Genomic DNA, 60948 nt, shown 5'->3' on the forward strand with positions numbered 1-60948 from the left:
CTTCCGGTTTTCCACTATGCGGAGAACGCACATTCGGAAATAGTTCAATTCAATGTAAAACGATTGTACATTGTATTCGGAAACAGTGCGCTTATACATATATTAACTAGCCTTTAATAAACACCATTCAAACCTTTGCATGGTGAATACAATGCTGATTTACCTTTCAATAAAACTCTTATCCCTCTATTATGAAAGTAATGGTTTATAACAGTTTTTTGTCACTAAAATGTTTGTAAATATTCTATAAGAGTACAGGTGCATTCATTACTGAAATATACTCCGATACATACCTACGTAGGATATGGCCGGTATATCAACTGATTTAACGACGAGGGTAAGAACGTGGGATATTTAAATGAACTCTCGTAAATCTTAATACATGTATGTATATTTTTACAAGGTACTACTTACTAGCGACGTAGCAATGACATAACGACCGTGCATTATAATCGGTCAAAGATTAATCACTCCTGTTGTCTCCTCGATACATACTGACCTTTAAGGCAAATATCCCTCCAACAGGAAAGATAACTCTCACTGCAATTTATTAAAATTATTCATTTACGAAATTGTTTACAAAATTATTTGTTATTGGCAGCAAATATTTAAAGTATTTCCAAATTCTTTAGAAAGAGCAGGGATTAAGAGAGCGGAGAAAATGCCTATGTTTTTGTTTATCAAAATACAATTTCAGGCATTTAAAAATTGCTTTATAACACTATAGAAACATAAGTCCATAATGGAAAATAAATATTGGACAAAGAAGACGCTTTCAACTGTTTGCGCATCAAGTCACGACACTATGCATTGTTCGATGCACAAGTTTACATATACTTTTTACGAACGATATGTTACAAAATAAATTATGAATGCACAGCGAATTATCCCGCTGAGTTTTTGTTGATAAAAACACTTAAATTCAATTAAAATACATGTGTATATACTTTCACAAAAAAAAATGCGCGAAGTCCTTGAAAATGAAATAATTCATAATAATAGTATGCAAATCCCACTTTATATCGATTTGTTATAAAGTATACAACTTCATAATGCACAAACAGTCAAACAATTTGACAAAAAAGCATGCTATTCATTTATGAAGGATGTATGTAAAATACTTGAAAATACACAAGGGGCTTCATTTCTGTTACACCTTCTAAAATGCCGTGACGGGAAATAATGCCACATTATTTACTGTCACAAAATAAGTACACTTTTTTTTTCTCAATTTTTAGGTTTATCTTAAGAAGTTGTATGGTCGTGGCGATTTTGCGACTATTTAAATCTCTCCAAGAAGAAGACATCTTTTTAAAGATGTATAACTGTATAAAGATATATAATTATATCCACATTTGAAAAATAAGATATTTTGAATTTTTCTTTACTGAATAATAATTTATGGTTGAAAATAAATAAATAAAAAATTCAGGTAGATCTGAAGAGTGACTGTTGACCATCTCCTTAACGAAAAACAACCGTGTACTAAACACCTTCTACAGCATTAACAAGTATTCTATCAATAATTAAGGAATGTCAATTTGAGACTGAGACCCTTTATTTACGCGGTAGACTGAATGCAAATCGCATTAAGCGTTTTAACTTGTTTCTATGACACCGAGTCGCGGTTTTAAAACGAAATCCGGCGTGAAAAAAGTTTATATATAGCAACTGGTAAAGCATCGAGACGTTTAACGTACATTGTACGGGTATTCTCAAATACACAAAAGTTACGGAGGCTGGGTGATAAAATTGGCCATGAGATACAAAGAAATTATCATATGGTTTTTAGCCATAGATTTATTAAGGTAACTCCATACTCGTAAAATTCTCTGAGGAAAGTTGAAAAATCGAACTGATTTCAACTTAATAGACTTAATTGTCATCAATTGTTAGAAAAAAAATAAATGTCATCACACTTTTTGAGATGCCAGATAAACATAAACTAAAGCATATTTTAGCATTAGAAAACTGCATTTTTTTTGTTAAAAGTAAAATCTTGTAGGCAAAAATTTGTTTTTCTTGTTTAATTTTAATGTCAACTTTATCAGAAAACTAAAATTACAAAAATGTTTTTAAATTAATCGTTGGAATAAGAAAAACTATAGCATTTAGCCATACAACTGAGAGAAAAGTCAGAAAAAGAATTATTTCCCCTTTGCATAGATAAGATGTATAAAAATTTGGAAATTTAGGATAAAATTAAGTGCGAAAATATCTTGAACCTACCAATAATTCTAATTACATCCATGTGATTATATTCACATAGAATAAATAAAACTAGCTTGCACAATTTTTAAAGAATTCAAAGTTTTACAAAAAAGTGTGACATCACAGAACACTGGATCTACTTTAAATACAGAAAAAAATCCAACTATTTCATGCTATGTATTTAAATCTTAAAATATTTTCCTATATCACTCTCTCTTAAAAATCACTGTATACAACCTTGCTGTAGTATTATTGTATACATTTTATCACGGTTAAACACTGTATTTAAATTTTCCATGAATCATAAAATTTCAAATATTAATTAAAAACAAAGAAAGTGAAACATTTCTTAAAACTTAAATTGATTTAATGTTATAAATTCAAATTCATTATTTCATTTTATTTTGTTCACAAATATTTCTAATGTTCAGTCACATTTAGATATCTGCTGTCGAGCATTTCACGAGGTATCCAGCTCACAATTCTTTGTTCGAGTCCTGTGTTTGTTTACAAATGCCGATTTTCTATGTGGAAACTTATCATGAACATAGTTAAACAGTTTCTAGAGTTAATTATTTCTGATTTTGTTTTAAACGTTTTCTCAACTCAGAAATATATATGTAAACAAAACAATATACGAACCTTGTATATACAAAAAAAATTGTGAGTTCTGTATCTGGCTTTTTTTTATGGTGGTATGGGACATCTGTTGATATAATGTGACTTAAAGAAGATTATAAGCGAACTACTTTCATTGGTTTAGAATTTTCAAATATTACAGTACAGTAAATTCATAATTAAACGCGAGGAATTAATATCCGCGTAAAATCGCGAGAAGCTCGTCTCGCAAATTCTAAAATCTCGCTTTTAATTTTGGGACACATGTAAACAACATGAAACTAAGATAAAATTTCGGAAATCGCGATTTTATTTCTCGTATAAACTACAGTATAAACTACGACAAAAAAAACCACTTTAAAAAAATTTGAAATGTGAAAATTTTAAGATCCTCAGCGGGATTCGAACTCATGACTTACAAATCCGTAGTGAACCCACTAACCATTATGTGTTAACATGAGAAGCAATTGCTTCTGGTAGAGGTTTCCAATGCACACAATTACGTCTCTTTTTACCCCCTCGCCCGGACAAAAGATTATTCCACACTACTTACCGACTAAATGGACGTATGTTTTTCTAAATCAACAACCATAATGTATTTAGTTTTTCTTTCTCCTTTGAGCATGACTTGACAGAAATGTACATTTGATAACGTACCAATATAGATGTTTGGCGGTCTGTACGTGATGCTAAGAAAAGACATTCTGGATCTCTGATTGAATAGGAAATTACTAGTGTTCTTTTACAAATTAAATGCTATATGATTCCACTAATATTATCTATGGAATATTAATACTAATCTTACTACAGAAACAAAAGTAATGAACCAATTATGTACGAATAATTTCTTGACACCATATCCCTGGCTCACCCGATTGTGAAAGATAATACACGTGTATCTGAGACCAAATATTGACGCAAACCAATAACATTAAGTTAGTGAAATAGAGGTTCACCCACTCGCACGGTATACACATAAAGCCAATGCATACAAATTCTTAAAATGAGAAATACTTGTTGTATAACGAACGTCCCTTCATTGATTTAAGGGAAATTCCTCTTTTTGCGTTAACGAGTGTCTTTTCCATCGAAAACACGTGATCTCGGGTTTATTTTTCCGGTCTGCGCGCGATGGCAGATTTCAAATATTGTAAAATGAAGTAACGTGTTGGTAATCGAAGTACACGGGGAAGACAGTGATAATGAAAACTTTGAATATTAAGAAGTCTTATACAATTAACTGTGATCCGTTTATGTATTCCAGTCTCTGATAGAGTGTCATGATCAGACTAAAATCATCCAAGAATCTTTGAAAAGATAGACTGATCTGAAAACACTGACAAATTCACAAATTTTCCAAGAGGCTGATCAAACGATGGCGTACATACTTTATTGATATACAACAAGAGACAGTCTATGAACAACACAACTAAAAAACATGAAGCATTAAAAACAATTAAAATCTGGAGCCGAGGACAACCTTTTTAAGGCTTAAATCGTCGCACGATATCTGTACATCTAGGATGAAAATCTGATTCATATACAAAACAGTCAGAGGTCTCGGCACCAGTTTGTCGCACCCTCTTCTTCACATCACAGTCAAACTTCTAAGTACATGTGGCTCTCTCATTAACCCAGTCAGCACACTGGCTTCAAAGTCCGCTTATAATGCAGATTTAAAAATTCCTCCTACAAAACAGAAAATACCAGCTTATTAAGAGGAACTGCTTTTTATAAAATAATAAAATTGTTTCAGAATAATTTATTTAAAAAAAAAAATAAAGTAAACTCATCCTCCATATAGTACCTGGTACACGGTTATACTATCAACGCGGCAGTCAGAATTTTATGGTAGATGTATTTCCAGTACATTGAATTTTATGGTAGATGTATTTCCAGTACATGGACATTATTTAGGAAAAGAGTTTATTGTGATTTAAAAGATACTTGCTTTCGATATCTTTATTTTTAAGTCATAAAAATCTCGTACATCCTAGTTTAAACTTTAAATCAAATTTGTAAGAACTGTTCACAATGAAACTATTAAATAAGGTAGAGAGTTATGTGGCTCTTTCGCCCAGGGCTTTGATTATTCATTTGGCGCCCATGTACTGCAATTTGATTGGTTCCAATCATAAGTACACAAAGAAAACGGTGTCCAGGAATTGTCAATCAATTAGCATAAAACAAACAGCATTCTGTCCCGGTAAGTCGGGCTCGGTAGAAGAGGGAGATTTATGCGCCGACTGTAGACACCATGTTTTCCCGTCAGCCCCTAGGAACATTACCAATGACTCTCCCTTATCACCATAATACAAACACCAATCCCAAAAATGCCTTAATGATCCACTTCTTGCAGAAGAAAGCTCTCTTTACTTGACTAGCACACTTCTTTGATTTATCGAGCCAATTTCTGGGACGTGTGGATCACAGAATAGAGGCCTCCTCACTCCAGTTCCGGCGAATCACGCCATTAGTGCACCTCCGCCGCTATGTCGGCGTCACCGACGTAATGATATAGACCCTGGCGTGATTTATTAATGAGCCGCTAAAGACTTCGCAGATGTATCGGACCATCGAGATTAAAGCGTTCCCCGTATCAACGTTTACTTGCCTGTATAAACACGGCCATTTTAGAGAAACTCCAGAACGACAGAGGGCCAGAGTGTGAAATTATTTCCTAAGTGCACGGTAATAAAGCTGTAGATGAGGATTTAGTGGGAGTGGGGGAGCGAGGGACGCCTCATAAAGACGAAACAGACTCCAATTGTAACAAGCAGCTGTGGAACTTGGAGTCAAGATTTAATCACGATAAATACACACAATGAATCTAATTTCAGGGAATATAAACACTACACAGGATTCTTAAAAGAATGACTAAACGTGTATTTGAAGAATTTTCTCTAACAGTCGTTCATCTTCAATAAACAAGTGACTTGATTACATTCCAATATTGATGGAAAATTGAAAACGAGAGTCAATAAATTTAAAGCGCGACAAAACACGTCGAAAAGGAATACTTAAAGACCATCATATTTAATTAAACTGGTGATAGAGAGAGGTTCCATTCTAAGGCTCTCTCTCGGTGCGCGAACGGCGCGTCGGTGAACGTAGACGTCAGAACGCGCACCTGTCGGCAGCGCGCTCACCACGCCAGATTTATGAACAGAGCAGCGATGGCAAAATAATTACTTCTTGTAATAGAAATATACTTATCTAAGTTTATACACTCGTAAATCACCCCTGAATGGCACAACTCAACAAAAAAGCGCGGTGTGCCGAGAGACGGTTTCATTGCTGTCCCAATCGCCTCTAATTCAACTCAATGAGAAAGTGAGCAGCATTACGTGAGAACTAAATGCATGCGAGCAGATTACAGCGGGCACTGCCGAGCGGAAAGAGCAGATATCGGATTGCGGGTGGTCTGCGGAAAAAGAAGACTCTGTTCCTTGGAAGGCGTGTCCAAAGTGACACCATACACTCATTCGAGGACTACAATGGAAGCTGATCTCTTTGTACTCAATAAACAATGGGATCACATAATACATCTCTCTCTCTCTCTCTCTCTCTCTCTCTCTCTCTCTCTCTCTCTGTGATAAAGAAGGTTACCACGCACCAGAAGTGCCTCTGCTTGATTCAGATCGGTGCAAACAAAAGGTACCTCTCAGAATTATCGTTGTATATAAACGATCAGCAATTTGTTACGCAACGCTAGCAGTGGATACATCATCGTAAGTCCATTAATTATCTCTCTATACACTTCATTCATCTCTACACGGTAAGATCGCGTCATCCTCAGACAGATCCTTGAGTTCTTCCTAGACGAGGCGGGCTAATAAATCGGGCGATATGAGTCTCGGGGAGTCCATATCACTCTTCCATCTCCAAACTCCTGTCGACGAGAACTCCGCGTAAATGGCGAACAGCACGCACGCGCCTTTTGATATTGAAGACAATATTTATAAATGTTTATTCCCGAGTCTCTCTTCAAGTTATCTAATAATGCGGCATAAACAAAGTCTTTGGATATGATAAGGTATGATGTGATTTAATGGCGGTGTGATGACAGTTGATACGGATATAAAGAAGGCTGTTTAACTGGCCATCAATATTACATCTGTTATACTGCGCCATTACAACACTCTCACATTGCTCAGACAACATTCCACTTCTTTCGTCTGGAAGTACATAACTTTATTACAGAAAGTTGCAGCATAAACTATTAATTGTTTCTTTACATCTCAGGGGAGTGGGCACACCATCGGGGGGAGGGGATGAATAGGGTGAGGGCGTACATTAAGGGTCAAAGATTCACTGCTTACGTCAGCCATTTTAAATGATGTTTGTTTTAATGAGAATTGTAAAATAACATGACTTTGAACTACATATACGTAGTCTTCTGTTAGTCTGTATATAAATGAGATTCATTCTCAGGAGACTTCAAAGTTTTACTTGGTAGAAAACTTGTTCCTGTAAATCGGTTTATTGCACAAGAACAGCAGTACAGTGACACACGTGGTCACCTGACGAACACGCCCACCCATCACGTATGGTGGAGACGAATAATGCCGGTAGCGGATCGTTACTATTTACATGTAATTAAACAAAGAGGCTTATTGAAGTACCTTTTTAAGTAGAATTGATTTTATTGTGTTATATGTATTTAGTTCTGTTGAGCTGTCTGTCAGCGAACGTATCATCAGTGATCCTCTCCCAGTCTCTCTGGGTCTGACCGACCACGAAGCCGATCTCACGCCGACGGAGCTGTTCCTTCCTCTCCTCCACATCTGCCCAGCGCACCTGCTCAAAAATACACAAAACCACTCCATTATCTCATTACAATCAGCAATTCACACCTGTTTCAGGGCTAACAGTCGTTTAAATGCGCTTAATGCAATTTGTAGCTGTAATTTACGATAGTTTCTGTTATTGAGCTAAATTATTCAGGGCTCAATGTTTTCCCAGTATGTGTGTGGTGGTGGGCATGGGGGATGGGGGGTAAATTAAGGGTGCGTGTGGTAGGGGGGGGGGGGGGTAAATTAAGGGTGCGTGTGGTGGGAGAGGGGTAGATTTCGGGTGTGGCTTTTTGTACTGACCCTCTTCTGCCCAGGGGCCAGAGGCTTGGAGTAATACTCTCCTAGGAAATCGTCAATGGATACAGGGGTGGCTGGCCTCCTCTTCTTCTGGTGGACCAGACCGTCCAGCTTGTCTGAAAAGGTCAACTGTCTAGTCAATAAGACATCTTATTGATAATTACAATATATTATATAGAGAGTCTACAATAGGCATCTACCGTTACCAATTCCCTTCTTCCTCTGTATCTCACTAGTGAAGAGATTATATAATGATTTATTGGTTGTCTATATAAACCACTTACCGAGTTCCTCCTCAGTTCCCACTTCCCACTTGCTTTTCTTAATATGCACCTATAAAACAGAGGAATCAGTGTGAACAAAGAGAGGTAACTCCTGCTTCAGTCAAAATTAGCAAAAACCCTGGAAAAGACAAAAGTCATCATCAGGTTTAACATGAGCATGGACAATAATCTGAGCCGTCTGTATCGTGTGTCATACTCTACCTTTTCTGGGCCTCTTAAGTTCCTCAGTTCTGTTCAGTATTAAGCTATGCAAAATTCATGATACAACTTGATATTTACTTTGACAAAATAAAGATAAGTTGTGCTTTTGTCATGGTAATGATATAAATCAGCTAGTATTATCACCTGAGATCTGTCTACCTGACAGGTGTGTTGCTGATGGAAGAGTCCATCAGGTTAACACACAAAAGTGGTGGTCTCTCTTAGGTACATGTAGAACAGTCCATCACTCACCAGAAACTTACAGAATTCACACACATATCCCTCCCTGAAGGTACCAATTATATACACCCTCCCACAACTTTTACCCTTTTCTTTAAATCAAAAACACATATATAGTCATGCAGTTAACGATCAAAATATATCAGGGAGAATTAAGCTGTCTGTATTACAGTTTAATTCTCCCCACGTGAACATGGAAACCCAGGCACTGCAGTTGTCATCAGTGCACAGAAAAATGAATTTAGGATATAAATGACAAACTAAGTCTACAGCTACTTTTGAATTCACCACCCATTGACCCATGTAAAATACTGGCAAAATCCCACCCACTTTCTACTTGTAAAACAAAAACTTAATAATCATGTTTCATTTAGCTTATGTTAGAAGTAAAATCACGAGTAACACAAGATCATAGAAAATCAGTATGTTGGAATTCAATGAAATATTTTGTCATATATACAATGATGGACTTTTGATTTTGATGTGATTTGTAATAGCAGATACACTGCTCTTGCTTTCACTCTCCTCTAAGCTCCATCCAAATCCCACCCAACACAAGCCACACTCTAGTTTGTCATGTCCCACCCTCAAATACAGCCACATTAATTTGACCAAAACATTCCTCCCTACCCACCCACAGTATAATCTCACCCACTCATATCAAACCATCACATTGTTTGTCCTCCCACTCATCTGTAGTTGGGATTGTGCCCCTTCCATTTTATCCCCTCTCATTCAATCCATCTGTAGTTTGGACTGTGCCCCTCCCATCTTATCCCACTGACACACAGCTCTAAGTGACATTGGAAAATTTCAGTGATACCAATAGGCAGTTATAAATAAAAAACCGAAAACCAGTTTGTACTTCAATCAGAAAACTAGATTTTCAATTTCATTCATGTAATTGTTTCTTAAAATTAAAATGAACTTCTGAAAATATTTAGTTTTTTCAATGACAGTTTGCTAATTTTTGTTAACACACACATGAAACATTCATTCATGTTACATTAACAAGTAACTGATTGACTTTCATATAAAAACTATCAGTCACAAAACCCCCAACTTCATCTTGTCGTTATTTTTTTATTTCAGGCATTTAACAGAAACTCAATTACGTTCATAAAAGTAATAAATATGTAGAGCATTCAAACATATCAATCTTTGATATTAATATTTGAATACCGACACTGGTCCATTATTAACAATTCAATTTCTAAATATACTGATTTTTCAGACCAACAAGGTATGTTTACCAAGAGTTATAATTTTTTATTTTCTTATGAAACAGGACTTTCCAAACTACCAGTGCATACATTACAGCCATCATGCAGATACTTTTGTATATACTACATACTTGTGTATGCCAGTACCGGTATATATATTTGTCATGCAAAATATGGAAAATTTACAATTTACACCAAATTGATATTTTTTGTACTCTTGCATACCATTCCTTCTGCAGTTTAATTAGCTCCCATCTCTCACTTTATCCGTTTTGATATCTGTGACTCTCTGCACTGCATTATGCAGTTGACTTAACTAAAAAATTCTGTATACAAAAACTTGTATATACTATTGCACCAAATGAATGCAATAGCTATTATACTGCAAAGTGGTATCTGAGGAATTTATGGACAAGGGAAGTCACTGAGAATGGATTGTTTTGAAACCATATTCTGGGGTTATAAAATTCGGAACTGGTTGGAGAAATCCAACTAATTCTATTCTCATAAACAGCAATTCAGTGGTCGGACGGTAAATAACTTTACAAAATTGGGTCTCATACCTCCATTGAGTTCTGTACCAAGTTTTCTAAAATACAGAATTTCAATGCCAGTTTAAACAACACTAGCTCTAACAAAATAATAAAAGAAATAAAATCAGCTCGACTCACCGACGCTGACCGCCGTGCTGGTGCCCTGTAACGTAATCATTAATGACAACAAACAGCGAAGAGATACCGCGCCTCACACCGATACTTACCCCGCCTATCTTTAGATCCTCCTCCTCGTCACTCTCTGTTTTACGACGTTTCTCCGACGTATTTGATTCCGTGTCCTCCATTTCCACCTATGGATGAAAAAAAATAAATAGATTTTTGACTCACTAAAGAATTGTATATGTTTCAAATTTATATGCCAGTTAAAGGACAAAAAACTGATGGAAAACAATTATCAAATACAGGATACATATTGAATCACCTGTTAATACACATGTAAGTTTACTCTGAATAAAGTATATATAGTGTTTCTCCAAACATGTAATTTAATTCCAAAAATGAATGATATAATCTAATAAAGTATCTATTTCTATATATCTTTGTCTTTTTTCAATGTTAAGAATATTTAAATTGCTTACAAATTATGTCATACAAGGATATTCCAGTTAATCATTCATCATTCTATCTGTCAAAAAGTATTAGAACTGTTCCTCTAACAGTGTTCAAGCACCTAGTGTCTTACCTCAGTAATGGAGTCCTCCTGGAGAAGAGCTCGGACATCCAGCCTCAGGTAATGGCGAGGTGTCTCCTCCCAGTACTTCTTAATCTGTGGATAAAATATTAATTGCTTCATATACTGTAGAAGCATATATTTTCGTTGGGGTAAAATTTCGTTGTTTATAAACCCTATACAATTTCGTTGGCATTTAAATTCGTCATATCCTTATCCCTAAAGTGTATTACATATCAACTCTGTATTTATTGAGACTTGTTTTAAAAGTTCGTCATGGATTTAATTTAGTTGATTCATTCTGCCAACGAAAATAACGAAATTAAATCATCAACGAATATTTCTGCTTCTACAGTATATATTAACCCACTTATATTTGGTGAAATTTTGAATACAAGAACAAATGTGCCAACCTTTTCAATGTCTTTCATGGATCTGTGGTGTGTGTTTCGCTTGGAGCACGCTGTTATATCAGCCTCTATCTCAGCAATGTACACCTGAAGAAAAGACACAGGTAAAGGTAAGTAAAGGTACATACAGGTAAGTACATACAGTACAGGTAGATACCTATCAGACAGTGTTACCTGGAATCCCTTAGACTTGGCATAACTCCAGAACTCCTCAAAGTGTTTGACTTTTTCATTGACTGCGTCCACAATGATGAAGGGGAAGAAGCCATCATCAATGGTTTTCTTGAAACTTTTGAACATATTCTGCCTGTACGAGACCTCTAACTCGGGCTCATATTCGTACTCCAGAACCTGGGTAAAACACAACACAACCTCAGGTAAAACAACACACAACCTCAGGTAAAACACAACACAACCTCAGGTAAAATTAAAACAGAAAACAACACACAATTTACTCGTGTATATTCTATTTTACTTGTTTGATCTGTCTTTTTGAGCTAAGAATATCCAACCATTATAAATTATGCTTACTTTATAACATACCAGTTCTTGGTCGTCTTCAATACACATGCTCTATGTGATCTTTTGATTCACATACCATTAATTATCAAGGTTCACTTTTCCTGCCCACTGGATCTCCTCAGGTAAATTCTTACCTTTTTCTTGACTTTTTTGCCGGTCTCTGGATCTTTCTCCGTCTTCTCGACCTCTGTCATGAAGTAATCGTCCAGACATAACATCCGCGGGGCCCCTCCCCCATGCTGTACCTCCTTATCCTATCAACACACCATGACAAATGTAAAACTTGCAAATCAACTTAGTAAATAAAAGCTACAAAAACCAAGGATAATAAAACTGCTGTTATGACACTTCTTCATATCAAATTTTACTACTACTGGCAACAAGATTGATACAAAAGTCGATGTGTACTTTAAAATAAAAATAATATAAATTTTTATTTCAAACAGTCAGATTGCCTTTAATATAACACCACACACTTTGAAGACTTTTCTACCAAAATTAACATACTTTGACGAGTTTTCCGACGTAGGTTTTCCCTGATCCGGGGAGTCCCCGTAGGATGACCACGATCTGCGGCGGGCGTGTGCGGCGACCAGGTAATATCAGGAGGTCCTCCACCTTCACCACCTCGATCCGCGGCTCATGGACATTCCGGTCGTGGCTCGGACTTCTGTAGGACCCCGGATCCCGGAACCTGAAATAGACAGACGAGTCTTATGTCTTTGTGGACCACTTGATTACCCTGCATTGTCATCTTTTTGAGTTTATACTTGTAAAATAAAGGTATATAACAATATCATTAGAGGTTCTGTAGCTGTTGTTTGTATGGCTAACCTGTCTCTGTCTCTGTCTGTAGCTGAAGGTGGTCCTATAAAAGATACACAAAAGTCTTAAATCTTGTAGACCACATTGTGATTGATGTTCCATATATTAATTTTATGTTCATGCTAGAAGAAATTTTGCTAAATAATTAACTGCCGGACATTTTATTGCATGTCTTCATGACAAAGAACAAAGTTTCCAATAAGAAAAAATAAAAATGAGCTTGTCTAGTGTTTTCTTTGTATAACAAGTTTGATAACAGGTTTTATGCTAAATTATATACTAACCTTTTGATATAAATTATATAATTATTACGTAATTATTCCAAACAATGATTACTTACTTTCTTTTTCCTCTGTTGACCGTCCGTGACCATAGTCTATGACAGTCTGTGGGGCCACATAAGGGGTTTCTGGCGCTATAAATGGGACAATATTAGCATAATTCAAGCACTAAAAAACATGTTTATTCAATAATCAACATTTTCCAATGATACTGCATAACAGAAATTTAAAATATTTTGGTGAATGAATCAAAAATCAAATAACATCTCCAAAAATATTTTGAGAATTATGCCAAGGCAAAACATTGCCCACATCCCCCCTCCCAGCTCAGAATATTCTTCACTTTGACATCAATGAATGCCACAAACCATTACAAGCCAGTTGAATACCTCTAGGCAGGAAATCCCCTGATGACTTGTGAGCATGATCAATGACCTCTGGTTTCTGGAAAGGTCGATCCTCGACTGGGGGTGGGGGTCGATACGCGTCGTAATAATCTCTGCCATAATCATAGGGTCGACTAAAATATCAAAAATAGAAAACAGTGAAACCAGGGGACAAAAAAAAACGTTACTGATTTATGTCAAACTAAAATCGAGAACTACTAGCATGTGCATAATTAAATGCTAATAAAAAAATACATGATCTAAGATTTACACAACACAACAAAGTATCGTGGAACAAACTGATGAATTATCAGGTAGGACGGATATTGCTGTACATCATCCAAGAACTCTTACAGTGTACCCTGGTAATGTGCGTTTTACATGTTCTTATTTCATGTCTAGAATTGTTCTGACACTTTTATAAGAGCAAATCTGATTAAAATCAGATCCTTTAAACCGCTCACGTAGATCGCCTTGTGTAGCAATCTACATGAACAGATCAAAGGATCTGATTTTAATCAGATTGCTACAAGTACAATAATAATGCAAGTCTTTTCAAAAAATCAATATCTATTGAACCATTGAATTAAAGAACTTTCTACTGATTACCGGTATAAGTCAGACATTAACCTGTAGCTATCAAATTGTATAAATTTTTAGATTTACATGCCTTGTATATTATTATCCCCTTGTAGAATCATAAAAGCAAAGTGTTATCAAACGGCATAAATTTCTAGATTTATTTGTATTTTATTATCTCCTTGTAGAATCATATGTATGGTGATATTGTATGGTTACTTGTTGTGTATATTAATGATTATATGGTTATGATATTAATCAAAGAGAAAAAAAAGACATTAACCTGTACGGCTCTGGGTAGGGCCTCCTGTCAAAGGGGTCTGGGGGTGGAGGAGGGCGGCGGTCGTAAGGATCGGGAGGGGGAGGGGGTCTGTCGTACGGGTCATATCGCCTGGGGTAGGGATCAAATCGGTCATAGTACGGGTCTCGTCGTTCATAATAAGGATCTGCTCTGCGGTCGTGCCAGCCATAGTCCTGGAAATAAACAAGAAAATCTTCAGATACATGTACCACAAATCTGAATCAGGAAAAATACCCAACCTCGTTCTGAAGAAATTCATTTGATATTTGATAATAACATTAAGTGCTCACAAAGTATTTAGTTTCTGAGAAATACTGAAGGTTAACACTTGTATTTAATCTTTTTTTTTTTTTCAATTTATCAGAAACATTTAAAATCATGTTGATTCAGTTTGACTGAGGAGTTATCTGTGTCTAGGATTGCTTCTAGGCCTGACTTACACCAAATGGCTCTCGCTCTCTGTCATAATAGCCCTGTAATAAACCACCAGTGCTCATGAAAGCATTCACATTCAACATAGGACACATCTAGACAACATCAACATCAGCTGACCAAATAAAACCAATCAAGATTCATAAAATAGAGGTAAACATGCATTACAAACTAGACAAAAAAGATGTTGGAAGAGAAGGTCAAAATACTATCATGTTTCTATATGATTGGTCAGTCATTAACTATAAACATTAACAGAATTTAAAGGATTTTTTCCCCTGAAACAGTTCTCTATGTGTGCATGTCGAGTCACAGAATCTACACTTGTATTTGTCTCATACACCCTTCCTCTCTCACCTCTCTAGGTCGCTGCTCAGGCAGTCCCACCCGGTCAGGATAGTCATCCGCCGGGGGTCCCTCTTTCTGCTCTGCAGGGTAGGGCTCCCTCTGGCCAACCCCACCTCTCCCCCGGTAAGGTCTACGCCCTCTGCCACGCCCCCTCCAGCCTGGCCCCCACGGTGCCTGCCAGCCATTGTCTGCATTCTCATCCTCTACAAACATTCAACATTATACTTACTACCCAATTGTATCTATTTTCCAGCCAAATACACACATTTTTACCAGGTTTTGTAGAGAGAATACCAAATATTTCATGCCTGATAAATCAAAGATTTGGAAAAGTCTGAGAATTTATCCAGCTGGATGAAAGCCAGTGGAATCATTCACATAAGATGACAAAGATTTACAGTATACAGGGTTATCTTTGCTTTGAGTTTTTTCGCCCGTCTACACTTGCAAACAGTTTTGTCCCACCCTGAATTCCCCACAACACAGTTAGAGATAGATACTCTTTTAATTAACACTCTTAAACTATCCACCAAACACGAGGGCGAAAGGACTGAAAATAAAACTAGAGCAGATATTTCCATGTATTCAGTACATGCCTGCAATGAATATTTTTGAGATTCAACTTCAGCTAGATAATAATTGCCATGGACCTGTGTTCTTCACTGTATGAGATAAATCAAAGGTCTACTTGCTCCCAGAAATTAATTAGCAAGGATCAATTTTCAACTGGCTATTAGCAATTTTTACTATATATTCTTACCAAAATTACGCAACTTTAGATACGGGTAGCAAGTTTAAAACAAACTTCTGGGTAAATTCCTCTTTACAACTTTTAAAACAATTGTTCCTAACCAATTTAGTAGCAAAAAACACACAGCCATCCACAAAGGCACGAGAGTTTGTTTACATCAAAGTTACACATGTGCTTGAAAATCATGTCCGAGCCCTTTCACACCCCTGCCTAAAAAACTGACATCAAAAATTCAAGTGACCTCGTAGTTTTACAAAGGTGGGAAAATCAGGCATTTTACATGTTGTTTTTTATCTCTGAGTCAAAAAAAAGTACAGTCCCTGTCGCTGGCGGAAAACTCCTAAAAACGAAGGGGAACTCGGGAATTATTTTCACTCAGCCATGTTTTGACGTGAACCTTCGAAAAAATAGTGTTGTGATACCTGCAAGTAATCTATTATTTTACACTCGCTAAAATAAAAACTGAAAACACAAAAACATTTATTGTGGAACACATGTGGAAAGTTTTACTGAATTCTGTAGCTATATCATAAAGTTATGAGCGATTATTAAAACCATGGTGCTCGCGGTGGCCTCTGATTTATGAAAATATGTTAAAAGTTATACTGTATGTAATTTCACGGCGTGTTAATTTTGAATGATTTTCTTGGTTCTAATTTGTGCAAATATGCATGTTTATTCACAAGACAATGCAAACTTGTTGATATCATGACGACCCGAGAATATATACATGTACAAGTTTAGCGAACCCTGCCTTTGGGGGGAGGGGTTGAAAAACTGCCGTTATATTATTCAATTTTAAAGAATTGGCGTGCATTTTCATATAAATTAGCATTGTCAGGTTCTAATAAAACTAATGCGGGTGTTGGATCATAGCTAAATTCATATTTTACTTTAATATTGGCGTTTTATGGGCATAATTTTATAGATTCTGTATACCATACAAGCGTCTAAATAACTCATTTTACACAAAATTCGTATTACATAAAAGCTTTTTTGGTTTACGACGATAAAACCAACTTTCTGGATAAGCTGCTGTATAATTTTGGGGCAGTTTGGACGGTCCGATACACTATAATCGGGTCGCTGTTTGATGTTCTACGAAATTTCAGAGGAAATCTGGGCTAATTTTGTATGCGCCATTGACAGCAAAATAAGAGAGGTGCCGGCCACAAAGGCTCATTGTTGGTGATTTCTAATCTACACACATCGATAGAACGCCAAAAAACTCCACTTTATGACTTAAAACACATCATAACAATTTTCCTTCAGGTTGCACAACACTATTAATTTTTACTACCGTATATATTCTTACCAAAATTACGCAACTTTAGATACGGGTAGCAAGTTTAAAACAAACTTCTGGGTAAATTCCTCTTTACAACTTTTAAAACAATTGTTCCTTACCAATTTAGTAGCAAAAAACACACAGCCATCCACAAAGGCACGAGAGTTTGTTTACATCAAAGTTACACATGTGCTTGAAAATCATGTCCGAGCCCTTTCACACCCCTGCCTAAAAAACTGACATCAAAAATTCAAGTGACCTCGTAGTTTTACAAAGGTGGGAAAATCAGGCATTTTACATGTTGTTTTTTATCTCAAAAAAAAGTACAGTCCCTGTCGCTGGCGGAAAACTCCTAAAAACGAAGGGGAACTCGGGAATTATTTTCACTCAGCCATGTTTTGACGTGAACCTTCGAAAAAATAGTGTTGTGATACCTTATTATAGCACACAAACCTTGTGTGTATTCCTGTTCTTGACCTGTGTTGTGAGATTCTTCTGTCACATCAATTAACTGATTTGGCCCTGGTTGTTGAGGTCCTTCATTTGGATCTTGATCTCTTTCATTCAGTCCTGGACCAGGTGCTCCTGATCCCTGTTGATTTGGACTTGGACCCCTTGGTCCATGTTGATTAGGGCCAGGTCCTCTTGGACCTTGCTGATTGGGCCCAGGCCCTCTAGGACCTTGCTGATTCGGCCCAGGCCCTCTAGGACCTTGTTGGTTTGGACTAGGTCCTCTAAATCCTGACTGGGTTGGACCAGGACCTCTTGGTCTATGTTGGTTTGGCCCAGGCCCTCTAGGACCTTGTTGGTTTGGCCCAGGCCCTCTAGGACCTTGTTGATTTGGCCCAGGCCCTCTAGGACCTTGTTGATTAGGACCAGGCCCTCTAGGACCTTGCTGATTTGGACCCCTAGGTCCTTGCTGATTCATACCAGGACCCCTTGGGCCCTGCTGATTTGGACCAGGTCCTCTTGGACCATGTTGATTAGGTCCCCTGGGACCCATTTCATTTTGACCTTGATTATTATAACCCTGCTGTTGAGGAGAGGGTCCCCTTTGTCCATGTTGCCCTGGAGCTGAGGGTCTTTGTCCTTGTTGAAAAGGACCTGGCCCTCTAGGACCTGGTTGTTGTGGTCGGGGACCTCTAAGGCCTTGATTTGGCCCTGGACCTCTAGGGCTGAACTGATTGGGCACAGGCCCTTGGTTTTGTCCTGGTCCTCTGGGTCCATGTTGATTTGGACCAGGCATGCCTGGACCTTTTAGATCTTGTTGCCCAGGCTTCTGCCCCAGATTTTCTTTACTTAAACTTCCCTCTCGTTGTTCATCAGCTGGTATGTCCCCAGGTTTGGCAGTGCCCTTCTGATCTGACTGTTTTGAGGGAGATTTCGGCTCAGTTTTAATACTGACTGAATCAGAGGGTCCAGAGTTATTTCCTTGATCCTTTTCCTCACTAGTTTTTTCAGCAGTTTTTTGTTCCATTTTTTTTAATTCATTAAGAGTATCCTGTTGTTTTCTTAGCGCATCTATTTCTGAAGAATCAGCACCCTGTGAAAATGTTATTCAACTTTATTTTTAGTTCATAGAAATTTTAAATTCATATTTTACTACTGTTAACTTATCTTATGACAAGGATTAGATCAAACATTTTCTCTTTATCTTTTCAAGATTTTTCTATTGACATGAAAATTTCTAACCTGTGAGGTATCCTTTGGGCCATCGAATCTAAGAAAAAAATAACTTAATTATATATCATATTATGATATTGTTCCATAAATTCATGCTTTCTTCCACCAATAAACCTATACAATAAAACGTATACTGCCATATTACACAATAAGAAAATGTAGGAAATTTTCCCATTAAAATTGATGCCCAATTGTAAAAATTCACTGATGTGGATGAATTGTATTTACCAATCAATAAAGTTTGACTGGACAATTTAATGGTATGGTACTAGAGAATTAGGCGTACCTCTATAATCTGCTTGTGTGGTGAATAAATGTATAGAATTAGACTAGACCATTCACTTATAAATTACTCACTGGTCTTCTGGCTCAGCCTTGATTCTGTCCCCTGGGCCAGAATGCTGGGGGTTTCCCCCGCCCCCTCCATGTAGATGTTTCTGAAGCCACGCTTGTTGTCTGCCCTCCTCCTGCGCCCCATGCCAACCCTCTCTCTGGAGATTCTGCTGATTTCCCTGGAACCCAAACCTTGGCCCCTGATTCTGCATGCCTCTCCCTCCAAACCTCGGACCCTGGTTGGGATTGTTGAAGCCCTGCTGGTTGGGATTGTTTTTCTGGAATCGAGGTCTTGGATCTCCTTGACCGCGGTTAAATCCGAACCTTGGCCCTCCTCTGCCTTGCCCTATAGGAACATTATTAGGGTTTCTCTCGTAGGAATCGTCATATTTCTCTCCTTCACCCTGTCCCTCGTAGGTCTCTCCTCCCTGGTCTTTGAAGCTCATACTCATCAAAGGGACAGGTCCTCCCCCACCTCCTCTTCCTCCTCGCTGGTTACCTCTCCCCCCTCTTCCCCTTGGAGGCCTCTGACCCCGAGCCATCCCTCGACCAAAGTTTTGCTGCTCCTGCCCTCCAAATTTGTTGTTCCCTCCCATTGACCATGGTGATCTGGGACCTCCCATATTTTGTCCTTGAGGTTCAACCTGATTAACTTGGTTCATCAAAGCGTTCCCCTCCTCCTCCAAGTCATCATCCAGATCCATCCCTTTCTCCTCATAATCTTCTTCTTGACTCATTCCCTGGAAGCCACTGTTGAAGTTTCCTCGAGGTCCCTGATTCATTTGTGGCCGGAACTGCCCTTGAGGTCCTCTTGGTCGAAAATCAGGCCTTCCTCTGTTCATCTGAGGCCCCCTGGGACCTGGCATTTGGTTTATTCCTCCTCGAGGAGCTGGAGGGCGAGGTCCCCCAAACTGACCTTGCTGCTGACCCTGCTGAGGAGACACCTGGCCCTGTTCCTGCATCAGAGTTTGTTTCCGTCGCTGAATGTCGGCCCTTTTGTCATCCATTTGTTTCTGGTACATCATCCACTGCTGCTCGTACTGCTGAAACTGCTCCCTGTTAGGATGGTCTATAAAAAAAATTTCTTTCACTTGTAATTTTAAGATTGATGCAAACTTAATGAAATCATTTATAGGAACCTGCACATAAATATAGACTTCATAAAAATTCTTTCATTTTTTTTAATTCGGTTATTCGGTAACATGTAAAAAGCTATTCATAGTTTCAACTGATGAAGTGACTGTCAATAGTTACTTTGATTTTGTTCCCTCCATTCATCGTACTGTTTCTTCCACTGCTGGTACTGTACGTTGAATTCTCTTTCTTCTTGTAAAATAGCATCAATTTTCTGTTGCACATTTCCTATAAATAAATCAAACTTCGGTTTTTATATTCATGCACCTTTTATATTAAACAAAGTACAAAGTTTTTCAGTTTTTTATACCTCACGTAGGCAACAATTTTTCTTTTAAAAATGAGTTTTTATCGAGTACTACACACCACTTGTTCCTGCCATTGGCTGTTGCATGCTGCTTAGTTGCTGTTGCATACCTCCTGGTTGATTACCAACTTGTGGTTGCATGCCACCTTGTTGTGGCGTGTTGCCTTGTGGCTGCATGCCACCTTGTTGTGGCGTGTTGCCTTGTGGCTGCATGCCACCTTGTTGTGGCATGCTGCTTTGTGGCTGCATGCCACCTTGTGCTGGCATGCTGCTTTGTGGCTGCATGCCACCTTGTTGCTGCATTCCCGTTCCCCAGCTATGCATTTGTTGCTGTGTCCAAGTTTGCTGCTGCTGCCATTGTGCAGCTTGTTGCTGGAGCTGTGTTAATTTCAGCTTTTCTGTTTCAGACATGGGTTTCATGTCTTTCTCCTGTAAAAAAAACAAATATTTTGTTGTTAGCTTAATCACGTCAATATACTGCTTGTACTGACTACCATCAAGGAGGAGTCAACTTGTTGCTAATGCACATCTTTATTCAGTCATTGTATAACTAGAATGATGATTTACGACATGATGACGTGACTTGATGTAATGACACGTGATGTGACTAGATGTGATTAACTGGAAAAACAAAGAAAACATACATAAGTTTTGATGCTATGAATAAACAAACAAAACACACTCAGCATATGACAAATATGACTCTAGTAAATATATATGCCCCTGTTCTTGTAAACAATACTTTCACTTATATATATGCTCTAGTAAATTAGCAAATATAACGAAACTCGTACTACTAGCAAATTACACAATTCAAAATGAATATATATGTACGCCTATGGTAGAGTGCACAAAACATCGCATCCAAACAATGAAACCTTAAATTCCGATATATCATACAATAGAAACATGCTACGATGATACTTATAGCTTTAAATTTATATAACATTCTAGATATATCCCTTGTGCCAACATTCTAACATGTTACTAAAAATACATCTTCACAGTTGAACACTTTTGTTTACACATTTATATCTATCGTTTATACATAACTTTCTGCACAAAACAATACACAAGCAGATTTCATGTTAACTTACCAACTTCTAAGTTTTCTCTCGTAGAAACAAACATATTAAACATGGTTAATGTAAATGGTGTTCAGCACAGGGACTAGGAAAAAATCTAAACTGCTCGTTCCCCGCGGAAAATCCTAATAACAAAACCAAATCCGGAATATTCTATAATTCAAACTCAATCCAGAAAAATGTATATAATGTTAAATTGGCTATAACAATCCAGCCCCCTAATTGTGGAACATTATGTGACACAATTATACAAATCATAATACTTGATATATAATCAAATTATACACATTGAAAAAGTACCCGTGTCAATAAAATGTCATAGGTTGCCTTAGATAAGCAATAAATATGAAAAAGCACAATGAAAGTTTGATAACACATCACACAGAAGGTTCGTCCATTTCCAAAATAAGACACAGTTTATCTATTGGACGCATCAAAGTGTTCATTGCTGTCTTTACTTTAACTTGTCGCACCAGTCCAAAACGATCGGGAACAGTCTCTAAAACCACACCCATGGGCCAGGAATTACGAGGAGAGTTCGAATCCACCACTAAAACCACATCACCGATTTTCAGGTTCCTCTTCACTTCGTGCCACTTTTGACGCTCTTGCAGTAATGGTAGGTATTCTTTCACCCATCGGTTCCAGAAGAGGTTGGCCATATATTGAACCTGCCTCCAACGACGTCTGCAGTAGTTGTCAGATTTCGTAAACACACCTAGCGGTAAATTTGGCTGTTGTCTCATTAACAAGAGATGATTTGGTGTCAAAGCCTCTAGGTCGTTGTGATGATCGGAATTCTTGGTTATTGGTCTGTCATTGAGAATGCGCTATGGCCTCTATTTCACACATAAGTGTATTGAGTCCTTCATCATCTAGGATCTGTTCTCGAAGAACACTGTTCATCACTTTTCTTATGGTCCTGATGATTCTCTCCCAGACACCTCCATGATGGGATCCTGCTGGGGGGTTGAACTGCCAATCTATGTTTTTCTGTAGCATTGCTTCATGAATCTGTGACACATTCCAGTCGTTTATCGAGTTTCTAAGTTCACGATCAGCCCCAACAAAGTTATTATTATGTAGAAATAACATATTGGTTATATTCTCTGTTCTTTCATCAGCAATTCAAACACGTTGATGATTAAGATTTTTAGTAGGTTGGACAAAAACAACATCCAGCAATAACATAGTAGAGAGACTGAGTTATCTCACCAACGATTCAAAATCTCGTTAGGGAATATTTAAAATTTGTTTATATACATTTATAAAATATTTACACATTGCTTTTAGTGATGGTATGCTATATAAAATTTCAGTAGCCCTGCAGTAGAAGTTGAAAATGTAAGGAATTTACAAACAGATGGACATTGGACAAAAGATCAGAAAAGTACACTTTCAACTATGGTGTGCTAAATGAATACTAAATTTGGCTAGAAATTCATGTAGAAGGTCCCCCTGTTGGATTATATATGTAGAAGGTCCCCCTGTTGGATTATATATGTAGAAGGTCCCCCTGTTGGATTCTCTGTTCTTTCTTGTTACACTCTGTCTAGAAAATCTAAATATTTTCACCTTCCAAGTTTAATGATGTTTGTTTGCAAGTTTAATAAAGTTGTATATTTTATTACTGTTAATTTAATACACATTATTCAAAACTGTTATATTGAAGCATTATATATTTTCCAATATAAATGTCTACATTTGTAAAACCAGAGACAATTCTGTATCAAAATACTTTTTTTTTCCTGGTACAAGCTTGTAGTTCCTGGTACATGTATACACGATACATGAACAAAAATAAATTGTCTGCGAATTGGTAATTTAAAATGACTTAGACACGATTTGAGCCAAAAAAAAATTAAATTTCAGTTTTCCATTTTTTAATATCTAGAATGGTTATTTTAGGTATTGTTTATTTTTCCTCAAAACTTGAAAGTCATTTATCGAGTACCGTATTTTTCGGAAATTAGGTCGATACTTTTTTTCCTGACACGTGGACCTCGCCCTATTCATCGTTTCACCCTATTTATGTTGTTTTTTTTTGGAAAATTTGATATGAAATTTTGCAAAAATTTATGCAACCCTCCATGAGTGTTTACTATAATACTGCTTGAATTTCTGTGTAAAAATCGTATAGATTTTAATCAATATACTGTAGTAATTTATCATTTAAACAAATTAAATGTGAATAAATTTATTTCTTCTTACATTTCTTACTTAGATCGTTGACTGAATTATCTTTCGATCATTATTACATGCTGTCATGCATTTTGATCGTGTGCTTACGATAAACAGGAAATTGATATCGTGTGGTAAAAGTAAAATGAGAACCATACAAAGGGTAATTACGGGGGAAAATATCGTCGGGTAGAAATAAAAAACAAAACAATTTGTGTTTTTTCTGTATATTCAAAATAAAACTCTCGATGAAATCTTAGCCAGGCGTCTCTGAAATCAGTCTGGGTAGCGCCTACTTTGTTTATACGCAGCTGAACTCTCGGCACGTGCTAATTATGCCCGCAGGCTTCCATATGTTGACTCGTGTGTATATACACAGTAAAAAGTCACACAGACGCAGGGTGGCATGTGCTACCGTAGTCATGCCTCCAGGCTAGGTTACTATCCCCCGGTTAACACCAGTTTGTACACATGGCAGGGAAGTAATAAAAAATGATCTTAAATTAACCTGGCCGTACTGAATTAATTGGTATGATAATTTTGATGCAATTTCAGACATTTTCTTACGATGTTTTAAGAAGTGCATTTTATTTCCCTTTTGTTTAAAACTGTGATATAAGATTAAAGGCTACCATATGATAACGTTATTGGTTTAAATCATTTATTCATTAAAACTAGCGGTAATTTTTCGACCAATTCTTCGAAGTCGACCTATTTATACTTTTTTTTCTTTTTTGGCTAAAAACGACCTCCTTCGCCCAATAAACTGTATCGACCTAATTTTCGAAATTTTATACTAAATACAATGTAAAACGTGTAAAAATTTAATTACTTCTTAACTTCTGTTTATTTGAAAATAAAATTGCCATATCTTAATTTGAAATATTTTCACATTCAAGTCTGAACAATTCATAGTGACTAAGACTAGTCTGAACATGTACAGAAATTATTTCATTTCACCTAACTTGAATTTTCAATGTTAGACTTCATTTTAAACAAAACAGGAAGGATTTCTAAATTGGACTTTGGCGTTTTTGTATTCTTTGAATGTTCATTTACAAAATTACTAAATATATCTTTTTCAACACATAAAACATTTTTTATTTCCTTAAATTTTATGATTGCTGTTTTCAATAAAGACTTGAATGTGACAGTAACAGCACCTAAATTAAAATAGCAGCATAAATTTCCTCAAATGTGATTTCTTTCAAAATGGAGTCTTCCCCCCCACAAATGTAAGTGTATTAAATTAGTATATCAGGTTGGGTTTTTTTTAAAATGTGGGAATTAATAGTAATTTTTCATGCTTTTTAAATATTGTGAATAAAGTAAATGAGAAACAAAAAGATATGCATCCAATATATACTTTAAATAACAGATGTGAGGGACTGCAACATATGTCGGAGTCTATGTTTGTGGGACTGTGTGAGATAGTGGGGACCTCACAACAGGTAGCCATCAGGAGGGAGACAATAGACATCGGGGAGATGGTGGACAGACGAGTGAAACGTTATGATGGGATCATTCAGATGATGAGTGGAAGTATGAGGGAAGGATTCAGACTAGAGGGATCAGATGTGGACTGGATGTACTGGCCAAACAGCCGCCGAGTGATCATGGACATGTCTCACTCTGAGTATTACAACACAGCCAATACAGTCTTGATTCTCTCTGACAGTTCTGAGAGTCCACCAGGATTCACTCTACTTCAGTTACTGACACGACGAATGAACAGAGACATCCACTTAGCATTAGTCAGAATGAATGACAGAGTCTATATATCTAGTTCTATACACAGACAGTTAACTTGTTCATCATTTTTTCTCAATTCTACTGTACATGGACCCTGTGGTAGTGGTGTTATAGGAGGACTAGAATATGACACTGCCCACTGTTTTGTTTGTGACTTTTGGCCTTTGTCTGCCTCCTCATGGATAGACAGATGTCACTCATGGCCTGATCCTGAAGTTGTTGATGACATTGTCAGAAATGGATGTCACTTTGTAGCAATAGGACACCCATTGGGACCCCATGCAAATGAAGAATGGAGAATTTCTTTTTCTCGGGCAGAATATAAACTAGTGTATTCAATGAACCACTGTCAGCTTTTGATATATGGGTTGTTAAAAATTTTCTTAAAAGAAGTTATAAATCAACAATCAGAAGAAACCAATAAACTGTTGTGTTCCTATCACATGAAGACAACAGTTTTCTGGGCAATACAACAAAACACATTGCCTTACTTGTGTCCACAAAATCTCCTGGCCGGTTTCTGGGTCTGCTTCAAACTCCTCCTCAAATGGGTGTATAAAGGGATCTGTCCAAACTTTTTCATCCCACAAAACAATATGTTTCTGACCAAGGTCAATGGCTCAGCACAAAACAGATTGTTCCTACAGTTACATGAATTGTACAAGAAAGGTCTGGCCTGTCTGTTACAGAGTTCCTCTATCAGGTCCTACATCATTGATGTCCTGTACAATCCTAGACTTTCTATTTGTACAGATGAGAGTATGATTAGGTCTGAAGTTGATTATGATGTAGAAAATGTCGCACAGTCCATAATCTGTTCCTTTAACCATGGAGATATAAGTCAAACATCCAAAGCCATACACACAATAGAACAGTTTGTGGAGTCACCAATGACACATCATCAAGTTGTACCGATACAGAAACTTGCAATCACCATCCTTCAAAGAACACCTTTCCTATTACAAAAGATGAACAATGACACAGGTGTCAACAAACAGATGTATATTGCAGACAAACTGTCCTGTCACATGCTGAAATTAGCAGCCAAGTTTGGGTATGTATCTAACATGTTGTACATTGCCATGTATTATTACAAGACACTCAGATACAGGGAAGCATTATCTGTTATGAAGATGACAAAGGTCAAGTTAGCACAGCCTTATCTGATGCATGAGACACATGTACACAGAGAGAGGTATACTGAGGCTGTAGGGGGACAGCCCTGGTCTTCAAAGATCAGACAGGCTGTAGCAGTGAATATCATACTTATCAATGAATTCTGTTATATCAATGAACTAATACCAGAACAACAGTCTGCTCTACAGAACAAGTCGCACAAATTAGTTATCCCGGTGTTTGTAATGTTACACTTCCTAGAGTTCTTGTGTTACAGACACATTGATACAGCATTATCACTAGCAGCTCTAGATGAGCTACAGGTCCTAGTCCACCACGATCAGGGACGGTATGTATGTGATATTTCCAGAGACATCTCCTGGGAGATCCTGGGGATCTGTCAACAGATGACAGGGAACCTCCAGGCTGCTCTATATTCATACAAACAGTCACTTGACACACAGTATCCATTACACCAAATACACACTTCTACACAGAGGAGAATACAGGACATAGTTCAGTCAACACAACACCAGTATATTGAGGATCTGCCTTTAGATTGAAAAAAAATTAATATGTAGAGATTTCCGGTCAATTTTTTTTTTGATACGTCGATCAATAGAAAAGTAATTATCTTCATTTCTTATCATTTAAGGTGGTTTTATACACCACTTTTTGATGAGGCAGTACGCAAAAAAGTAAATCTGGAAGCATGCAATTCCGGTACTGGCTGATTTTAACTGAGCCGAATGGTATGGGGACCGCTCATTTGAAAAATTTGTTAAATAAATAGATTTAATTTGATGATTGGAAAATTCATTACTTACAAGTAATGTGGTATGTGACACCTTCACGTTGTGTAGTATTATTTAACGAAATAAACAATAAAAATCAAGTATAATTTTTTAAATAGTTTCTTTCCCATCATTGATATGTTACACCATAGCGCAGTGGGTTAAAGGGTTCACTACAAATCTGTAAGTCATGAGTTTGAATCCCGGTAAGAACATTAAATTATAACTTTCCAAAATTTTCTAAAACGTGTTTTTTGGTTGAATACTGTGAAAGAAAATTCTAAACCGGCGAAAATATTTCAATAATAATTTTCTTTAATGCACATTAATATTGACACCTAACGGGGATGAGAGGGTTGCTTTGAATTTCTCTCAGGTTGGGATACATAATCCGATTAGCCTAGTCAATTTTCCCCTTTATTTATTTGACTAAGTTTTGTATTAAAGCGAATATATTCACTTTTACAGGCCTATAATGAAATATGTATGTATTTATCATTCAAATATTATATTTAGGAAATTTTATTCAACTCAAAAATGAAAAGTCCCCAAGGTGTTTGGGCCTTGGGACTTATATAGGAATGATAACCCTTACTTGAGGAAATTTCATACCAAATAAAATCTAAAATATATTTTGTGTTTATTAGCAATGATTTTCATTCAATATTTTTATGTCACATTTATTAAAATACATTTTCCTATAACATCAAGCAACTTTTTAAGATGATTTGTTAACAGAGTAAGAAAATATGAAAAATTATGTTTTTGGGGAAATACTAAAAAAATTGCAATAGGAACATTTTTGAATGTTAAGAAGTGTTTTATTTTTTTTTTATGTGTCCGAAGGAAATATCCATCATTTATCAAAAACATAGGTAATCACAGATTACAAAGCTCACCGAGACGAGGCATCACCCTTATGAGACTTCACCTTTATGAGACCACCTTTATCATATTAAATGAAAATCATACTTTATGATCTTGGATATTCATGGATTTTGACACAATATCGTATATCATCTGTTAAAAAATTGTATGATAATCATATGTTCATATGTTAATCAATACAATAATTTAAAATTAGATATTGCATCCTATCATATTTACAACATATATCATATAATACAATAAAATACCATAATAAACAATGATGAGATATGATATTGTTAACGTATGATATGACATTGTATTGTGTTATACGTTATTGTATTTGATCAAATAATACAATATCATAATATAATAAACAATATAGTATTATATTACAATATCATATTACATAATACATCATAACATTGAAACATATGATATTATATTGTATAATATAGTATGATATTGTATGATACTGTATCATTTTTGTTACATAATATGATATTGTATCATATTATACAATATTATTTGATACAACATTGTATCATATCAAATGATACAATATTATGTGATAAAGTAAAATATTATATAATACAATATTATATTATACATATTGTATCATATGATACAATAATATATTTAACAATATCATACAATACAATTTCATGTGAATCAGATGTGATAATAAATCATATTATAAACCAATATCATATTATACAATATCGTATGATACGATATTATATAATATAACAGTATCATATTATACAATTTCATGTGATATAATTCTATATTTCAGAAACTATATATCATATTATACAAAATCGTATGATACAATATTATAGAAAATACAATTTAGTATCATAGGATACAATATTATATTTGCAATATCTTATGTAATAGTATCATGTGATTAAATAGTAAATTAATAATACAATATAATATTATACAATATTGTATCATAATATACAATACTATACATAACGATATCATGATACAATATCATAACATAAAATATCAAAAAAAATTATACAATATCATATCGTATCATATAACTTTTTATATTACATATGATATTATATTGTATCATATTAAACAATATTGTTTCATACCATACAATACTATATCATAGGAATCATGTTATATCATTTATCAACAAACACATCTATCTATCAGGCAGGTTTGAGTGAGGTAGGAGATTTCTTTAGCATCCTTGATAAAGGAGATCAGGCTCTGCATCTGAAGCAACCTCTGCGTTTCATTTATAATATAGTTAAATCAACTATGCAAGCTATCATCTATAAAACATGTGACATGTTCCAAAAAAATTAAACCTCATTCAGCATCCGAAACCTATGGCTCAGATTCAGCATTCAAGCCTGTCAGGTGCATCAGTATACATAAGACGCATCTCCATGCAAGTTTGGTGAAGTTCAGACCAGTAATAACTAAGATATCATCATCAGAGGGCACTAGCAATTAAAACCTTAACCTGCTCCAGCATCTGCAACCTTTGGCTCAGATTCAACATCCATGCCTGTCAGGTGTATCTGTATCATAAGACACACCACCCATTCAAGTTTGGTGAAGTTAGGACCTGTAATAACTAAGATATATTTTATAGCATCCTTGATAATGGAGATCAAGCTCTGCATCTGAACCTTCCTCTGTGATTCATTCATACTACAGTTTAATCAACTATGCAAGTTTGAAAAAGTACTATTATCTATTAAACATGTGACCTGTTCCAAAAAACTTAACCATATCCAGCATCTGAAACCTATTGCTCAGACTCAGCATTCAAACCTGTCAGGTGCATCAGTATCATAAGACGCACCATCCATGGAAGTCTGGTGAAGTTAGGACAAGTAATAACTAAGATATAATCATCAGAGGGCACCTGTTTAAAAAACTTTAACCAGCTCTAAAAACCTTAACCTCCTTCAGCATCTGAAACCTATGGCTCAGATTCAGCATTTAAGCCTGTCAGGTGCATCAGTATCATAAGACGCACCATCCATGGAAGTCTGGTGAAGTTAGGACAAGTAATAACTAAGATATAATCATCAGAGGGCACCTGTTTAAAAAACTTTAACCAGCTCTAAAAACCTTAACCTCCTTCAGCATCCGAAACCTATGGCTCAGATTCAGCATTTAAGCCTGCCTGGTGCATCAGTATCATAAGACGCACCATCCATGCAAGTCTGGTGAAGTTAGGACAAGTAGTAACTAAGATATAATCATCAGAGGGCACCTGCAACAAAAACTTTAACCAGCTCTAAAAACCTTAACCTTGTCCAGCATCCGAAACCTATAGCTCAGATTCAGCATTCAAGCCTGCCTGGTGCATCAGTATCATAAGACACACCATCCATGCAAGTTTGGTGAAGTACAGACCAGCAGTAACTTAGATATTGCTATCAAAGGGCACCTGCAACAAAAACTTTAACCTGGTCCAACAACCTTAACCTCCTCCAGCATCTGAAATTTAGGACTCAGATTCAGCATCCAAGTCTTTCAAGTCCATAAGTAGGTCCAGATGCATCATCCATGCAAGTTTGGTGAAGATAGGACAAGTAATAGCTTAGATACAGGACCTGCAACAAAAACTTTAACCAGGTCCGGACGCCGACGCCGACGCCGAGGGTATAGCATAAGCTCCCCCTGACTTCGTCTCGGTGAGCTAAAAATTTCTCTCAATTGTTAATAGCTGTCTTTTTAAGAAATATTTTACAAATACACAAAAAAACATGAAAAAATTCTTTAAAAATACCTATAGTATCCCTATAATCATCATTTTAATATTTGATAAGTATATGCTCTGTGATCTTCTATTGAAAATTGGAATAACCTGTGGGTGTATAGAGCCACCTTAATAAAACATTTTTAAATAAAATAATGTGAAGTGTCATTGATCAAAAATTTGAATAATGTAAATGAAGCGGCGCGTATGAATACAAAACAACAACAGCAACAATATTCAAAATGGATGCGCCTTCAGCTGATGCAGAGCTACTGAGTTGAATTAATGGATTAAACACAAATAGTGAGTTAAAATCTGAACCGGCTGAATTGAAAACGAAAGGAAAATACATGCGATAGCTTGTGATATTATTCACTGTGCAGAAAAACTCATAATAAATCAGGTTTTTTGTGAGATCGCTGGAATATGCAACTGGACGTAACAATCCAAGGAGAGGCAATCGTGGACAAAAATAGTTGATATGTCAACAAAGAATAGTATGTATAGGCGACTTTTGTTAACATTGTGGTAACTAGATAGCCAGTGATGTCTTAAATCAATAAATGGTATATCTGCCGCTTGGAATGCGCCGAAGGAGTTGATGCATTACTCATAGCTTTTCTTTACGACGCTTATTCTGATGACCGATCATGTACGTGTGTAAATTTAAAAATTATAGTTACCAAATTTGAACAGCAGTGTTACCGTGAAAGTTTATAGGCCTATATGTTCATTATAATCATTCTGGAAAAGGAACAGCCAGCCTCGCGGTAAATGTTGATTGATCTCAAGCAGAAGAAATCGCGAGAAGACGCCTAATTTTCTATTTAGTGTATTAAATAATGCGTATTGTTTATATTTGAAGGTGAAACTTTTATTTTTTTATATTTATAAATTTGTATTTTGTTTGCTGACAATTAAACAGACACAACTTTACACTTTGTTGCCAGTGTTTATTTTGGAAATTCCCGTTTTATAAATAGTGTTAGATCTGAACAGTTTAGAAAAGTAGATCCGACGAAAACTTTATTGATGCAGGCATCAAAGAAATTTTTCGACCAATCAGAAGCGCAAATATCTCATCAAACAAATAAATATTAAATGATATTAGAATTAATAAATAAACATACTATTCTACCTAACCATGAAATAGTTTCCTTGCTATCTGCCCATGGTGAATAGCCATCGAAACTATTCACTGGTGGTATTTGAGTCCCCTCGTTTTTGAACTCAGAACACTTCTGGTGTAATCCAAGTCCCTAAGTTAATTTAATATCTAAGTCTAATAATTCAAATTTTTTATCATCAACAAAATCTGCATTGCTGACAAATTAAGTTTTCTTAAATTATAATAAAACTTTCCTAAAGCATCATAAAATTATACCTTATACTTCTAATTTTATAAATTAAAAATATATTAACAAGAATAGAATTCCTGGGTCCCCCGCCGGTCAAGCAGTAAACTAGTATCGAGTCTATCGACCAATGCTGATTTTCGAACTTGACCAAAGTATTAGTGGTATAAACATTTGGTATAAATTTAATGAAAATCCGTCAAAATTTGTAGGCATGAGAGCGCTTACAAGGTCAATTTTTGGATAAAACAGAGTCATTATTGCGGTCAAAGTACCATAACTCCAACAAAAAGTATTGACCAATGCTGATTTTCGAACTTGACCAAGGTAATAGTAGTATAAATATTTGGTATAAATTTAATGAAAATCCGTCAAAATTTGTAGGCATGAGAGCGCTTACAAAAAAGTGTGACGGACGGACGCCCGGCATTTCTATGTCCCCGCACAGCGTTGCGGCAGGGGACAATAAAATACCTATTCACTGGCTATTCTGTCAATAACAAGTTTATTGTCCCCTTTGACAGCAACTATTTCCCTTGGCTTCGTCTTGTTAAATAATTGCTGTCTCGGGGACAATAAACTTTCTATTGCCCTCATAGCCAGTAAATAAGTATATAATAACTGCCTCAGATACTGTTTATGGTTTATGTGTAATCTTTTAAATGTCTTATTCAGGACTTTCATTTTTTGTAAAATTTGGAATAAAAGCAGTGTATTTACTTTCTGGAGTTGTTTTATTTGGGTTGTTTGTTACCAATAAGTTAGAATACATGAAACAGACATACTCTGATAAGTTTCATTCAATTTAGATCAATTTAAATCAATATGCATAACTAATATTGGATAACAGGTATTACAGTCCTATGTTTTCACGTTCCATTTGTTTTGATGTTCAAGTTTTGAATAGCTGATTCTATTTTGTAACATGGTATATTGCTTTAATTACAAATCCAATGCATTTCCGTTCATCATGATTATGAATTTGTATACTGTGGATTCCTAATTAAAAGCAAGTGATTAAAATCAGGTTTAAACTGCGAGAAGAACATCTCATAAATGATGAAATCTTGCTTTTATTTTTTGGACAATATGAATGGAAACTACGATAAAAATTTGGCATTCGCTATTTGGAGCAAAATGAAAAATTAAATTGCGCAATTAAGTACTCACGTACATGTAAAATAAGAAACCTACAGTACATGGGAAAAATAAGTATTGAATTGCTAAAAAACATTTTTATTTATGATGTACTGGTACTACAAATCAAACTCTTTCAAATGGATACTGCTCTCTTTCTCCGAGGCCCTTCTCTTATTATCATCAAGTGAAAAGCTGTAAATGTGACAGCAAACCAAGTTTTTGTCAACCCTGAACTGATAAACACTATCTGTCTAGAGAAATGGGGTACCCTATATGCAATAGTCTGTGAGAAAATTTAAATCCTAGCAATATGCACATCTCTGATATATGTACAACTGATCTGCAAAACATCAACTTCCTATCTTGAAAACTGTATGATGAATTATCCGTAGAAGTACAATTAGTAGTAAAATAATCATGTTAAAAAATGAACCTCCTCTGAGGCCTTGAACTGCTGTAAGAGGGAGATGTTCAGCTCAGTGCATTTTATATACACAGGTGCATACAATACAAGAGACCTTCTGATATTTTACAATAATAAGTTCTTCACTTAAGGTCTTCTCAGTGCCCTGGCACCAGAAATCAGTGTAATGTGCCTGATTTTGTGCCACAATATTCAAAGAAACACCCGTCTCCCAAGAATCAGGGCTCAGCTAGGGAGCACAAGTCCTAGTTTGGCAGCAAGTTACTTTGTAATGTTGAGTTGTTTGCCATTGTGATAGGAAAAAGGTAGTTGATAATATTAAGTAACATTTTGTTAGTTAGTGTGCAAGTGAGCACTGGCTAGCTGGACTCTGGTGCTGGCCTAGAATTATGTCTCAAATCAAGTTCGGTTTCCCAGTATTCTGTAACTCTGTTTCACTGAGAATAAAAAATCCAATTTCTTATAAAAAATCAAATAAGAAATCAAAGTACTGATAGTAATGAAAAGCGCTAACCTAGCTTGGTTCTAAAGGAAATTTTCTTTGTGCAAGCCCTGTTAGAAAGAAAGGATTTGATTTTTCTAAAATTCAGCTTCTGTTTAGGCAATATATTTCCTCAACACTGCGTGGCAGCCCCTGCAATAATGTATATACGGCCTGCACCTTAGATTTACAATAGCCCAAACTTTATATTCACATTAACCCATGCAACTATGTGCATAAATACCTGAAACTTGTTGCCCTAACCAGTTTAAATGATGTACATTTCTGCTCATAGTGGGTGGTTATTTGATGCACCGAAAGTAGAAGCCTTACGACAATAAAGCGCTTGAAAAAAATGAGACTATAATGTACTTGAAACTGGTTCCCTAACCAGTTTAAATGATGTACATTTCTGCTCATAGGGGGCTGTTATTTGATGCACCGAACGTAGAAGTCTTACGACAATAAAGCGCTTAGCTATGCTTAGCGCTTTAAAAAGTAAAGTACATAAAAAATCTTAATTGTAAATATTTAATGTCTTGTCTGAAACAGGGTTATGAGGGTTACAGACCCTTGCATTTGTAACCAGGCAACAGATTTGCGGTATTAGAAAAGTGTAATGTTTTCTTGCAATATATGTAGGGTTGGGACGATACACTATTGATAGTATTGATACATTTTGCAATATGTTCCTTTCAATGAAAATGTTTTTTTCTATTGTAAAAAATATTCAAAATATATTACTTCAACTTGAAATCTACCGATAAAAAGGAACAACCTTACACTGCCATTGACATGGTTGACAACCTTACACTGCCATTGACATGGAAATGGTGATCTTTATAGTATTATTAAAACGTTCAGACATATTTAAGTACCGTAATCCGGTGAATATAATACGCAGTAGTGTACAATACACACCCCCCACTTTGGGCCTGAAAGTGGTGGAAAAAAAAAGCTTGTTAGGATGTATAATACGCATAAAAAAAATTGACCAAACGGTAATCCTGAGTATCAACAAAGCAGTCATAATTTGTATGCGTGCTCAACTTCATCACGGGAATACGTTGCCGGAAATAAGAAAAACGTAGTATTTTTATTGTAACTAATACATTGAGGTAATATCTTTATTTCATAATCAATGTTTTAAATAGACCTAGTATCAATTTAAAATATTCTACTGAAAATAAAATCAACTATTCTTAACAAGCGTTATATAATTGTTTAGTCATTACAACCCCTGTGTAGTGAAAAACAGACGATGTACAGCTATGGAGATAATTAACAGACCTAATTAAATTCTTAAATGATTCCGATCAAAGTGATCAATTGGAGGCCTGGAACATAAAATATGTGCACAAATAGTTGTGTTGTGTATAGTACAGTTATAGCCTAAGGGAAGTGTCTGAGATACCCAAGATATCAAGCGTTAGCGGTGGGGGAGCACAACAATGGCTGCAATTAACTGAATAGGTTATAGAATTATTTATATTCATAATTATTTGCAATAAATCAATCAGCATTACATGAAAATGGTTAAAAATGAGCCAAATGGTGTGTAAGCTGTTTTCAAAGATCAGTTACAAATAGCATGTGGCCATCCAAGCCCCCATTCTATTAATAACAGCTGTAATGGCGGCGTACACGGAGATAAAAAATAGGCACTTCAAATTAATTTTTAAAGGCCATTTTAAAACAGTTTATTTATTAACAGACTTAAAGTATACATTTTCTTTAATTACATGCTATCACAATGATTTTCTGACGGTTAAAATATAATATATATGTGATAATGAAGGAATGTTACGATGCATAGCGGGGTATCGGTCCTGCCTGTGAACAGCATAGGTAATACGGCAGTATGATACCCCGTGCTTCAGCTAGGGAAAAAATATGTCCAAATCCTACAGGGATGTATAATACGCACCCCTTTCTCACAGTAAAAAATGCTGGGATAAAAGTATGCATTATATTCACCGGATTACGGTAATAAAAAAATATATAACATCATATATTAAGGGTCATTATAATTTATAAAATACATTGTTACTGTCTTGAAATATATGAATTAAGGTGGAAGGCTACATCGTCACAACATGTCTGACATCTGTTCGAAACGCCATTTTGTTCCGGATTATTAATATTTTGTCGTGGTACAAAATAGCTATACACCGTTAAATTGAACTCTTCTAACGAGGGAGATGATATAGGAATAAAGTCACTAAAACGCTTATAAGTATGTCAATTTTCTTCCTGTTTAAAGCTTTCAACTAACATTGATTATCAGCTGTTTTGTACGGAAAACGTGGAATTTATATAATTTACTGTTTCACCGCTATTGGCAATACATTTTAGTCATGTCATCTGCAACAGACGATCATACATTTGTGACGGATTATCTATATAGGTAAGCAGATATCATATTTTCACTTAAACTATATACATGTATGTAATATGATGAATATAAAACGAAAGTACAGTAAGTACGCTCTCTTGAGTTGATCCCAATTTCCCAAATGTAAAACATTTGCAGTAAACGACTTGCTTTGAAACTTAGACATTAAACTAATGTTTTTTTATTTAAATAGAAAAAGCTAGGTACATGTAGCAATAGCAGTGGAAGCCCGTATTTGCAAGCCAATTGACATTTCCACACATACATGTTTATCATTATGGACATCTAATGTATGTATTAATATGCGTATGGTTGTTGTTTATAATGGCTATTGTATATAAAAAAGTAAAAAGCAATTTCACTACTTATATTTTGTTTTGAATAGTTAAATATATAAAGCGTTCATCAAAAATATAACTTTTCATCTTCAAATATTATCATAAGCATTACAAATCTTATATATACATATTCAACATAGACCTGCTCCTTTTTTTTTTTTAATTTTTCTTCGTGAATTTTATTAATTAAAAAATGATCCCAAGATATTTGAGACCATGTAAAATAAAGAAAGACAACTCTTAAACAGGATCTTTCATACCAAGATTTTTGCAATAATTCAGTATTTTCTTTAATTTTTCAATTTCATTCAATTTCTTTTTTTCATCCTATTAACCAACGAATAATGTTTATATTTTCAGATTTTTGTGGGATTTTGTCCAGCAGTTTGCCTTAAAAGAATTTTTTTATATTTAAGTTTCATATTTATGTGGATTCCGATAAAAATCATACAAACTTCATTCATGATGATTTTGTCTTTTATTTCTAAACTTAATGACATTTCACTTTCATAAGAATTTTAAAACAGAAATGTTTAAAAATTTGATAAATAAGGGGTTATATGGAAGCAGACTGATATTTTAAAAATTCTCTAGAAAATAGAGTATTGTACGTTGAGGTCTATTATTGTTGAATACTGTGCCTATTATTAGTAACAAATGCATGCAACAAAAATCTCCTACACTTATTTGGTGTAGACATCCCCCTTAAGCTATATTTAGGCGGGTAAATAAAACATGACAGAGGGCTAGGCTTGCTGAACTCTCTTCAATTTTTCGACCCGAGCCCAAATATAGCTTATACTTCGAGACATGCAGGGGTGTGCAATTACCATCGCCCGACGCCCGGGGCTACCGATTTTAGAGGTCGGGCTAGCAAAAACATTAACTGTGGTAGCCCGTCGGGCTAGTAAATCATAGCCAGAGTTGGCAAAATATGCCGGTAAATTTGCAGTGTCCTAGTACGAAAAGTGTATCGTCATTGTTATCACAGAGGCATAATATCTGCTCCTTTTAAGTCATGATAGCCTAAAAATTTCTTAAGCATTTTTTTCTCGTGCTACATTCTTCTAAGAAAAAACACTCTGCTGTAAGTTTCACACTTTGAAGTTTTACCGACAGTGTTGACCTGACCAGTGGCTAGACGAGATAGTCACGCCTCACTGCACATAGCTTCCGTAGTTACCTGTGCAGCTGTTTCAAGTGACATCACTGTAAAATGATTCCTTTTTCTGTAATATGTATTCATTGGCATTTTTAAATATAATTTTTTTTAAAGAGAGAGAGAGAGAGAGAGAGAGAGAGAGATGCATTACAGAGATATTATAAATTTCTGCACTAACTATTCTCATGAACACATTTTAAAGTGACCTGCTTGGTGAATTAAAAAAAAATTCATATTCTGCATATTATTATTTGTGCATTTTCCATTATTTTTAATTAAAATTTACCATTACGTAATTAATTGCATAGTTGTATTTTGTAAATGGAAATTAAACAGGATAAAATGCATGCACACATAGATAGTTGCAGTGATTTTATAGAGTCTGTTCACATTCACAATGTTATGTTTGGGTTTTATTATATAAACGGTACCCAAACCAATTTTGTAACTAAAATGTGAGAGATCAATGAAGTTGAATATTTTTGAACTAGTCTACCACAGAAAACATGCAAGTAATAAATATTTCGTATATTAATAATTATATACTAACTAGTATCATACAGGGTTTTTTTTTATAAAATGAAATGTCGACATGTCCGAAATAGTCTGGCTAGTAACTTTGAATCTTGGGCTAGTAACTTTGGTACTCCCACTAGCCCCTGGGCTAGTGGCCAAATTTTGTAATTGCACACCCCTGACAAGTATGTTTATTCCACAATATAATATCAATTTTACCCATCAAACGAGCGATTTTCATCAAATTTCGCTGAATATCTGCATCTGAAACTATCATGCCATTGCATCAACCAAGCAAAAAGATAACATCACAATACAAATGAAACGGTGTGCGAAAGCATGCGTACTTGATCTGTACAGACTGTTCTCGGCCTTGTTAAACATTACAAGGAGATGTAAAGCAAGATATATCATATACGAACTCAATGTGACACGCAAACCATATGGCATATCCGATTTATGTGGTAAATTCAATTTACCACATAAATCAGATATGCCTTATGGTTTGCGTGTAACATTGAGTACATATATATATATGATATTTCTTGCTATACATTTCTTCGTAATGTTTAAATCCAACACATTGATAATGCTATCAACTGAAATTCAAAATGGTCTTACACAGCTTGTGTATTTATACCGAGCGCAGCGAGAGGCGGGCGAAGCCTCGCGAAGCCTCGCGAAGCGAGGATTAATGGTAACACGTATATATAAGAAAATCAGTGAAAAATGAAAGTTGAATCAGGGGTACTAAGGCCCAAAAAAATTTCTTCCAGCCCTGGGCGCCGCCATATTGGCAGCCATTTTGTTTTTAAAAAGTTAGTTCTATCATTGATTGACTGGCACTTATCGATGTTTATTGCCCCTAAATTCGATTAAATAAGTTACAGTGTTTCAATAGAAGGCAATTTGAATTAAAAGAAATTAAAAAAGGAAACTAGATAAGTTTCAATAGCGCTTCAATTATGAAACACGACTTGTTCTATGTATGTCTTATCAAAATACCGGTATCAGATGGAAAATAAAAACATTAACATCAAGGAACTGATCTTTTTGATACTGAATGAAGTATTCAATTTTATTACATTGGCATTCATATGAATTAAATTGATGAACAATAAAAGAAGAAATTAAAAAAAATTCGGAATCACGTAACTCTCTTCGGCTATTTCCGAAGACAAAACTTGAACATTATACGTCTGAAATATGACGTCATAATGTAGACTGAGCACGCGACGTTTAGTTTAACTTTGACGAATGATTTGAGTAGGCAACCATGCTGGCGGATCCTACTTTTTGCGTTTTTAATAGATTTTGTCTGCACTGTGTTAAATCTGCGCTCGATCGGTCCAACGGTCACACCGTTTACATATTATATATAGATGACGTAGAATTGGTTTTTTTTTGGCTTATTGAGGGACTGATTGATAAAAATTCATGTGCCTGTGGTTAAAGTTGGAGATGAACAGCTTGACTCTGGTTAGACCGCCAGCCCTGGCGTCCAATTTATCTCTGCTAGATTCTGAAGTCCATAGTCTTGTTTTTTTTAAGATGTTTACCTTTGTGTCTCCCCCTTCAGGTGGGGGTTCCGGTGGTAGGGGTGGCTTCTCGTCGGCGGGGGGCTCCGGTGGTTTGGCTTCTCCTCCCGTGGGTAGCGGCGGTGCAGGCTGTACAAATGTCCCCCATTGTTGGCCTCCCATCTGGTTCATCTGCTGCCATTGTAACATCTGCTGCTGATAGTTTGGATCTACTTGTCCATATATCGCATAACCCCCTTGGACGTTTCCCCAATTTGGGTACATTTTGATGGAAGTTAACTTTTTAAGAACCGCTTTCTTCTTACTTTAGTCTTTACCCTCGAAGCAATGGCCGCGCGGCGTGAGGTAATTAGTCGGTCGTTCGAAGAATGTGTCGATTGACTCTATTTGTTTGGGATTGGGATTTTTAACTTATTCAATATTCATGGAAAGCCTGTCCTTCTTTACAGAAAACACAAAAAAATTGTTTGTTTACAATTTAGTTTTATCATCACCTCTCAGAAATGCGTCCCCCGAAAATTATTGCAAGACGTCCGTTTTTTTCTTCTAAAAATGATAAGTTTTAGAAATTAGAATTGGATTAATATATGTTTTAAAAAATATATCATATCAAATATCACATCAATATTATTTGGCAAATTGTTTAAATAAGTACGCTTTGTGGACCTGACATATATCAGAATACAATCCGAAGAAATGCTGTAGGGTCTTTTCTTTTTTTCTTTTTTTTTTTTACTTTTTTATGAACTAAACTAAATAAAAGAGTTAATTCTATAAAACGACATCTGGGGAAAAAAATTGGCAACACAAATGATATGCTGACAGAATACTTTTTACTCTATTAGGTCTAGACCCTGAATAAGGTTCATTTTTCCCTAAAAATCATATTCTGTTATGGTTTTCTGTGTATACATACGTCTATCAACAATGTTTGTCATCTTTAAACCATCGTACGTACTTTGTCTAAAGTTAGAAGTAGTAATAATATTAGTATTAGTAGTAGTTTCTTTGATTTGATCACGCCCCGACCGAAATTATCACCTCATAATACTCAAAGTGTGATTCCTTATTCCTTTATTAATTCCTAGCTCTCTGACTGCCTGCGTGATTGCCAAAATTTTATAAAAATAAAACGAAGTACAATATCTGATAGCTAAATCATCGTATTGAAAACAGCAATAATTGGATAATATATTAGGATAAATGCCATTTTATGGATGATGTGACCCTGAACTAGGTAAATGACACGGGTCAGGGTCATGACACAGCAGGTTAAAATTGTGTACTCTAGCTTATCATTATGTTTTTTCATTAAAATTTCTATTCTCTTTAAGAAGTGGACAGGCATACATGTATGTAGCCAATGCCTGTCCACTTCTCAAAAGAAAAAATAAAATTTCATTTTAAAATTGACGAGAAAGCGAGGGTTGTCAAAATGATGAGAAATCATTGGCTTTCTATATATTAATTAAAAAATAAATTGTTCTAACCAAAAAGGATTTTGGTTAAAGATTTAAAGAGTTGATCAGGCGATGACCTCATTTAAATCATTGTCATGCTACACGGATTTGGGTATAAAGTACGCATGTCCTCGGGATAAATAGAATCAACACACCGTAATCAAATTACACCACCGTAACAGTCAAAAATAGACAGAAAAAAATACCAGATAGTATTTCAGATAATTGTGTCTGACACGCAATAATTCTTTTTAAATATCAGTACGCATGCACTACTTGTGTGAATACGATGATACATGTATTTGTAACTTTTTAGACTGGCTTCTTTACATTATCAAAATATTCGAGCGTATTCAAATCACTTATCATAAATTAAAAATTGAAAACAAATTCTTTTATTAATTCTTCATTCTACACCAATTATGCGTTAACACCCCCCCCCCCCCCCCCAAAAAAAAAGAAAGAACAAAAAGGCGCTTGCTTAGGCATCTTCCCAAGTCAAGAGTTGGTGGAGAGCAGAATGGACCGAAAACACTTGGCTAGCGAAGATGTTGCTTAGGTGATTTAGCAATTCTCAATCCTTGTTGTCCCCCGAATGCAAATCCTCGCTGAACGTTTTCACTATTACGAATTTTACTATGTATTTTAAAAAATCCCGTTATCTTAATGCATAGACAACTCCCCTATGTAGCCCTAGACCGATGTGTACACGGTAATTGCTCTAACGTTTATTTCTCATTAATTATTGTTTGGTCTTGCATTTATTCCAATTGTGATCGAGGATACGTTATGTACAGTCATGTTGTAAATTCTGAATTTACCGGGTGGCAGTAAATAAAAACATTACAACATGTCAGTTAGTTGTCATGGTGTATTTACTGCCACCCGGTAAATTCCCAATTTACAACATGACAGCATGAACAATTAACTTGTTCTAGTTAAAACCATTGCAGGATTAGGAATGTTCGGGTACGTACATGTATACTGAGTATTACAACACGTGTTTACCTTCAGTCAGAACTAATAGTCAGATCGTTCGTCAATCATACAATGTAAACCTAAACACCATCAGGAGATAAAAAAAAATCTCACTGATAAAAAAAACCCCGCTGTGAAAACAATATAAAACAAAAGCAACTTTATTTGCATTGAATCCATAGTATGATGGTTTGTCGTCTGTAATAAATAAATCAACAATTTATAAAACCATAAGACAAATGTAACAAAAAGGATAAATGAATGAAATATCATATCCATCATCAGTAAATATGTAACAACAAAATGTAAATTTGATTCACTTTGACATTGACATTCAATTTGATTGTTAAAATACTAGTTCTTTATAGAACTATATTGTCAACTCGTCTTGCCTGAGCCTCTTTTTAAGAGTTTTTCTTTACACTTCCGGAATAAAACTTTTAAATTCCCCGTATTGCCTTGTGGGCCAATGAGCCCAACAAGCAACGTAAAAAGTCCCAACGAAAAAATCAGAGAAAATCCGATTGTACAGAACATGAACACCCCGAACTGCATGAAGAACTGAATTTCTGCCGCGAACATAAAGAGAGATGCTCCGAGTGTAGTACAAGCACCCGAGAAAACCGAAGGCCCCATCTCCTCTAACATGTCACGTGTTCGACTGTATCTGTCCGTGTGAAGTGACAATATGTATCCCTCCGCCAAGTGAACAACATAGTCCACGGCAAGCCCGACAACTAAGCACATGTTTAATGACGTCAGCAGCTGAAAAGACAAAACAAGACATATAAATAATGAACAAATATGTGCACACAAACAATAAGGTATATCCCTCTAACTATTTTTAGGAATCGGTAGGACCAAAATAGTTCCTATACTTGCAGAGTGTATATACATTTATTGGGACATTTTTAATCAAAATGCTTGACACATGTAAGAAAAGAGGATTTGCAATTTTAAAAGGACGTGTCAAAATTGATTATCATTTGAAGAAAAGAATTGAAATTGTTTGATGTACACCCTTTCCAAATTTGTGAAATTCCCTAATTTTACTTTCATTTTCAGAGTTTTTCAATTTGCCGGAAAACGAATCTGACTTCACACCACGAAATTTTAACAGGAAAGACACAATTTGATGAGCTTTCATTCAAGAGGTCCCTCGTCGCTGAACGAAAATTAAGGCCGGAGCTATGGACCCTAACGTAAACATCACCACCTATGGAAAATGCATAAGTGGACTATACCCAGATCAGGAAAATGACGTTTGCAAACATTACTATTTAGAGCAATTGTTACAAAGGCTTGGAATTTAAGGTAGTTCTGTCAAATAGCAATGTGACGTATTTCAAATTTCAATTTTATTGTGGCCCTTTCGGTCATAGCTCATTGAATCCAGTTTGGCCAACATAATCTGTACATATTTTGCTTGGAACCAACGTCATAATGCAAGAGGTGAACAGTTACATCAAACCGAAAGTCCACGGTAATTTGAAAATGGCTCAAATTACAACTATATATAAGACTTTTATCCCGGCTCTATTTAAGTGGATCAGAGCTTACCCCGAGCTTCCAGCCGGCCAGGGGGATAACCCCGATGACACAGACGGTGGTGCAGCAGATGGACAGGGTGGCCAGGAACCCGATCAGCACGTTCATGGTGGACAGTGACAGGATGGGGAAGGCCAGCCCCACCCCGATCAGGATCCCCAGTAGGGCGTTGTCAGCAAGACTCTGCAACGACACAGGACATACATGTATATAAACCACTGGGTAAGTGACCAAGAAATAAATACTTGTACAAGGTCAAAGATAGAGAAATATAGTGCTTGAAATAAGGCTGTAGTTTTCAAGAAAGGGTTCCAAATATGTGTAAATTATTTGAAGTGTTCAAAGCCAAACTCGGCAGTGACCAAAATAAGGCAAAGAAATAAAATATTGGAAATAAAGCAAGATTAAAAGACCAGATTAAAAAAAAAGGACACCATATAAATATGTTTAAAGTCCTATAACTATAAATGAAATCTACATTAAGAGTTCAAGGGCCAGGTTTACAGCAACCTGTAGGTGATGACTGACCTTGAGGACGTAGAACCAGTGCCATGAGTCACGTGTCAGCTGGAAGCCATTGTTTACTCCGGCAGGCATCATGGACATCTAAAGACAACAAATCCCTATATGTTATCATAGCAGTGATGACAGATACCGGTATAAACAAGAGACTGTAACATTTGTACAGACTCCCACTAAATGTCGTGCTATCTTAGCTGTTATGTACGGATATGACTACTGCAATAGCCCAACAACGCACGAGTTCAAAAGAAAGTCCTGTCACACAGCACGCGGTTGTGCTTACACAACTTTGATGTACGAAGCATTGTTCAGCAATGGTGTGCTGTGTGAGGTTGTTTTAGCGCGTATTTTTATCAGGAGTGTTAGCGCGAGAGCGTATTGTGTAAAGTTATGTTGTGTGAAGTTGTGTAACGCTTTGGCAAGTTCTGTTGCGATGTGCTGTGTGGTATTGCGTTGAGTTTGCGCAGTGGCGTTTTGTTTGCAGCTTGACGGAAAGATCCATGTTTTGTTTTTTTAGCTTTTGCCAATGGCCCAATCAGAGCAACATAAATCTGATGTTAGAAACAAACCGCTGCAATTGTGCAACCCTGTCACCATGGACGGCATTATAAGCATTACGACGGTACTGAACATACTTGATGGGAGTGAAAACAATCCACTGAGACGTTAACATCAAAATAAATCAACCCGCGGATAACTACCCTGTTATTGACCAGCTCCTCCCAGCGCTGTACGATGGGGATCCCCTTGGAGTAGCCCGTTGTCCGGCGGTTGATAGTCGTGTTTACGCTGACAGCTAGGTACTTCAGCTTGTTCCCGTAAAATATTGCTACACAAAGGGACAAACGACACAGTTTAAGAATGAAACCGACGACAGAATTTTGAATATTGATGTTGTAAATAAATAGCAACTATACTCTGTCCCGAGTTTTTGCTTCCACCACTTTTTTTGCTTGATATTTCAATAATAGTAAATACCTCAAACTACGTTCATCCACTAATATAAAAAATGTCCAGATTATCTGGTTTGAAACGCCCCCTCTACCGCTTCAGGTTTCAATACACATCCCAAAATTGAAAGTCTACGGATATTTTGCATTGCATCAGCCATTAAAAAGCCCGGATGATAACTTTAAAAAAATTGCGCGAGGTATCCCGAGTACTTCCGAATGGAGAAAAGATGTAAACATTTTCCATTATAAATCTCCATAAGAAAATTGTTTTCGTTCCTGTGAAATTTTATGAGTAAAAAGGGATAATTGTTCAATGAAGATATCTTGGATATATTTCCTTTCATCGATTTCAAATGTATTTCTTTCACATGTATGTGTATTTTCATTAAAAATCATCAAAAATTGGTGGAAGCAATAACTTGGGACAGACTTTAAGCTCTGACCTATAGTTAAGAAACTTTGTGGCTTTCTGGATTTAATTTGACAAATATTTTATTGCGTATTCAATTTAAATTCAACGGAAATGTGTTTCGTTTGTTTGTTTGTTTTGTTCTTTTTTTTTAATGCATAGTTGTAGACCGTTTCGGTCTATTTCACTCACAGCTGTCCGTTTTCAGGGCTGTACTGTACGTGGAGTTTTCTTCCCCAAACAGATCATTGTACATTCCGTAGTCTGCCGTGAAATTCCCCGAGTAACCATTGTACATCCAATACTGCATAGGTATCTGTCAATGACGTCATCAGAATTTAATTAGTATACCAACATTAAGGAATGAACAGGTCCGCATTACTCAAATACTTACACTGCTCATTCAGTGTATTCGTAAATAAGGCGAATCATAAAAAACTTCAATCTTTTTTCAAGCACACCATGCAAAAAAGAACAGTATTGATTTATATTTAGAATTTGAAATACACTTACTGACAGGAAGTGAGGGTACGAGGAGAAACCGGAAGTGTCGTAGAATGACGTCTGTGCATTCATGAAGGCAAGGGTCTTGGTGGAGTCCCAGGGTAGGGACAAATCCAGTCCGCCGATAGAAAGAGACTGGAAAACAACAATGTTAGTATAAAATAATAATATCAATTCACAATAAAACCAATTGGTATTTCTATGACTAAACCCTGCAACTGGAAGATATTGTATGGAAATAATTACATGTATATCATATCATATAATGTTGACATCAATTTCAACGTCAGAGAGTGACTGATAGACATAAACACTTCAAATATTAATACTTGTCATCAAACTCGTGCGACCAATTGTTACCGAGTGTAAGTTTTTGTTGCAGAAGTATATCACTGAATAATTGTCACTGTAATTGATCTTCAGCGGACACAGACAACTAAAGGTTTAAATATAAGTTAAAACGACGTCAATGTATTTGGAAAAAGCTTGGAAGATATTGTCAGGTGACAACTAGTATCACACGGTCACAATGTTATAGCGAAGGAAAAAGTCGTTTCAAAATCGTCGTTTTACATTTTTATGTAAATCACAGAACACGTGACATCTTTTAGTCTAAATATAATTTTAGACCAAGATCAATAAATTCAAAAATTAATCAATTTGCATTGTACTTTCAATTTACCCCATTTAAGAAAAGCAAAATCAAGATCTATTTCTGAATACGTCGTTGGTTTTGAAGATGTTCAGTCCTTGTTTAAATAGCACAAAGTCCTTGTTTTAAAATAGACGCTTACAAAAAAATGCACTCCTTAATGCTATGTAAGTTCATAATCCGACAAAACTCCTTTTATTAGTGTATAAAGCCTTTAAACAATCGTGGCCTGTAATATCCTGTATTTTACCTTAGAACAAATCATTTTCTAACAGCGGAATATTGATTTCCTTTCATTGGCGTGTTACTGACATCACTGTTAGAGTTCTGGGATAACAGCAATAATTTATTACACCAAGTACTAGCATTCATTTCCTGCTATAACTAAGGCTACCAAGAATTTAAAGCAAAAACCATACAATGGTGTCTTATTAAAAATTTCTACATGTCCTTTCAATTGTCTTGTCGATCAATGGAATAAAGAAAAATTTCAAATCACCCCTACCTTCAGATAAGTTTCCAGATCTCTCGTGAAACAAGCCACTTCCGGATTTCCGGACGTGTCCGTTTTAATGTTGTATTTACTTATGTCAGATGATGTCATATTGTAGAAAAAATCACAGAAATCCTGTAAATATTAGAATTCAAGTAAATGAATGAAGATAATAATTATGATTTACTTTGTGATGTGTTTGGAGACCGCCTACCTTTAGAGCCTGCTGATTGGCCACGGGGTTGGGGTCGAATGAGGCATCGTACATCTGGGTGCCCCGACAGTCAATGGAGGAGAAATGGCAGTCACTGCGGTCCTTGAGGGACAATCCCCAAACTATGTTGACCGTCAGCAAGTTGTCGTCCACATTCTGTACAAAGGAGTAGAGCTCTTTGTCCATGGCCTGGGTGTAGAAATGGGACTTCTTGTAGATCTGGAGCTGTAAAAGACAAAAGCAACTGTCGGACTGTCGTATCGGAGGAAACAAGACCTAACGGAGTTATAATGCAGCAGAACAAAGCGGTAGATGATACTACCTACCTGTTCGTTGTCTGGCTCCAGGGTGGAGGCCGAGTAAGCGAAGACCCCCACGATTATTGCAAAGATCGGGAGAGCCACGCAGCGCGTGATTTTATGGGTGACAAATCGACAGTAGTAGTCTCTGAAGAAAACGACCAACTTCTTCTGTTTCTTTTTGTGCAATGCCTTTATCATCATTGCGTCTTTTTCGTGTTTACCACTGCTATGGGCCGAATTAGGTTTACCGTTTGCGATGACATTGCCGTTTGCAATGTTACCATTTGCACTCCCATTTGACATGATAGCTTTACCATTACTTATATGTCCATTGGAATGTCCATTCATAACGATTGATTTTTCTCTGACATTTGGAATTGGGACACCATTGACAGTGATGTTTATAACGGGGGAGTCCTCTGTGGGGCTCTCTTTTTCATTCACGGTCATTTCAACTTCTGTGATGACGTACACCTCGTTGCAATTTCCCTTGATTTCTTTCTCTGAAGGATTTTCCTTTTTCTTGCATTTTCGGCAACATGGACAGGTCCATTGTTCGTATTTAATGTGATAAACAGTAACTACAGTGGGGAAGAAGATTATCACGGACAAATAGTTATAAATCACGAGGAGTCCCGAAAACACACCAAACGAACGCGTTGCTAGAAGAGGTGATATGGCACTTGAGAAAAACGCTACTGACGTAGTCAGTGACGTAATCAACATGCTGAGGACAGACTTTGAATAAGTGTCCGACAGACGATGCGCCAGACTGGGATAGGAAGAGAACCCCGTCAGTCTCCAGTTATCATAAAACACAAACAAATCGTCTGCACCGATTCCGAGAATAATGAATATAGACAAAATGTGAAAGAAACCGAAATATTGGAAGTCAATGATACCCGTGTAAATGATGTTTGTCCCTAGAAAGCTCAGTAGAATACTGATGATGGCCCACCCAGCGATCCAAAAGGACCTGGTGTGAAACAGCATGAAGCAGAAAATGAAGAGCATGCTTCCCACGGCGCACAACATGTCCATTATGGCTTGCCGTAGAACGTCAGACAGCCACAAGTTTAGGGAGTGAAAATAAAATTTAAAATCCTCCGTAGAATCATCCACGTGTTTTTCCAAGATTGTCTTTATTTTCTTTAAATGAACAAGAGTCTCAGTTCTCCATGTTTTCAAAGCACACTTAGTAGTGCCCGAAATAGAGCACCCGGCCGCCATTATAGAGCGAGTAAGCGTTCCATGAGCGTGGGTCGCAGATAAACTGTATCCTTTCGGAAGAAAGAACAAAAAGTCAGACTTCGTATCATTGTTTGTGAAGGCTTCATACAGAACCCCCGGTATGTTGTTAAAATTAGGGTCATCCAATGTAGCACTGATGTGTTTATAAGTTCCATCAAAATAACGCAAGATGGACTGAAAAGGTTTGCACACAAGAGAAGAATTATACGTCATACAAATAGGTGAAAAAGAGGTTGAGCTCGCGAGCTCATTCTCTATCGTCTGCATCCTCTGTAGATTTGATTTTGTGAAGACGTTTCCGCCGTCTGTGTCGTAATACAAGTCCACAGATGAGTAGACGGCATAGAGGCCCCTCTCGTACGTCACGAAGCCCTGGTTACTCAGGGTCCTCTTAAATCGGTTGTCGTAATCGTTTCTATCCCGCCAGGCGTAGTCTCGAAGTCTGTACGGGATGTCGTAAAGCTCCATCGGAAGTTTCTCAAAGTTTGTAGGAAAGAGGTTGAACCCTGACCCCAAGAGGATCCCGGATATGATCATCATGGCGAAGTGGCAGAGTAATGTGATCACTGAAAGAGAAATTAGGTGAAGACTGAGACTAGGGATATGGTTATTGGTAATTACGGTTTGTAGTGCCCTCTGCAACGGGCCATAACTCTCTTATATGTGATGATAATTATATCAATATGCATGTCATAATTAAGTTTATGCAGCGAATAACAGTACAAGTTGGAATTGTCTTTTCAATGCCAATGACAAGGATAAAATTCAAAACTCTAAACATATCATAGAACTCTATCTCGCAATTAGCCTGAGTGAGCGTACTTTCCCTCATCACCCAATACCATGTCATTGAGACAGGGTTAACCTGATAGAAATGAAGTTTCTACTTAACAATGCTGTATTGCAGAAACTGTAATAGATCTTGTCTGATACACGAAATGGTATTGTGTACAGCTTTAGTACTTTGTCATTATGTGACATTGTCCTTTTAAAAAGGAAAAATGCAGGTTAACTTTGAATTTAAATAAATCGATGAATTTTTCGTATTATAATCTCCTCACAAAACTATGAGATCGGCGTTTATATTGCATTGGATATTATTTAAAGTTTAGGTTCGTTTTAAACTGGCATGTAACTAAACCTTAGTTCATATGGACGCTATGTTTTGTCTTTTATTGGGGACAGTTATCCATGAGACAGCAAAGATATAGATCAATCGGGTTAACGGCGACACAATCTATGTTTAGAACCGCCACTGCAAAATCAGGGAAACAAACAATTTACAAACATTTCTAAACATTTCTAATTCATAAATCTTTTACAAATCGAACAAGGAAACTATCCTATCGCGGCACCTATCAATAATAAATACATCATGTTAAAAACGAAACTCGGGAACAACACAGCTTACCGAAGCACTTGATGGGATGGTTGGCTACAATTCTACAGTAAAAGAACGGCTTCTTTTCCCGCCGGGCTCTGTCCAGGTCTGTCGTACTCCCCATAGTGGATTCCCGGCTGGGGGATACCTTGGATGGACAGGTGTCGCGTCCTGGGGATTCCGTTGTCATGGTAGATGGTCCAACTACGGATGGAACCCTATTCCATTCTACCCGGTACCTCTGTAGAAACAGGGGGCTTCCACACAGACTCTAAGACGACTTCCTCTTCCAGTAGAAGCTACTAGTTTCTGATAATGCGCACCACGGCTAGAGTTGTTATATACCCGATATAAGTGCACGTGTACTCACAAGTGGTTGCATTGGTAGATTTTTAAACACACGGCAAGAAGGTTTTGTAATTTTAAATCGGTTTAGTGATTTCATGGTCGAAGAACTTCACACATTTAACCTCAGTCTTACACATACAAAGCATTTAACTGTCACGCTTGCCAAAAGTAGATAATTGATTAGTAATCCAACAGACTCTATCATGTAGATGTACATAGATTGTATGGGTATATTCCTTTTCTAATGTAGAGACCAGGGTAGCTAGAACAGAATCGCTGCGTTTTTGCCTGTTGTTAGTAATCAATAATCCAGATCGTTAGTGGGCCCGTTAAAGGAGTCGATAATGAGGCAGAGACTGCTACAGAGTAGATACCTAGTCAGTCATAACCAGAGTAATGCTCATCCAATTACAGACAATGACAGTTTCTTTAGTCTCTTAACTGCATAATTTACAATGTTTAGAAAAGCCACGTCTAAGGAACTCCCCCATAAGATAAAATTAAAAAAACGAAACAAAAGAAGAAAACCAGTATATTGTTCCTTGCACCGACTGTCATGTTGTAAATGTTGTATTCACTGTCACCCGGTAAATGCTAAATTTACAACATAATATAACTAACACAACAAAATGAGGATATATGATAGTGCCCATTATATAGTATTTTCTCATCCTCTTTAAGAGAGAGAGAGAGAGAGAGAGAGAGAGAGAGAAATATATAATTTGTTAGATTAAAGCAATATTTAGAATGCAGTTGATTTTTTTTTGTAAGAGGATGATAATTGGGGTAGAATTAGTAAGGTAAATCACATAGATTAACGATCTATACCGTCGTAATTGTTTACTGAATTTGATAAACATGTATATACTGCTATGGTGGACACTAAGTTCATCTCTATTAACTTTTCTGTCAAAGCATTCCTGTCTGCGTTTTTCTCTCTTCATTTTCCCTCGAGACTGTTTCCCGCGTAATTTTACCCGAAAAGCGCAACCGACCGATAAAGTGAATCTAATGTTAATTTATCTGACATTTAAGAAATGCAGTTCATATTAGTTTTCTAGATTTATTCCCAAGTTTTGCAAGATTTCTACAGGTTAATAAGGTTATTAATACTTTATCAATGTCTTTCTTTCATTTTTTTTATATAAGAAAAACAAATGAATGCAAGAGTTCTTAAATTTGAAAACCACGATCTATTACATAAGTGATTTTATGATTCAATAAAAGAAATTTAGAGACATAGTTCTTTAGGAAGTATTCAAGTACATGTATTCAACTCCCACATGCCCCTACCTTAATTAATCCCAAAGCAGAGGATTTATAAATATATTTTTTTTCAATTTAGTTTCAAATTAAAACTGTCCAATTTAAAGATGTCTCACCTAAATATACGTAATGGTGATATAAAGTAAAACCAGTTAGCGATATATTGATATGTTATCTCTAACAAGTCCTCTTATACTCTTTGGTTTGGGAATGACAGGGCTGACTTTTTGGATTTTTTTATTTTACCCTTGTAAGACATCAGTGAAAGGCAGTGCCTTTGATCGCGTCCATAGTGACAGGGATTTGTCATTCTCAAATCACTTCAAGATTACTAATCTCCGGAAGGAACAGGGCTTCTCCTTGTAATCTCGTTATCATGAGATCTGAATCAGAAACTGATATTCTAATTGCTCCCCATATTTGTGCCCTTTTCTTATGATTTGGTTTTTTAAATTCACTTTCCGATTTTCTGTAATGAATTCACAGACGGTAGGGCAGAACGGCATTTATCAGCCTAATAATAAATAAAAAATGGTGATTAAAAAGCAACGAGAAAAATTACAATTTCTAATAAAGGGAAATTCCTCGAGAACAGACCGTATTGCCTTTGATTTTCCGTCTGAAATAGAATTTGATGGACTTATCAGCCCGTTCTATCTGCCCCTGCAGTGGTTGCGCGGGTGCTGCGTGACCCCGTTCCCAGGTCTCGTTAGATGACGTCACACGGTGACCGGGTGCATGTCACCCCCCAGGCCCCGCTATCAGGCCTCACTCATCGGTCCTCTCGGTGCAGCCCCGGAAAAAAAATCCGGCATGTTTATTGAGAAAGCAGGTTCTTTATCTGAGGAAGTGAAGACATGAGGTGACGTAGTTCAGGTGTGCGTCGTTAGCGGACATTCATCATGATATGCTAATGTTCTAGTGCATCGCACCTTGCAACAGCTGATTTCAAATTTTACCGTACTGAACAAAGTTTCAAACTTTTGTGTTGAAAAAAAAAGGTTTTTGTCAGGTATACAAAGCACTCGGGGTTTCATGGGTACACGAGGAAGAAATTGCATTAAATAGCTGTCAGCGCTTTATTTTGTTTGTTTATTGATATAAATAAGATACAGATTATTTTGTAGTTCGAAAAATACGAGTATCATGGTATCTAATAAGTAGCCTCAGAATTACTTAGCATTATAAAAATTTGATCAGCTTTGAAATTTCCCTGATTCATTGCAAAATGAAATTGAAATATTGAATAAAAGACGTTTATTCCAAGACCATGGGAAACGAGGACGTTAAAGGGGGATGCTAATTTTGTGCGCGTCAGAAACGAAATTTTCCCAATTATTCAGAATCTTCATTGCCCCAGCCCCACTAAAGTTTTGCGCTTTTTAAAAACATATTTTGTTTGAGGGGAGAGGGCATTATCAAAATCGCTACTATGTCATGTTGAAAATTTTGAATGTACTGGGTGGGTGCAAATACAAAATTTACAACGTGCCAACTATGCCTTCAACATGCTTATAGATGCTAACTTTCAATTCCGTCGTGTGAAGGTGACTTTTCTACCAATGAAAACGAAAGACTTTTCCTTATTGTTTTTTTTTTCACACCTTAATTTAAGCTCTGCATGTACATGTAGTAGATGTAAAAATTTTGTACAGTTAATAAACCAATGTTTATTTACATGCCTCACCTCCATCTGTACAGCTTACAGAGTACATGTGTACATCTACTGCAGGTCCGAGAATCTACGCAAAACCGTGCTATATGTCATACAGTATACTAAAACAAAACAGGTAAATCTTAATTTACATTCTCATTATGTTTTATTATGATTTATTATGATTTTAATTTTGAGTTTTGACCTGATCTCACTTACATGCGCCCGGCCACTGAAAAAATAGTACCACTGGCACCGGTGGAACATTATTTATTTATATTTATTTATTTTCTAAACTGCAGGACAACCCATACGTCGTTTACGGAGCATATTTGAGAGGTGTAGCAGGTAATGAGGCCGGATCGTATCGAGAATGAAAGAGTTATGGAATAGCGATACGTTTACCATAGGTACACAAAAATTAGCTAACCGCTATACTATACTGTACATGTATATACATAAAACAACGAGATAGGATTTAGACTTATCCCAGGGTTTGCAGTCTAAGTCATTTCTCCTTCAAGGCAAAAGGGTTAGGACATTCTTGTGATAAATGATGGTAATGTCTTTTACTAATTAACAATTTTTTATTGTCAATGAGTCCATGACTAATTAGTCATGGACTCATTGACAATAAAAAATTGTTAATTAGTAAAAGACAGTAGTATTAAAATTTACTTTTTTTTGAGGTCATACATTCATTATACATACACGTACCTGTTTGTTATGTTTAATGTTGGTATCATACTGTATATGCAATGTAATTTAGCATTATAGATGTGCACGCATATTTCATGAGTAATTGAAAACAATTTCATCCTATCTAGAATTGTTTTTCTTTGGACTGAAATGTCACACTTTCATTGATTTAAACATGACACCTGACTCCCATATATACATGTATCTCTATGTCCGTCTGGTGAGAATTAATATTCGGCAATATGGCTGACGCTTCGCCTACCCATCTTAACATTTTCATTATTTAATACAGAATCCGCATTTTGTGAGTTCTTAGAATATTTGAAGAAGTTGCCCTTGAGATTACTTTAATTACTTTAATAACTAAATTAGAGTAGTTGACATTTGAATTGACGTGACATTGTTGTGTATGGAGCAGAAAAAAATGACAGCGTCAAGGTCTCACTTGGAAGTCCTCGGGAAGACAAATTACTTATTAGATTTGTTACTGATTTACTACATAAATATATCTGGCTGATCAATCTCATAGACTGAGTAAATAGACTAATAAGTAATAGTATACACATAGCACTAGTAACAGTCATACATTAATGTATGATTTTATTACAGCAGTTAATTGTGCAATACCAGTGGTATAAATCATATCTAACAGGATTCATCGATTAAAAACAAATAAAATATCAAAACAAATGGAACATCGAAACAAATAAAACATCAAAAGAAAATGAACATCAAAACAAATAATACACCAAAAACAAATGGAACATAAAAGCAAATAGTATATCAAAGAAATGGAACATCAAAACAAATAAAACATTAAAACAGATGGTACATAAAAACAAATGGAACATAAAAACAAATGGAACATCAAAAGAAATAAAACATCAAAACAAAATGAACATCAAAACAAATGGTACATCAAAGCAAATGGTACATCAAAACAAATGGAACATCAAAACAAATAAAACATCAACACATATAATGTCACTGCGACAATATTGTCCTAATCTATTATATAAATAGTGCCTGTTTGGGAGGGTAACAGTTGAAATTGACACCCCGAGAAAACCATTGGCAACCGACGCGAAGCGGAGGTTGACAATGGTTTTCGAGGGGTGTCAATTTCAACTGTTATCCTCCCAAACAGGCACTATTTATTTTGTTATACTGAATGTCTTTTTTAAAATTTTTAAGAAAATTTTACTGCTTTTATATAGGAATAACGTGAATTCTACAGCGAACCGTACGCGCATAATTTTCGCGCATGTAACATTTTTTAATGTTACCCGTTGCCAAGTGCGTTGCTAACGCTGAGGGTAATAGTAAATATTATTAACTGCGTCTTAACCAATCAGATTTCAGTATTTAACATGAAAGTATAACAAAACATAAGATTATCTATATACTGGTGTTGACTGAAATATGTCGCGTATTCTCCTCTGTGTGGCAGTTTGTATGCGATGGTATGGATACTGCATTAGGGACTGTTTGTATTGGTATAGAGCAGCCTGGAGGTTCCCTGTGATCTGTTGACAGATCCCCAGGATCTCCCAGGAGATGTCTCTGTAATATTCATGTCCATACCGTCCCTGACCATAGTGGACTAGGACCTGTAGCTCATTTAGAGCTGCTTGTGATAATATTGTATCAATGTGTCTGTAACACAAGAACTCTAGGAAGTGTAATATTACAAACACTGGGATATACAATGAAGGCCATATGTTCTGTAGAGCAGACTGTTGTTCTAGTATTAGTTCACGGATATAAACATAATTCGTTGTTAAGTTCTACATCCATTGTTACAGCCTGTCTCATCTTTGTAGACCAGGACTGTCCCCCTACAGCCTCAGTATACCTCTCTCTGTCTACATGTATATGATACATCAGATACGGCTGTGCTAACTTGGCCTTTGTTATCTCTATAACAGATGAAGCTTCCCTGTATCTGAGTGTCTTGTAATAATACATAGCAACGTAAAACATGTCAGAAATGCACCCAAACTTGGCTGTTAGTTTCATCAAGTGACAGGACAGTGTATCTGCAATATAAATCTGTTTGTTGACACCTATGTAAGTGTACATATTTTGTATTACAAAAGCAGTAATCTTTAAAACAACGGTTGTGAAGATCTGTTATGTAAAAACTTGATAATGTGACAATAGTGTATGTATCAATTCTTCTATTTTGTGGATGGCTTTAGTAAGACCGCATAAGTCTTCTTGATTCAAATTCAGGGAAAAAGAATATAAAGAAACAGACCCACTGACAAGTTCTAAATCATAATCAACTTCAGAACTCATTAGTCTCTCATCCACACAAATAGAAAGTCTGGGATTGTACAGGACATCAATGATGTAGGACCTGATTGAGGAACTCTGTAACAGACAGGCCGGTGTAATAAAGAACAATGACCCCCGTAGAATAATGACCGGGGATCATTTTTCTACGTAGAAAAATGACCCCCCGGTCAATATTCTACGCAGAAAAATGACCCCCCGGTCATTATTCTACGTAAAAAAAAAATGACCCCTTTGCCTGAAGAATAAGTGTCATTTTCATAAAAATGAGCACACTCCACATGAAGAAAAGTGACCCCTGTAGAATAATGACCCCCTTGTAGATTAAAGTTTTTCAGTATATTTTTTTATTATTTGTGAAATAGTCTTTACACTATTGTAATTTTTACCCCTGAAGTTTACATAAAGTAACAGAAATTATAATTCATATTCAAATAAACTTAAAGTGAAAGAAGGGGTATATCTTATAAAATAAAAATCCTTCCGTTATAACAAGATATGGACGTATTGCATCGGGGTATGATTGTCATCTTAACAATTACATTTACATATATCTATGGTGTTCCGATAGGGCCACTTCGACCTTAAGGCGAAGATGCGAAGTTGCAAAGGCGATAGTGCGAAGACGAAAGCGCAAACGTGCGAAGATGCGACGACGAAGCGCGAAGATGATGCCTAAAGTGCAAAAGTGCGAAGGCGAAGGAGCGATACTTCTATCGCTCCTTCCCAACTTTGCACTCTGGCCTTCGCATCTTCGCACTTTCGCCTTCGCCTTTTTTTATTGCATTCACAGGCACCTCGGAAACTTAAATATTAATAATTTCACGCAGTAAAATTGGAGAGGGAGTCCGGACCCCAACCGCCTGGTTAATTATATATAATTAATTTTATGAAAATAAAATTTCCAAAATATGCCTCGGAACCCTTTAAAAGATGGACAGCTCCGCAATTATAAAACATAGATAATCACAGATTACAAAGCTCACCGAGACGAGGCATCACCTTTATGAGGCATCGCCTTTATGAGACCACCTTTATCATATTATATGAAAACCAACCTTTATGATCTTGGATATTCATGGATTCTGTTTTGAAACAATATCGTATATCATCTGTTAAAAAAATTGTATGATAATCATATATTCATATGTTAATCAATACAATAATATAAAATTAAAATTGCATCCTATCGTAATTACAATATATATCATATAATACCATAAAATACCGTAAATATTGTGAGATATGATATTGTTGCGTACGATATGACATTGTATTGTGTTATACATTATTGTATTTGATCAAACAATACAATATTATAAAACATAATACAATATTGTATTATATAAAACAATATCAAACTGCAATAATACATCATAACATTGAAACATATAATATTATATTGTATAATTAAGCATTGAATCATTATTGTTTGAAAGATGTGGTCTCAAAACTGCAACGGTGTGTGCATACAAATTGTATAACGCGCGCTAGCGCGTTATGAAAATTTGTTTGCACACATTGTTATATTTACGTTTTTTAAACATGTATTTCCTTCCCGCAAATATGAGTTTTTTAAAAAGGCTCTGTCTTATTCAACAAGTAATGCGAAATTAACAGAATGGCCACTGGAACGGCCACAATATGCTGACAAAAATAGTACACAGCGTTTTAAATTCTAATAACACAATTTTATTTTCCTTTCTGTAATTTAATGAATTTACTCTTGGTATACTAAGATTTTAATCAATTGAATTCATTTAACTGTCAAAATATATTTACATTAATGAAATATTTATCAGCGTAAGTATAATATCAGGTCGTTATCCGGTTTCAAGTCGTGAGAAGAGTCAGTTCTTGTTCTTTGAGAAATACTGAAGAAATACTGAATGTATTCATACCCACCAGATTTGGTGATTAAGTCTTCTGTGTTGTGTGTAAATATCACTAAAATTAACCAATGCAATTTAATAGAAGGAAATTAAGTGAATGTAGACATTATAGTATGATATTGTATTGTATGATACTGTATCATATTTGATACATAATATGATATTGTATTATAAAATATAATATAATTTGATAAACATTGTATCATATTAAATAAAGTAAAATATTATATAATACAACCATACTATACCCATTGTATCATATGATACAAAAATATACAATAAAATCTCATAAATACAATTCCATGTGATATGATAATATATAATATAAACCAATATCATATTATACAATATCGTATGATACGATTTTTTAAATAATATTATGATATCATAGGGATCATGTTACATCATTTAACAACAACTACATCTATCTATCAAGCAGGTTTGAGTGATGAAGGAGATTTCTTTAGCATCTTTGATAATGGAGATCAGGCTTGGCATCTGAAGCAACCTCTGCGTTTCATTTATAATATAGTTAAATCAACTATGCAAGCTATCTATCTAGCTTTAAAACATGTTACCTGTTCCAAAATACTAAACCTCAACAAGAATCATAAACCTATGGCTCTGATTCAGCATTCAAGCCTGTCAGGTGCATCAGTATCATAAGACTATATCAATGCAAGATTGGTGAAGTTAGGACCAGTAGTAACTAAGATATTATCATTAGAGGGCACCTGCAACAAAAACTTTAACCAGCTCAAAATCTTAACCTCCTCCAGCATCCGAAACCTGTGGCTCAGATTCAACATTAAGCCTGTCAGGTGCATCACTATAACAAGACGCATCATCCATACAAGTTTAATGAAGTTAGGACCAGTAGTAACTAGGATATTATCATTAGAGGGCACCTGCAACAAAAACTTTAACCAGCTCCAAAACCCTTTTCCTCCTCCTGCATCCGAAACCTATAGCTTAGATTCAGAACTCAAGCCTGTCTGGTGTATCAGTATCATAAGACACACCATCCATGCAAGGTTGGTGAAGTACGGACCAGCAGTAACTTAGATATTGCTATTTAAGGCACCTGCAACAAAAACTTCAACCTGCTCCAAAAACCTTAACCTCCTCCAGCATCTGAAAGTTAGGAACCAGATTCAGTAGGTCCAGATGCATCCTCAATGTAACTTTGGTGAAGAGAGAACAAGTAATAGCTTAGATACAGGAGCTGCAACTAAAACTTTAACCAGCTCCGGACGCCGACGCCCGGGGTATAGCATATGCTCCCATTGACTTCGTTTCGGTGAGCTAAAAAGGCGAAAGCTCGAAGACGAAGAAGCGGTAGTAGTATCACTTCTTCGCCTTCGCAACTTAACACTTTCGTCTTCGCATCTTCGCGCTTCGCCGTTGCATCTTCTATATTCTTCATATTGTTCATGAATTATACTTGCATTGAGGATTTTCGCAATACAAACTGCTGGGTATACAAGTGCATCACCCAGAATTAATGATGAAACCAAAATTATGAAATGTTTACTCCACTGTTATGCATTATAACCAAGCTGA

At 36.0% G+C, this 60948-nt stretch overlaps 3 protein-coding genes across 4 annotated transcripts; 1 reads left to right on the forward strand and 2 right to left on the reverse strand.

Moving 5' to 3' along the window:
- Window positions 1-4200: 4200 nt before the first annotated feature.
- Window positions 4201-40889, reverse strand: LOC128177421 (YLP motif-containing protein 1-like). 2 transcript variants are annotated; one of them, XM_052844130.1, is made up of 22 exons: window positions 40583-40889; window positions 20737-21106; window positions 20491-20598; window positions 19261-20305; window positions 18913-18940; window positions 17674-18763; window positions 15191-15384; window positions 14842-14874; window positions 14384-14574; window positions 13525-13655; window positions 13195-13269; window positions 12864-12897; window positions 12537-12723; window positions 12164-12283; window positions 11682-11858; window positions 11511-11594; window positions 11110-11193; window positions 10631-10717; window positions 8207-8255; window positions 7926-8038; window positions 7455-7629; window positions 4201-4518 (listed from the first exon to the last, which is right to left on the reverse strand). In XM_052844130.1, the coding sequence occupies exons 1-21, from the start codon at window positions 40823-40825 to the stop codon at window positions 7483-7485; spliced, it is 4590 nt and encodes a 1529-aa protein (XP_052700090.1). In that variant the 5' UTR covers window positions 40826-40889; the 3' UTR covers window positions 4201-4518; window positions 7455-7482. The 2 variants fall into 2 exon arrangements, with proteins under 2 accessions (XP_052700090.1, XP_052700092.1); XM_052844132.1 differs by lacking the exon at window positions 14842-14874.
- On the forward strand, window positions 24991-27374 carry LOC128177424 (uncharacterized). Its single transcript, XM_052844135.1, has 2 exons — window positions 24991-25178; window positions 25322-27374. The coding sequence occupies exons 1-2, from the start codon at window positions 25156-25158 to the stop codon at window positions 27372-27374; spliced, it is 2076 nt and encodes a 691-aa protein (XP_052700095.1). The 5' UTR covers window positions 24991-25155.
- Window positions 40890-43245: 2356 nt separating the features above from the next.
- Window positions 43246-51853, reverse strand: LOC128177454 (protein dispatched homolog 1-like). The gene is made up of 10 exons (XM_052844164.1): window positions 51259-51853; window positions 48621-50413; window positions 48295-48519; window positions 48093-48215; window positions 46945-47070; window positions 46624-46747; window positions 45771-45898; window positions 45076-45153; window positions 44560-44730; window positions 43246-43764 (listed from the first exon to the last, which is right to left on the reverse strand). Exons 1-10 carry the CDS (start codon window positions 51416-51418, stop codon window positions 43378-43380), a joined length of 3315 nt encoding a protein of 1104 aa, XP_052700124.1. The 5' UTR covers window positions 51419-51853; the 3' UTR covers window positions 43246-43377.
- Between the last annotated feature and the right edge of the window lie 9095 nt (window positions 51854-60948).

Source organism: Crassostrea angulata, chromosome 3, assembly GCF_025612915.1.
Source record: "Crassostrea angulata isolate pt1a10 chromosome 3, ASM2561291v2, whole genome shotgun sequence".
Lineage (NCBI taxonomy): Eukaryota > Metazoa > Mollusca > Bivalvia > Ostreida > Ostreidae > Magallana > Magallana angulata.

Coding starts and splice junctions, on each gene's coding strand:
- LOC128177424 (XM_052844135.1), top strand. CDS start 25,156: ATGGAGTCTTCCCCCCCACAAAT. Junction 25,179..25,321: donor GAGTCTTCCCCCCCACAAAT/GTAAGTGTATTA, acceptor TTTAAATAACAG/ATGTGAGGGACTGCAACATA.
- LOC128177421 (XM_052844130.1), bottom strand. CDS start 40,825: ATGTACCCAAATTGGGGAAACGTCCAAGGGGGTTATGCGATATATGGA. Junction 14,575..14,841: donor GAGAGCGAGAGCCATTTGGT/GTAAGTCAGGCC, acceptor GTTTATTTCCAG/GACTATGGCTGGCACGACCG. Junction 11,595..11,681: donor CCAAGTCTAAGGGATTCCAG/GTAACACTGTCT, acceptor TCTTTTCTTCAG/GTGTACATTGCTGAGATAGA.
- LOC128177454 (XM_052844164.1), bottom strand. CDS start 51,418: ATGACAACGGAATCCCCAGGACGCGACACCTGTCCATCCAAGGTATCC. Junction 46,748..46,944: donor CGTACCCTCACTTCCTGTCA/GTAAGTGTATTT, acceptor CGTCATTGACAG/ATACCTATGCAGTATTGGAT. Junction 45,154..45,770: donor AGGAGCTGGTCAATAACAGG/GTAGTTATCCGC, acceptor TGTTGTCTTTAG/ATGTCCATGATGCCTGCCGG.